We start from the raw sequence: 72,089 nt of genomic DNA, 5'->3' as shown, positions 1-72,089 counted from the left end.
AGTCACCTCACCACGGAAAACATAACACACAGAAATTGAGGGAGAAAAGGAAAATGTGATGAGAAAGAGTAGGGATATTGGTAAAAATCACAAAAATTTAAGGATTATTTTCCTTAGAAAGCAGGTGAATTAGAGACAATGGGATTTAAAAATACAAAGAACAAGACTTATATTAATTTTCTGTGTCAAACCACAGAAGTAAAGATATTCAATCAAAATACATTATCATCTCACATGATTTTTACTCAGACTCTGGAACTGCATTTCCAGATGTCACAAGCATCAGGGCAGCAGAATGCTTGAAAAAATTACAAATTCAGAGGTAGCAGCTGAAAATATGGAACAGAGCTAACAGCATTTCTGAGGAGATTAACCTTCATATTTTAGGGTGTAGTGAAAAAGTATCTTAAACTTTTCTGAGGTTTCTGAGCTGACCACTTTTACACTAAGACTGAATATCTGATAGGGCCACCAACTGAACTACTGTGTTAATTACCTCTCAGACCAGTCTTCACCTGCAGAGTGGAAATGTTGAGACTGAACTAAATTGTCCTTTTTTCCTGTAAGAATCTAGGCATAACCAAAAAATGCATTCGTTTTTCCACCCCAGTGTAGTATCTGCCCACTATCCCTACAGGGAAAGATTGCTATTGACAGATCAAAATCACAGGTGTACACATATAGAAAGAAGACACCTACCATCACTTTCTGAAATTGGATTTATGTTGAATTCGTAACTGCTGTAGGAATCCAAAAAGAGCTACATATGCAAGACATGGGACATAAAATGCAGTGCTGTTCATCTTAGATCCATTTAGCCTAAATCACCTATGTCTCACAAAGAGCTGGAGGGACATCTAGTGGGCTTGTTGACAAGCAGGAAGGCCTTTGTGCTATCATTTTACTGCACTGCTGCTTCACATGAGCAGTGCTAATGTTGGTCTTCCCACTAAAAAAGTATATGAAATCTAAACTCTAATTCTAGCCCGGTACTCATATCCAAACCAAAATACAATTCAAAGCAAATCTACACTTTGCTGATACTATAAGATCAGAACATGTTCAAAATACAGACCTGAGGCATTTTAACTATAAATATGTAAAGTTCACATTGCACCAGCCTTCAAAAGGTTTATATGGCTTAACACCTACAAAAATTCCTTTACAGGCTGCAAGCAAGAGGAAATTCTATTTTTTTTTAATCTTCTATAAAAGAAAATTATCTTCCAGCTGTACCCCAATCCTATTGGCTTCAAGAGGAATAATGTACTTTGGAAATCAGAATGAAACATTCAGCAACATGTATTTTACAGTAACTATTCTTACCCAAGCTAGGAATTTCTACTTCCACTGGCCTTCTTCAATAATAAACCCGAATATTTCCAAGCTTCTTGGGAATGAAGTTACAAGTGTACTTACACATTCAGAGAATAGGAAAGAGCAGAGCTGTGGAATGCTCTGATTCAGGGCAATAATCCTACTAATTTCAAGTACTTTTGAAAAAAATTCAAGTGATACTATATTGGAGAGTGTAAACATTTCTAGAGCCTGAGTCCAACAGATGCATTCCAAAGCAGCACACCAGCCTAAAATATGTATGTTTAAGAATATCCTTAATTAGTTTTGTAATTCCCACAAATTTTAATTTGAACTTCTGGACCTGAAAATGTTTTCAACTTTGTTTCAGGCATGGGCGATCAACTTTATGCTTAAACAAACTCTTGAGGTGCTTTAGTCTAAGAACCAACTTAGGGAGAATCAGGCAAAAGCCATTTCCATCTTCTTTTCATCCAAGGAAAAAGCTAAGTCTCAGCTTTTCTCTTTTCAGTTTTCCCTCTATAGTTCTCTATAGATGAAAATACAGAAAAATCCCCCAAACAGCGATTTTCAGTAACATTTTCAGCTTTTCAAATTTAAAAGTTATTTCATTCCATGGTCTGGTTTAATTAATGTGAAATGGGACAACTTCAGGTGGGTTTCCATTTTCCTCATTGATTTCCCACACACCTAGACAGTGCCTTTGTTCCCTCAAGGTTTGGAGGAATAACCTGACCCTCCTACTACTTGTTCTATGTTCCTTTATTACTTTTTTTAGTTAGGAGATCTCATCTACTTCTTCCTGTCTGATCAGCAGACACCCACTCTAGCACACATGTTGGTTGCCCACTAAACCTAGCTCACAAGCAATCAGCTGGCTTATCACGCAAAGTTCATCTTCATGTACAAGAAGAAATCAAAACCTTTGGCAGGCTGACTTTATGAAACACAAGTGTGCACAACCCAGAAAAGAAGCATATGCTTCCTGTTGCTTTGACATGGGAACTCTGCAACTTCTGCTGCCTCATATGGACCCCCATTTTACAGGCTGCAAGAGTACACAAAGTATGGTTTCATAACCAGAGAGTATTAGTCTGAGACACAAAGAGATTACTGAGCATGACACATTTTTTACTGACCTTTTGACTAAGGAATGGGGATTAACACCAGGATGTGCCCAATGCATTTTCTAATTAGATCATATTATAAATAGATCATCTATACATGTTTCACGATATCTCCTGAAAGACAAACATGATCAAAAGTCAGGCCTCTGTATTTACTAGCTACACAGTATTTACAGAAAAGCTACAAAGAGGATTAATAGTTACACAAAGCCTGAAGATGAGATTTGCCTTGAGTAAGGATCTTACACTGTGTCATTTAACAAAGAGAGGCTGATTGCTATGTTCCAGTTAACCTCAGGGAACATCCAATTGAACCCTGGACTGCAGAAGCAAATGACTGCACCCTGTATTGCTAGATGTTCTAAATTCGTGTTCAGACCTACAGTTTAAAACTTCATTTTCATTTCTGTGGCACTCAAAACATATAGTTAAGATTAATTTTTAAAAGTTTACAGTGAACAAGTCCACACATACCACTTCAATGGTGGCTTATACCTGCCTGAAGATGACAAATAAACTTATTGCTAATCTCCTTGCTGAAAAAGGCAGCCAGCCAAAACACAAGGTTATTCCAAATGGGTTTACATGCCTGGAAAAAAAAAAAAAAAAAGTCCCCCTCTCAGGCTTGCAATCCTTTTGACTGAGTAATAATATAAGTATTCTGTTTACCAGTGCCCCTCCTGTCCTTATTCATGTTTTTACCTAACTCAATTCAACAATAAAAGAGAAAAAAAACCCTCTTATCTGTTTCAGTCTTTAGCATACAGAGAGCAAGGGAAATATTCTCCTCACCTACTGCCTTTTTCTTCTTTACATTTCTTTTAAAGGAAGACAACATGACTGAGGTTGGCAGGGACCTTCAGAGATTATGTGGTCCAGTCTCTCTGCTCAAAGCACAGCCACCCACAGCAGCTTTATGCGCATGATGTTCAGCCACATTTCAAGCATCTACAAGAACAGAAACTTCGCAGGGTCTCTCAGCAACATGTGCCTGTGTTTGGCACCCTCATCATTTAAAAGTTATCCTTACATTCAAGCAGGATGTATCATATTTCAGTTTGTGCCAGTTCCCTCTTGTTCTTTCACTGGATCCACTTAGCAGACTCCGTCTCATTCAGTGTCCCTGTTCAGATATTAGCGCAAATTGATAATAACCCTTTGAATTTTCTCTTCTGTAGTCTAAACAGTCCCATCTCTCTCAGCTTATCCTTACATATCAGGATTAGATCTAATCCCCTAATCATCTCAGTGATCCTTTCAAGGCTCACTCCAGTATATCAATGTCCTTCTTGTCCCGGACAAAACACTGACTGCAGTCTTGCCAGGGCTGAGCCAAGCTGGGAGAAGCAACATCTCCCTCCATCTGCTGCAGCCCCCTGCCCACTGGAGAACAATATGCTGCATCGTTGCAAAAGGATGCATTTCTGGAAAATAACTTTTATTGTATCCCAAGTCCTGTTGGCAGCGCTGTCCCCCAGGCAGTCAGTCCCCAGCTGCCCAGGTGTAGAAGGACCCAACCTGGCCCACAGCGCAGACAATAATTCCACAACCAGTGCAAGGCCTCGCTAGTGTTCACACTGTCCTCCTCTGTCACCACTGAGGCAGACCAGTGTAGCGGCCGACATTCGAAAGCCCAGCATGGAAACCACTTCAGGTTCTTCAGGACCGATGCCCTGCTCTAACAGACCGCACGGGCCATCCCTGGATACTGCCGGCCTGCCCTGTAATGTCGAAACGCCAAGGGAACGCTGCTACTGTTACACAGCTCAGCTTCATTCAACAGCCCATAGGAAATCTCGCTCCATGATGAGCACCGGGAGGCTGGAGAGCAGTTTCTGTCCATCCGTCCCGGCCGATGGATGGTAGAACCCGCAGAGCGGCACACGCTCAGCCCAGCCCCGGCTCGCCTCAGGCCGCCCGCTCCCCCCGGGCCGGGCACGGCGGGCTCGGGCGGCGCCGCCGGCAGGGGGAGCGCGCAGGCCGTGGCTCGGCGGGGCCGGGGCAGAGGCGATCCCGGCCGCGCTCAACGCGAGCAGGGCCCTTCCCGGCTGGATCGGGCCCCACAGCGGGAGACACTGCGGAAAGGAGTCCGTGTGCTGAGCCACAGCCACCTTCTTTCCACAGGCTGGTGCGGGGAGGCGGGCAGGGCAGCGAGCCTCCCCGGTACCGGGACCTAAGAACGGCTGGGATCCCAGCCATGCCATTCCAGACCATTCCCAGATGGCACTGAGCGAGTCGTAACGGGTTGCAGGGGATCCAGGGTCGTCTCTGGGACAAAACTCCACGCGAATTTGTGTGTTTCGGCACAGGGAGTTTCTGTGTTTGGAAGCGCAGGGGTGGGTCTGGGAAAGCGGCTGGCTCAGGGTAAGGGAGTTCCACCCAAGGCTGATGATCTCCAGGAGCGTCCTGGGCCCCAGAACTGCGCTAATCATTATTTGCATAAGGGGGTGACTTTTTTTTTTTTTTTTAATTCCTTGGTGTACAGGCAAAAAGGGAATAACAATTTGGTGTCATTTGTACACGTGGTAGCAAGCAGATTGAGTGTCCCTTTCTAGGTCATAAGCTAAGTAACAGTCAGAATTCTGAATCTAGCCCACCTTCCTGTCCAGCACCAAGCTCTATAGTACGGTACTTCAGCAGAGATTCACACCCTTTCACATCACACTGTTTGATGCTTCTCATTGTACTTCACCACAACTTTAATTTCATAGCAAGTCTGGAAAGATATCAATCTTGAAATGTGCCTTGCACTGGGGGAAAAGAACTATTATCAGCTTGGGGTACTAATTCTCGTGTGCAATCTCTACAAATTTCCACAAACAGAGCTAGAACCATGGTTTCATTAAACCCAATTCCTGCCATTTCAGCTGTGCAGGACCATGTCCTCAGTCTATGGACAAGTCACAAGAATACTGTCTTCCCATTCACAGGTGCAATTTCTGCACTTCCACTTGTAAAAGATAATCTCGCTGACATCATCTGAATGTGTCTTCACCTAGTTATTATCCTATTAAAATAATTATGCCACCATTTTGAGCAACAAGAATTTTTTTCTTATACCTTTTCATACATAAAGATTTCCTGCTTCCTAGATAGGACACAAATAAGCATTTACTTCATTAGGATCATGTCTTGGTTTTATTAGCTGTCCTCTGTATTGCAGTTATAATTTCCATATTCTTGGCAATGTGGGCTCCAATGTGTAAATTCTGCAGACGGGTTCTTGGAATAAACAACACAGCTTTCTGAAACAGCCAAAAATAGCTGTTCTGAGTAGAGCCTTGGAATATGTGTGAGAGGCTGGGAGAAGTGGGGGAGACAGCTCAGACTGGCTCCTGATCAGGGATTTCCAAATCATATGAGCACCTTGTGGTGCCTAAGACATTTCAAAACTTCCCCTTTGCAGGAAGGTACAGAAAGAAGTAGACACTGAATTGCAGAGGAGGAACACGCAAGTTCACATTTTTTCTGGGTTGGTTATGAAGTTGGCCAGGTAATTTCTAGTCACTATGTAAACTAAAAACTTTAAAAGGCAGGTCCACTGCCACTTAAATTCCTGTATATGGGATAAAACTGTCATAGTTGAAGTTAATCTTCAGTTCCTGTGAGCCCAGTGAAGACAGCCCATTCTATATTGGACTGACAACAGAGCAACACTACAAAGCCTTTACCATGGAAAAATTACTGGTCAATAGCTCCTATGAAGGTGATTGTCTTCTGTCATTTGCAGTGGAAAAAGTTGAATTGAGAAGCTGTTTCATGCATCAAATGTATCTTTTTGCTCTTCTTGTTGCATAATTTTCTTTCTAACACTTTGTTGTATAAAATACCAACAATTTGAATAAAGCGACTTGCCCTCCATTCAAGTGTTGTATCACAGGTGAGAATGGCTTTACTTACCCACTGGCAACTGGCTTAGAGAAAAATAATTTCAAAGAGTTATTCAAGAAAACATAGATCTTCAGTTTCAGACATGAGCTGCAAAATAAGATTCAAGAGTACAGCAGGCAAACAAGGTGGTGGCTGCTGTGGTTGTCTGAGGTGAGTCACTGTTCTGCTTCCACACTGACAGGGAAGAAACTTGGATTTATCCTGGCAGTGGTATGTTCTGGGGTGGTAATTTGCCTTTGGGTATATTCATGACGTATTTTGTTTCTGTCCTCCCATGTTCCCTTTTTTTACACCCATTTGTACTGTGCATTGCTTATGACTGAGTAAAAACCTTTTCTTCAAAGCCTGGAGACTTTGGTTTATTGTACTCAATTTAATTTAATTTTCTGACTGTTCTGCATGGAAGTGCCAAACAGTGTGTACCTGTGCTTATTAGTGAGGCACCCCAGGGTCTGAGCTTGGGCCAGTGACTGAGTCTTGCCTTTCTGCCAGTCAGTCCCTGGCAGAAAAGGGACTGGGACAATAGAATAGGGTACAGAAAGTTTGGGTTGGTTGGAGTGATGGGCTTACCCTCTGATTTTCTAAAAAGCTGTAGCCATCAGAAGCTGAGAGCAAGCTTACAGAGATTCCTCCATTGTCCAGGAGACACTGGCAAGGCATTCTTAACTCTGAGGTCTTCATAAATGAAAACAATAATTGCATTTCTTCTTGATGAGTTCTGCAAATAAGTCAAACCTACAGCAAGTACAAAGAAAATCCTTGTTATTCAGAATCTATGACTGCTCACTTGTGGTGTTTAAAGATGTGCCTGATTAAGTTATCCACCAGACTGTTCTAATAACTGCAGCACAAAGTGATATGATGCCACACGCATGAGTTCAAAAGCTTCATTACCTCCTGGCAGTCAGAAAAACTCTTTCTGCCTTTCACTTCACTGTCATTGTCTATCATTACTGACACTGATTAACTGCAGAGATGTTACAGACATCATTCACATGCTTTCTGGGCTGCTTCAGACTCTGGTGCTGGAGGAGTTTGCAAAGAATGTCTGTGTCTTGGGCAATATGGGCAATAAAATACCTGACAGAAATTTTCCCAAGTATGGAAAAATATGAAATGCAAATCAAATATGTTTTGTGCCTGCCTCTGGGTCCTTTTCTGTCTCAATCTGAAGTTAATATTGGCAAAGGATTTCACTCCAAAAGGCCTGTTTCTACTCATTAAAATTACCTAGAATTATATCATTAGCTCAGTCTGTGTGGTTAAGTTACATTCAGAAACTGAACCTTGTTCACTTTCCAAACAGTGCCTCTTTCCTTCCAGTAACTCTAATAAGAGAGCAGACAACCAGCTCAGCAGTAGATGTCTGCACCTGATCAGATGGAACCCATCATCATCAAAATTGTTGCCCCAGTCCTAGATTAGAGGCTTCTCAATCCCTACATTTTTCATTGTGAACCCATGTTTTCTTTTGAGAACTCTGCATGGTCACACTACTTCATTATGCTGGGTGTATGATGGGAGGTGAAAACATTAAAATGAATCATTTGGGTTCACTTCAGTAAACCAAAGTGGATTTTTTTGATTGTGGTCTATGATAATATTTCACTTAGATTTTAAAAACAGCAGGAAAACGTTGAGATTTTTAATTAAAATTTGTGGGAACATCTTGTTTTCTGGAGAGCTACATGCTCACGTTTTTTCTTCATGTGTAATAAAAACAGTATTGAAATGTTGGAACTTTTCTCAGGACTGAAACTGGACACTGTTTAACAGCACTAAAATCATACTGAATTCAGCCAATTAGGTTACAAAGTTACAAAAGGACATTAAAGCAAAGGAGAACCTGCCATATTTAAACAGCTTTGTTGTGTTTTCCTTTCACATTTGTGAAAGGAAAACCATGATGTTGATTACAATGAAATACTGGCTACAGCTGGATGACTGGGGTGTGTTTTCTGACCATGCAAACCAATGGGATGGCCTGGCTTGCTCACAGCAGCACAGCTGGATCCTTTCCACAGCATGATCTTCACTACACCTTGTACTGCAGCCAGTCTCTGACCTCGAGTTATCCCTGAAACCGCTCCTGGCCACCTTCTGATGCAGTGCTGGTTAAAAGGTCATGTGCAAAAGCAGGCCAGGTAGGGGGCTGGTAAACACCAGCAGTAGAACTGATGTCTACTGCTGAGTCACTTCTCAAGCCAATGCCTTGGAGCCGTTTAGCTTGTTTGCAGTTTGCTCTTTGTTCACTATGGCTGAGTAGAAGCCTCTGAGCAGTGTAGACTGGCTTGTGGCCACACAGGAAAGGTTAGCTCCCTTCAGAGCACGCATCCTTGTGCCTCAGTCATACCTTGGTGCCTCTAAAATGCTGCTACTACTTGGTCTGCTGCTTTCAGCTGAAAGTGTTCAAAATACTGCATTTTGCAGTCCATCAGGGTGTTCTGGTAGCAACAGATGTAGTGTGTGCATTGTATGCCCAGGGATGTACTGCAGCAGTGAATGGAGGGCAATATGTATTATGGAATGACTGTAGAGGGGAAGGGAGACAGGATAGTTCCATGTATTTTGGGGAAAAGAGCCTGGAGTGAACTCCCCAGAGCTATGCCTGGGCTGTGTCCTTGCTAAAGCAGATAGGAGAGAGACAAACCAGAGCCATGCAGTGAAGCTACAGCTAAACAGACTGAATGATCAAAGTCTCTCTCCCTTGCCCTTGTGCATTTAGTAGCAGTAGTACCTTCAGATTGTGATGAAATGTGTCCATCATTGGCTTTGGGAACTCCTCATGGATTGGAGAACTGGAATCTAGTCAAACCATGCATAGCTCATAAGTTCTCTAAAACCAAAACATTCCAATGTCAAAATTTCACTTTTAATTTTAGGAAAAGTGGCCTTAAAGGGAATGTACAGTTTCCACAGAAAGAATAACACAAACCTTTGCCCATCCAAACTGTAGCATTTTTGTGTATGGTTTGTGGCTAGACTTTGAAGCAGCACTCTGTTGTTGCATGGTAAAAGTCAAAGTGACACTATCATCTGTTTTGCAGAGATACAATTTTATTACAGTGGTGCCCAGTGAAGAGTCCTCTTTAATAAAAGAGTCATAAATGCCTATTTTCAAAAGGCCTTATCTGAACCATAAAATTTATCTTCAGGCATAAGCTATAAAATAAGGCTGTAGCACTCAAGCATGATTTTATCTTTTGGCAGCACTGTAGACAGTATGTTCAAATTTGAATTGGTTTGCCCTGATTCAGTCTTTTTTGGTAACTTAAGGAATGCCACAAATTATAATCCATTTTTATATTGCTAGATTTTTTAGCAGATTTCATAAAAATCCAAAGGCTGGTTTTATGCCTGCAATTTTTATGGACCAATAAATCTGTGAGAAGGAGTGGCTTTTCACAGCCAAATTCCAGCTCTGTGAAAGCACATCATTTTTATTGTCTTTGTAAAAATATTAATGACTAAAACTAAGATTCTGTACAAAATCTTGTAGATACAAATTTGTCATACTGGAAGACACCCTGAGGAATCCTAGTGCGTTTTTTTTACATTTTTATGTTTAAAGGTGGACTGGGGACTCCTCACAGAGAACTATGGTTCAGAGCAATAGCAATAAACAACGTAATAAATGTGAAATCACCTCAAATTTGTGTGATAGCATCTTATGTCAATTAAGCCAACTCTATGTCTAGAAAGCCAACTGTATCCTGGGCTACATCAAAAGCAGTGTGGCCAGCGGGATGAGGGAGGGGATTCTACCCCTCTGGTCCACTCTGGTGAGATCCCATGTACAGCTGCACCCAGCTCTGGACACCGACCTGTTGGAGCGAGTCCAGAGGAGGCCACCACCATGGTTAGATGGCTGGAGCACCTCTCCTGTGAGGAAAGCCTGGGAGAATTTGGGGTTGTTCAGCCTGGAAAAGAGAAGGCTTCAGAGTGACCTAATTGTGTCCTTCAGGTAAGTGAAGGGAGTCTATAAAAAAGCTGGAGAGGTACTTTTTACAAGAGCATGTGGTGTCAAGACCAGGGGGAATGGCCTCAAACTGAAAGACAGCAGGGTGAGATTAGATATTGGGAAGAAATTCTGTACTGTGATGGTGGTGAGGCACTGGAACAGGCTACCCCATCCCTGAAAGTGTTCAAGACCAGATTGGGTAGAGCTGTAAACAGCCTGGTCTAGTGAAATGTGTCCTGTCCATGGCAGTAGCATCAGAACCAAATGACCCTTAGGGTCATCAACTCGTACCATGTTATGATTCTATGAAGAATTCTTTTTTTCATGCACAGCAGCATCTAGGCCACTTTTCTGGGCTGGGGGTGGTGGGGCAGGGCCCTACCTACCAGGCCAGGCACAAACAGATATTGACATCCAGAAGCATGTCTCTGTTTCCTCAGACTGTGTCCCCAGACCTAATGGCTGCACCAGCAGCCTACCTCCAAAACTGCCAGTGTACCAATTCATTGCCTTCTCCCAAAAACCTTATTGCATCCCCCAAAAACCTTATCTAATGCTCAGCCCTCCTAACACCCACTCCACCCAGAATCTCAGGCCTCCCACTTGTCATCAGGAGTCCCAATGTCAGTCCCATGTGTAGTTCTCATTGCAAATCCATTATCTGCTGACAGATCTGTGTTGTTCATCTGCAAAGCCATGCAATTGCTAGCTACAGAGCCACAGGGCTTCAGAGCCAAGAGTTGTTCTGCAGCAAGGCCACCCCAGGAGATCCACTGGGCATGGTCACTACACTCTGTAGGCTGAGGCTTCCTTTTCAGTTGGTTTGGCAAAGAGACTGAGCGCCAGAAATAAACCACAAGACAACAAGAAGCTTCAAAGGGGTGCAAGGACCTGATGATGTAACCAAAAACCAGCTTGGGAAAATTCATGCTAGGAAGTAGGTAGCACAGAAGTACTTTTGTTTTTAGGAAGAATTGCAAAAATATTGTGATTAAGATAAAATGAAGAATCATCCAAATGGGCTTGTTAGTCAAATCATCTACACTACTGAAAAGGAATTGCATCTAAGCATTTTTTGTTGGTATTGCCCGATGGCAAAATTTATCATCTTCCATAGAATCATTAGGATTGGAAAAAACCTGTAAAATCACCACATCCAGCTGTTAACCCAGTGCTGCCATATTGCCACTAAACCATGTCTGTGGAAGGAAGGGAGTAGAAGAAAACAAGTGGAGATATTAGCCTTCTGAGGGAGAAGGAAGAATTTCTATAAATAACCATGTCATTTGCTGAGAAGATTCCAGCTGCAGGAGGCAGCTCCTTGCTGGAATTAGCTACAGAGAGGGAGGAACACAGCACACATTCAACATGCCAAAAAAGTGAGCAGCTGCCTGAGGATATCCCTTAAAAAGCTTTTGAACAGCACACGTCTGGTATTGTCAGAAGGGAATGTTCATAGGGTGACAGGCTGGTGATACCTACACTCCAATTCCCAGACCTGGTCCTGAAGCAAAATCCCATGTGCTTCACTGTCACTTCTATCTGTACAAAACCAGCAGGTTATACTTAGGTCTTAAAAATCCTGGTAATTTCTATGAATTTGCCTTATCCTCTGTTTTTATTTCAGAGTCCCCTGAGGACTTTGAACTGCCTGAATTTGCACAGAAATTGTTAAGTTTCTTCTGCTGTTTAGCTGTATTTGCTCCTGCTTGAAAAAAGAAGCTCATAATAAACTTACTCTTTCCAGTTTAACTCTATGTAAGAAATTACATTAAGGGACACAGTCCTTTATGACAGTACCTACTAGCAATCTTTTTGTCTCAGAGAACTCTTCCCCAGAACAATTGATCAAAATTCACCCCAAATGAGTTTTTACAGAGTAAAAAAAAATCAAGTTTTCCCATTCTATACTGGATTTGAATTGCATGTTATAACTGTGATCAACACTATCATGATTCAAAAGCTGGAAAAACTTACTGTTATTTCTGGTTTAGCATAAATTTGTCGCTGATATTTCAGATAGATGTAATCAGAATGATGTGTTCAGAGGTAATTATTTTTCCAAAAAGTCATTACACAGTACATTAGCCAAGGAACAGCATTTTTATACCTGGCACTGCATAATTAATTCAGCCTAAACATGAAACCTGAGGAGTTCACCCAAAAGAGGAAGTAGACCTTTCTTATCACCCTTGACTTGCTTACATTCCTGTGGCTCACTGCATATCAGCAATAAATTCCTGCTAAATATTTCCATAATTCAGATTGGTGTGTCATCATCCAAAAATCTGGCAGGAGCTGGCCTGCAAAAGGGCAAGCATCTACAGCAAATGGAGCAGATCTGCCTGTAATCAATCGCTCTCTCAACCTGCATACTTGATATGCCTCTCTGAGAGTGAAAATGGTGCTTCATTCCCACAACACCCTGTGGAGAGGAGTGATTATAAACCACACAGCCTGGAGTGTGCTCCTCATGAGTGTCCTCAGATGCCCAGATCCCTGAGACAGCTGGAACTCTCTGGAAAATGGAACTATTGCAGCATCTTCTGACTGCTGCAGCCTAAAAGCAGGAACTCCATGTGTGATCCTCTAGCAAACCCCAAATCCCCATTTCAAATTCCCAGCAGTGTAAAATGTGAGTGGGTAACCATCAGCTGAACCACTGCAAAGCCTTCCACCTACCTTCTGCAGAAAGTGCCCAACCGGAAGGGGTAGTTTCCAGCAGCACAGTGCAGGCTAGATGATGCTACACTTAAAGCCTCCCCTTCTCCTTACAGATGTGCCAAGTACCCAGGGAGTTGGCATACCATACTGCTTTTCCTCCTCTGAAGGTTCCATGTCTTGCTCCCTTCATGGGACATCATTAAGAGAAATAAAATCTGTAGAGGTCTTTAATGTTTGGGTGTTTTTTAATTTAATGTCATTAATCTTGCAATTTGAGTAGCTGGTAACTGGCTAAGAACATGATTGGTCAACATGGCAAAAAAATCCAGTGACTCACACCTTCCAGATTGACCTTTTCCTCCATTGGACAAGTGACTTTTGTTCAGTTCTACAACAAACCAGTAAAGATCATTCAGATGAGCATACCCTGGGCAGTGGAGTCCCCTGGGGAGCCCAGAAAGATCCCAGCCTGCAAAGGCCAGAATTTGGTGTTACCTATGCAGATTTCAAGGGGTTTTCCCAAATGAAATAGCCCATAACCAGCAAAGAAGAGGAAGTCACACTTCCTCACACAGCCACATGAAAAACGATTAACAGTAATGGCATTTGCTGCATTGTGGTAGTTTCTCCCTTTGTCACTCTGTGTTGCTCTGTAGTTCTGTCAGGGGTTCCCAGCACTGGCTGGCTTGTTCTTACCATGACAGCCTTACTGGAAACCTGGAAACTGTTGTTCCCACTGTTATTCTTCGCAGAATTTTTCTTCTTTTTTTTTTTTTTTTTTTTTTTTTTTTTTTTTTTTTTTTTATTGCACCAAGAAATGTTTGTCAAGCGTAAATTCCCAACTTTGAAGAAATTTACACAGATTACGGTCTATATTACATTTGCCTAGTTCCCTTATAGGAAACTGGGAACAGGTTGTGCTTTTAGAATTACCTGGTTTACTTTCCATGAATTACCATCCCCTGAAAATGAAAAGAAGCTGTGTTGCAACTGGAAAGGATAACCAGTTTTATAACGGGTTGTGTGTCCACAGTTAACCTTGGTTACTGCCCTTTCTGTACTGAGGTTTAGCTCCCCAACATTGCAGGCAGCCACCAGAGCCAGGAAAGTTGTGGGATCTCAGCACCTCAGGACGGAGGTGCAGAGTGGCCGAGACCACCCTTGGGGGGCTCGGGAGTCCTGGAACTTTGCCAGAAGTGTCTGGTGGCTGGACTTTGATCCTACACAGGAGACGACACCTGTATGAGGATGGGAGGATTTTACTGGGTGAATGGTGAAGGGATAAGTTAATTAGAGTGTAAGACACAGGGTTTAGGATTTCTGTACAGGGGAGTCTAAAGAAGTAAGATGGAGGAATTGGGGCGTGTCCTGTTCTTCTTCTTCTTCTTCTTAGCCTCCATCTTCTGTGGTGATGTTGGCACTTTAAGATTGGTTATTACTAAAAGTGCACTAGTTAATAAGGGTAAAAGGTATTAGAGAAAAATAATAAATATTGTATACGTAACTTCAAGTATAAAGATAGGTGACCGCCCCGGGGGCGCTCAGTGTGCCCATAGCTGACATGCTGGGCAGACCTCTGTCGGGCCGAGAAAAAGTCTTTTAGATAAACAATTAATAAACACCGAGACCGAGAAAAAACCTGAAGCCTCTTCTCGTCCTTTGAAGCGCAAACTCTTCAAGGCCATCCCCGAACCTTTCCAAGCCACATAAACAGCTGAGAAACCGACAGAAAGTCACATAATTACCTGGATGCTGCAGTCAGCTGTTCCCTGCTATGGCACAGCCACCGTGGCACAGGCACTGATTCCACAGATTTTCCCTCTGGATTCTCTGGCATAATTCTCCAGTTCATATTATGTGCTTAAAAGAGTACCTGGAATTCACCTGAAAGCTTTCTCATCTGCAATCAGCTAAAGCTAAAAAAAAAAAATTTGGAATGAGAACTGACATTGAAATGGTTGCCATTGATGGTGAAGATCCAGTTAAAAATCAGTCTGTGAGTTCATCCTGAAGACAGAAAAGTTTAAGAACTTGAACAATTTTCACAGGGGTCTGAGGAAAGAGATAATGAAAGAGATAAGAAAAGATGATTGATTACAGCTTTTAGGTTCTTACCTAAAAGGGAAGCAATTCTGGCAACAAGTCAATAAATTAAAATTCACCTGAAAGACAAATACTGATACTATATACCTTTTCCTCCCCAATGACAGATTACGTCTTCCCACATAAACAGTTGGAGGATGCAAATTACTATAGTAAAGCAGATAACAAATTACTAAAGTAAAATAGCTGAGATGAGAAGAAAACATGAAACCTACATCTGAAGCCAGTTTTTCAGCACAAGGAACACGTAGGGCAAAATAAATATTTTAATATCTCTGGGAAAACAGAGTAGGGAAGAGAGAGTATCATCACAGTGCAATACAATGATATTATCTCTATGGGCTTTTTTGTTGTTTGTTTGGGGTTTTTTTTTACTAAATGAAAACTAAGAGAAAAGAAGGGCTAGTGAGAATGCAGACCTGGAAGCAAATCTTGGATCTGCAAGGCTGGATACAAGTATGCTATAAACAAACAGAGATAATTCTTTATGCAACAATGGGAGACACATTAATACAAACTAATAAGTAATACCTCTGTAACAAAAGAAGCCAGGCTTCACAATCAAGCAATTTCCTCTCCTTAGAAACTATGTCTTATTGTGTGCTTGTGTGGTCCCTGATGACTTGGACCTGCAATTCATTCCTCACTCATAACCTCATAACAAGGGATAATTTGACAGCAGATATATCCTTTATATATTGTTTCAAAAGGTGCAACATTAGTCATACCCTGCACATTCCTCTCATGTGCATTCCTCTCATATATAGCCTTTCAACCTTCTTCTTTTTCCCTTTTCATCTAACTGGAATTCAGATTTTTATAGGAAAAAAAAAATTGCAAATTCCCATTTGTTTCCCATGCTTGCCCTTTCAAAGTGGAAGGACCTCCTGCAAGGTCTGATGTTGCTAAATTAATAAATAAAGTTAGTCAGAAATCAAGAGTAAGATCTGTGAGGTAAAAAAAAAGGCTTGCTGTTTTGACTGTGGTTAAGTGTTCAGTTTGAAGAAATGTTCTTGGAGCCCTGAAGATGAAACAGAAACATCATGAAAAGGAAGCTGCTGAGGATAGATAGAGGTGGGTGGGAAATGGGTGTCTGAAGATATGTGAGAAACAAAAGGGATGTGAAAAAGTTGCTTAGCTGCCTTGTCAAAAAAAAAAAAAATAGGGAACTGTGGATTTCAAGATTTGCAAAAACTTCTGTAACAGTTCACAGCCTTATACCCATTTTTCCTCTGAAAGCTGTACATGGCATAACACTACGGAAATCAAAAGAGCCAAATCTATGGGAGATCCCACAAAGCCCTTCAGCCATCATGGCAATGCCACCGGTGCTTTTCATAAGGAAAATCATCCTCAGGAACAAATAGCACGAAACAATAGAATATAACAGATTAATCTGTAATTGGCTTTCATTTTCTTTTATGAACCCAGGTTTCTTTTCCTGTGAAGCAGCAGGGAAGTCACCCTTAGGGTAATCCTTCCACCTCAGGATGAGCAACTCTCCTCAGGAATGAGCAGGAACCAAAACAGAGCCACACCTGGGCCTGCCCCCTGTCCCTCATCTGTTAACCAGCATTGCATGTGCATGTGTTTGTTTCATGAAATGCATGTTAGAACAGGAGGGCAGAGCATTTCATCTACCTATTATATATACTCTTTCCCAAATAAATGCTTCAGAGATGTTTTCCTGGCACACAGTTGGTTTTCTCAAGCTACAGTCTGGCTCAGACACCAGGTTTTTAAGTCTATTTCCAGTGGGGCACAACATTACATTCCTTGCTTTCCCCAGAGTCCCTGCCACAGAGCTGCAGTGCTGCCTATGCAAATACCCCAGCACAGCCATGTGCTCCAGGGCCAGTTCTTGGGCTCTGACCAAGGAATCCTGCTCCTTCCCATGAGTTACTCACACACCAGGCAAAGGCAGCTCAAAGACACATCAGTGTCGGGGTGTTGATCATCACAAGTTTGCACTAAGATTCAGTCTCACCAGTCTCCAGAGGAAGGTTCCAACCTTGTTTGTTCTCCTCACTGTAACCTCAAGATCCTGCTTTGCATTTATTATTGCAATTGTTGGGTGGGAGTCCATCTTCCCTCTCCTCTTTCCTCTCAGATCCAATGGGTAATTTGCACACTTCCCAAATTGTGGAGGCAGGGCAGGATAAAAAGTCAGTACTAGAGCTCAGACACACAATGGCATTGGCAATCACCTGGCTTCACCTCCTATTGACTGAGCTTCTGGAAACTATTAAACCATCACATTGCAGCCTTCAGTAATCCAGTGCACCAAGAGAGGGAAGGCCTCTGTTTCCTCCTCGTTTTGACACTTTTAAGAGAAAGAAAAGGTGTATTGCTACTGAGGAGTCTTGTTGGGCTTTGAAAACACACAGAGCAATGGCATCCAGAAAATTTTCCAAATGGACTGACTGAAAAATCAGAGATTTGTCAAGAATGCCAAGGAATGAATAAAGAAATTAAAGGAAAAACAAAGCAGATAACTGAGTGTCCTGGGTCTTGTGTGGAGAATTTTGTTTCAGAGGAACTGTGCAATTGTGGAAGTACTTTTCAACACAGGTTGAAATTTCCCCAGCAGACTCCCAAATGCAGCAAGACTTGAGCTGAGGCCCAATGGGTAGTCTGTTCTTTCCTTACCAGACATTATGGTTTAAAAACTGTGTTCAGATTTTCACAATTAATCAAATAAATGCTAAACCTACACAGCTGTTGAGAAACACTTGATAAAAATCACAGCTGAGAAGGTGAAGAAGACTAATCCAAAGCAACCACTGCTTTGCATAAATTAAGAGATTAATACAGAGATGTATCATTCACTGCAGCACACTTCCCTTTGGACCACTTCCCTTTGGAGCACTCCATGGATAATTGCCACTCAGTGCAATGCTATTCCACAATTTTCCCTTTTGTCTCCAGCTGTGCTGTTAGCAATCTGTCTGAAGACACTGATGTCTCTAGTGAAAAGAATATGAGGACAAGATAGAGGGTGTGGAAAAGGTATCTGGCAATTAAAGAAGAGATGCTGATGTACATTTTTACTGCTAAAGAGGAAGTACATGTTGATTTCTCAACTGTTGAACATGCTTGTAAAATATCCAGCTAACAGTATAAAACATTTGCCAATGAGCTTAAGGTATTCAAGCTGAACATGAAAAATTACAAATGGGTTTTGCAACAGTGAGCAGCTGATGATAAATAGTAGGTGATTCTCAATGCTGATTAAAAAAAAAAAGTGATATGTGTGTGGGAAAAACAATCCTATCTCTGCAGCTACAGAAAACACCACTGACACCACCACGACCATCACCACTCCTACCAGGAAGCTTAATTGATGCAGAATGTGTCCTGTGCTGGCTCACAGGGCCTTGGTAGACTCTGCCTGTCTTGCACAAAATGATTACAGTCCATATCTGATACTGTCAGATAACCTGCTGCTCTAGACAGAAGTGATTTGGAGTAGAGGATGAGGACTCTTTTCCCTTCAAATCCAGCTATGACTGCATGGCCACACCATACATACCATATTTAGCACCCTACTTACTGTACAAACATCCCAGTAAAAAGTGAACATCCTGTGCCTGGGTCTTCCCTGCAGATTGGCTCAGGACATATTAACATTCATGGAAGTGTTACCAGAAACTGTCTAATGCAAGGGAAGTGTGAGCAGTTGTCTATTTTTTCTTATTAAATTGCTTAGTTGAAGGGATATTAATGAAGCATCTGTCTCTTCTGTTCAGTCTGCAAGAAGCAGGGCCTGAAGAAAGCATAAAGCTGCATTTTTTGTAATATAGTGCTGTATTGTGTTTAACCATAAGCACTAAGGATTGGGATCCTGGATTTCCAAGAGTTCCATGTTGTCAACAGTTCAGTACTTAGAATTACTTGTTAAAAACAGGCAGGCAGTTGTCAGCATTATTAGATGGAGAAGAGAAAACAGGACAGAACATCTCTGTGCTGCTGTATAAAATCATACATTATCATATTTTGTATACTGTACACAGTTCAAGTGGTTGCCATATAAAGAATGACTAAATAGACCTAAATTCTTCAAACTGACAAAAAGATCAAGAGAATATAGCACAGCAGTCAATAAAGAATAAAGAATGTGGGAAAATAAGTACAAAGAAACAGTTCATTGTTCTTTTTGACGTAAACATTAGAGCTCAGTGAATGTCATAGTGGCTGGTGGCAGGTTTAAAGCAAGGACAGGTATTTCACACATCACCTGCTTACACTGTGGAGTTTAATGGAATGAGTAATAGAAAATACAAGATTTACATGAGTCCTAAAAAACACTTAGGTAAATTTCTATAAGAAAACCCCTTCCAGATATACTAAAACGTAAGAATAATTCATTAATTCACATAAGAATAATTCATTCATTAAGTTCTTAAGAAATGCAGATGAACCTGTTGAAGACAGAGTACAAACTAAACAATCATTTTATTTGATGCAGTACAAACTCTCCTATCACCTTACACAAAGTTAGGGAAGCCCGAGGGGCCTGGATAGATATGTGGAAAAGGTAATGAATGGTTCAGAGGAGCTCTGCTCTTGACTAGGAGCACTCTGCAACAGATAGGGAGGGATGGGATTTACAGAGGAAAATATTTAACTGTCTGTGATTTCCTACTTTCCCCAGACAGTACTTTTTGCTTCTTCCAGCTCCTTACCATCAGTTTTCCCAGATGCCAACCATCTGGGCTCCACTAACAGGAGAGAAAATATATTGTTGTGTGGCAAAATGGGAATGTGTGCCTCTAGCTCCAGCCTCACAACCCTCCCTCAGGGTGGACTTGATGGCATTAAGGGAAGCAGCTTGTTTCATCATGAGATGCAACATGGTTGAAGGAGGAGCATCTTTGTCACTGACATCATGAAAAGGTGGGTGTAACCCCACAAAATATCCCAACAGCATCTTGCCCTGACCAGTATCAACAGGGACATAAATTTTAGTCTTTAGAGGAACTAGCAAGGATGACAGCAAAAGCACAGAGGCTTATAATGTTCTGATCCAAAGCCGATTAAAATTTGCCTAGTGAAAAATAGATTTGATTCCTCATGCATATGATTTGTTCTCTCTGAATAAACCTATAATTACCCACATTTCAAAAGCTGTTCCCTATGCCTCATAGTGCAAAAACTTGGTTTCCATTTACCTGGAAATGAATCATTGGACTTCACAGAAGAATGAAGAGGTTTTGTGCTTCTGGGAAATGAAACTCGGTAGTGTGCACATATTGCCAAGCAAAAAGGAATAGAAAAGAAAAATGGAATCCATATTTGACTGGAATCTACTACTAATTACTACAGATGGCTTACAGATCCAAGGCATACTCCTAGAGCAGGACAATGTCTGTTTTCTTCATGACAATACTAAGTGAGCAGGGAACAATATAGTTTCTGGTGGGCATGGAAATTGTTGCTGTCAGGCAGTGGTTCACAGGGCAGATGATACACAAGAGAAAGTTTCCTGCAATGTTCTTTTTTTGTCTCCCTTTGTCTCAAGCTTTGCACGGATGAGCAGCACACACCCTTCACAAAAATTCACAACTATCAGATTAGACATAGGGAGTTGTGGTTATGAATTATATTACAATGAACATTCTTTTAGTGACACTCACACTTTGCTGTAGTTTTTCAGAATTCCATTAAGTTGCTTATTATGCTTAAAAGCCATTTCTTTACAGACCTTAAGAAATAGATAAGAGAATGCTGCTGCCCTGTATGCTGAGTCATACAAAAATTATCTTCATTAAAAACTTGATTTGATGGTTCTTCATTTCTGTGAGCTAGAAAGAATATATTGGAGTATTTTCTGGAGAAAGAGAATGGAACCTTGTGAGAGTCCAAAAATAATTAACTTGTAGAGTTTGGGTCTTTTAAAATACTGGAAACACACATGGTGCATTCTTGAAACACAGTCTCTACTCTTGTCTTGTATTGGGAACAGAGCATTGGTAACTGCAGTACAGCAGAGCATCCATTCAGGAATCACAGAATCCTCTTTCATCAGAGGCAATAACACAATAGCAGCAATTTTTGTACAATTATTTCCTGTAATATCCAATGTCTCTGCACCAAGCAGTAACAAACAGCCCTCAGAAGTACATTTATATTATCTTTGTGGTCCTTTTCATGGAATAAATCTCAGTTTGCTTGTGCAGCCTAGGTTGTATACATGGTGCAGCACAGCAACAACTGGTTATTTGGTGAATATAGAAGCAGATAAAAGTCTCGTCACCTTGGTGCTTACAAAACAATGTCATCTGAGGCATAGCCTTGAAGAACTAGAAATGGGCCTCTAGAAAGAAGCCTGATGGTCACAAAACCATCAGAAGTGAGCTGCCTGGAAATGTGACAAAGGATTTGAGTCAGGGTTTATACTTATAACAGTTTTCTGGTCATTAACTCACAGCCTCAGCTTGAGTTTCTGAAGGAGGAGACTGTGGCTGAGGTAGCTCATTTGGCTCAGCTCAGTCTCATACCTTAAATTAGCCAAGACAAAATGGGTGAATTTCAAATAACACTACAGAACATATATCCAGAAAAAAGGCTGGCATTTGGTTTATACAAAAAAGCAAGGACAGATACCAGATTGCTGTCTGTGCTCTTGCAGAGCAAGTTATCCTCAATCTGGAAACCACATTAGTGCTGATCAATTAATCTATCCTGACTTCCAGTAAACCTTTTCAGATTAGCCATATTCACACAGAAATACAGTTGACTTCCTACTCAGCTACACACTCAGCCATCTTAGCTCAAAGACAGAAAATGCTTGTGCAGCCTAGAAATATTCTGACAATTTGGACACTCATGTGAAGGGTTAGGGCACAGGTAAGGAACTGGGCAGACAAAAGAATGCCTCAATGGAACATGCAGAACATTCAAGGGTTATTATGATATTGGCACCTGCAGACAGACAGAGAACTGTGCCTTTCCAGAATGAGCTGGCAACAGTCCATTGCAAAGCCTCTCAGCTGGCCAGGGTCTTGCAGAAAAATATCAGTGAGTGAAAACTACAGATGTAGAAAGACAATCTGGATTTCACAAGGGATGTGAAATTTGGTGAACAGGGACAAAAGAGGAAGAGCCACCTGAAAGGAAGCTGACTACCACTGAAGTACAGTGCTGTAAGATTCATTATAATATTCCATAACTAAAGTCAAAATTTGCTTCTAAAAATTTAAGGGAAACTGATGTAATGCAAAAGAAAGAAAAAGAAAAAGCTCTGTAAAGTTTCACTAGTTTTAAGGGGGAATATGGTCATGCAAGAACTATCAAGGGTGTGTGGGTGCTGTGCACCTTGGTATTTCTCCACTTGTTTGAATCACCTTTGCTTTCTCTCACCACTGATAGACAGTTATAATTGAAGAAAGGAATAAAAATGACAGGCTGTTTCCACAAGCCCAACAAACTGTGAGGTCCCATAGGTAAGTAGCCCACAGAGTCACTGGAGAGGACTCCCTGTTACACAGAGAGGTTCTGGGTCAGTTTGCCTCCCACTCATCCTGGAATTGTGCCCCATGAAGAAGGCAACAAGATAATGGATAACAGGCATGAAGGTGAGAAGCAACCAGGTAGGGAAAATGTATGTATTGCGTTCAGAGCAGCACATCTGTGGTTACTCTCCATTCATTTTCCCATTTTACCTGGAGGTTCTGAGTGAGGAGCAGCTGTGAGTCAGGAATGTGAATGACACCAGGGCTGCCCAACTTCACCTCCCCCTTCCCTCTCCCACCTCACAGTCTTTGTCCCCTCCAGCCCATCTCCCCTGCCCCACCTCCAGTCACCCCACCCTGATTTCTGCATGTCTGCATCATTCTTCTTCCTTTATGGGCTTCCTTCTGCAGGCTCCATGTACAGCATTTCCTTCTGAGTGCATCTCCCTGCCTGTGCCCATGGATGACTCAAAGTACCTTCTCCCCTCCTTTTATCTCTGGGATAAAAAAAGTACATTCTCCCCATCTTTTATCTCATCCTATCTCTGGGAATTATTTTTGCTTTTCATCCTTTCTACTTCTAAACACATCAAGTCATGGGATTCTCCCATGACAAAACTGTCCATCAAGCACGAATCCAGATTCAGAGTGCATATAAGCAATGTAAGCGAAGCTTGGAAATCTCTGCAGGATGTGATCAGACACTAGAACCTGTGAAATATATGAGAATAGTGGCTCTGAACCCAAAGACAAGAGTTGGTTTATTCTATTGGCTATGATAGGAAAAGGTACAAACCCTTAGAGCACTTATGTGGAGACAGAACTGGAGAACACAATCCCATCCACAGCTGATTTTGAAAACTGACTTTTAGAAGTTAGGTAGGAACTTATATAGCTTTAAAAGAGGATGATTTAGGCTTCATTCTCTAGAATGTAGGGAATGACATAAAATATATCTGACAAATTTTACCTGTTAAAAAAAGTAGTCTAGGAATTAGGATCTGTTTCTCAGTAGATAAGATGTCCTGGTTTTACTGTATCAGATATATATTAAGTTATTTAGATCTATACTAGATGGACAATTAATCTGTCTGATGGTTCCCAGAAAATAATAATTTCTAGTGTGCTTGTGAATCCAATACCAGAACTAGCCCTCATTCATTTAGATAAAGGTTTTAAAAATGGCACTTAGTGCCACATGAAAGGGCCTATTCCTACAAAGTATGAGTCACCAATACTGGCAGTAGCTTGATATGCTTGTCACAGCACATACCACAGTGGAGATGGCCACGATACACAGAGGACCACCATTCAATTTCAGAAGGCTTTAAACATCCCCATACAGAGTAACACCATGCCTCATCAGAAGGCTTCAAGGACCTGCCCTTTTTGCTCTTTAGCCCAACCTTTTATCCCCCCCATGTTCATGCATTGGCCCTGTGTGCCCTCTGTTCCCTTTGGTGTTGGTCAGTGCCCTGGGCACTCCCTGGCTCATGGCTGTCAGTGCTGCTCACCTGCTGCTCACAGCTGTGCCCGCTGGGGATGGGCTCAGCCCAGCCCCATCCCAATCACCACCAACTGTGTGCCTGCAGCTTGAAGGGGTGGCAAACCAGCAGGGGGATAGGAGGAATAACTCGCATCATTGTTACTGGACTTGTAACAGCTTTGCAGGTTTACACAAAAGGGCTTTCTGGGTAAGAGAGAGAAAAAGTTTTCTTAATCCAGGAAAGATATTTCTGTGTGCAATAAAGAAACTTACAGGGGATATGAGATATGAGAGAAAGTCACCATTTTTTTTGGCGAGCTGTTGCAGGATATGAGTAAGGGGAACTTTTCACACTAAATTGAAGCAAGTACATTTTCTTCTGTTTATTAAGCATAGGTATGTTAAACTTCAGGTTGAAGTCTATTGTCAGTAATGACAATTCAGTCAGTCTGCCACCTAAGGAGCTAATGAGCAGAACTGTTTGCACTCCCCTGGAGCTGGGCTCCTTCCCTTCTGCTGGCTCACACAGGCCTGATTGTGTAGTCCAGGAAGTGAAATCAGCAGTAAAGTACAAAAGTAGTCATAATTTCTCTTCCCATTTATTTCCTTGAAGTAGTTTATCAGAAGTGCAAAAGGGACAGGTCAGGAGCAGAGCCTGCAGAGCAGGACTGGTTCTGCTGTGGCTGTTGTTACAGCTTGGTGAATACACAGCTGCTCTAATGAGGGATGTGGCAATCCAAGCACGGCACTCAACTGTAACTTGCTGATACCAAGGAAGTGTGTGTTTTACTGCAAATAAAGAATACTGCAGCAGCACCAGGCTGGTTTCCCACACCAGACCACATGTCAGCATACCAAGAAAATAAATCCCTAAGTAAGCGGAACAAAATTGTTTTTAATTTATGTCTTAACTTTAAATGTTGGTATCAGGTTTGTGCAATGCACTAGAAATAATGGAAAGTCTTAAAAAGATTACTAAAAAGCATCTTATCAGTCTTTTTGCTATAGCTCAATGATATTCAGATACATGCTAAGATCTCAGAAGAGCTGGGATATTAATGCTCTGTGATAATACTGAGAATGTAAATATTAAATTAAAAACAAATACATGCAGGTTACCTCAAAATAGGGTCCTCAATAAGCTTATTGTGGCCTGGGCCTACAATAAGCAAGAAGGGAATTTCCTTCAACAAAGGAATGGAGGCTCTAGACAATTAGCCAATTCTATAATCTACACATAGGGGATTTTTGCATTTGACTATTGCTACAACACATTTACTTGTACATTGGTCACAATTGCAAAATCATTGCATATTTTGGGTGAGAGAAAGAAAACATTTCAGTGGTCAGCAGAGTGTAATGAACACTTATAGGGTTAGGAAAGATTTTATTACTACCTTCTTTCAGGACTGACCTACCAGTGTTTAAAATGTCTTCTGAAAAAATTTCAACACTTCTACTTTTGCAGCTATGAAGTCACAAGAACAGAAGAGGCTGTAACTTCTCTAGAAAATACAGTACCTGAGTGAAATTTCTTCCAAATGTGTTACATGTATGGGGTGGTCCAGTCACCATCTGGGAGAGCAGAAAAGCTGCTCCCAGAGGGAGCAGGAATTTTATGATTAGAAGAGACAATGTTTGCCTGAAACAAAAGTATTAGAAAAGGACTCATACAGATCTGCTCTGGAGTCAGTCAGAAAAGCTACCAGCAATTTTCTCACTACACAAATGCAAAGAGGCAGACCTGAGCCAAAGTACAGAAATACTATTAAGGATTATTTGCAAACATTTGCCACCAGCAGGAATGTTGTAAGCATTTAGGTGGAGCTGCCTAGGCTCCCTTTAAAACAAGTATCCAAGCAAAATGAAGTATGCCTGGAAAGTACCTGTCTCTTCCCAGTGGCCATCATGGGAGCTTAGAGTACTGTCTCTGGATAAGCACCTTATTCTCAGGTTAAATTACATCTGCTATGTCCCCTGTCCAAATTTTCCTGTAAAACAGGACCATGCTTTGGTATGACTGTTTTCTTTGGTATTTTCAGCACTGCAGCCAACAAGAGATGATGTACTGCAAGAGAGTCAGCTTCTATGCAGCTGAAGCAGGACTTTCTCACTGAAAGCACAGGGCTTAGTCCAGCTGTTGCTGCTTCAGGATCTCAGATGAGCTTGTCATTGGAGGTGGTGTTTTGCTTTAGCCTTAGATACACCTGTATCATTTCAATTAACTTTCAGTCTGAGGGTATATTCATAAAGTTGATTTTAAGATATCATGGCAATAAAAATCACTCTGTACAACAACCACTCCTGCAGAAAAGACTTTTTCACTGGAAGAAAGTGAAGAGAGTAGAGTTATGATGCTCTCTCAGCTGGGTGGCCAAGTGTCTCATTCCTGGCTGCAGCCTGAAAGGTGTTAGAGGAAAAGCAGGGTAGGTCAGAGCTTCAGGTTTACAAAGGAAGTAACTCAGTGCTCTAGGAATGCTGCCCTGCCACCTCTGCTTTTGGAGCTGCAGCACTGCCAGGAATGAGACTAGATCTAATAGATGAGCAGTCTAAATAATAAAGCTTTTACATCAAAAGTGTCAAGCAGAACTTGACCTCTCCAGGGCACCTCAAAAATTCTTGTGTTTCAATGCAGTGGATATGTCTCTTACACCATACTGTTAAAAGTGTCAATGAATGCCTTGAAACACAACAAAACAAACAATTCTTAAAACTCCACACATTCAGATGGAAAATATTTTTTATTGATCAACTAACTTCTTGTTCCCTTACTCCTCACCCACATTCCTGATCTCACATGATCAATTCCACATGGTTTCAGGATATGCTATTAATCATCTTTTATTTTACTTTATTCCCATGTTACACAACAGGAAGCATGTTTGACAGGACTATTCAGTGAAATAAAGGCCAAATATTTGTTAATCAGTAGAGAGTGTAATATTATCCTTAACAATTGAGTATAAATACTGATATAATGGGGAAAACTATTTCCATTAAACTGGTCTTTCTAGACCAGATTTCCACAAGACAGTTTTAAATAGCAATCAACCAAAGACATGTACCACCTCAGACAAATAGGAAAATTATCTCCAAGGCAAACACAAATGCAAACACAGAAAGCAGTTATTAGATATACTTAAAGAACATGATCTGTCATGGTGAGATCATCAGAATCGCATGAGAAAATCAAGACAGGAAATTGCAAAGAAGAATAATGTATCAAAGCTGAGAAAACTTCCGCCATTATTCATTTCTCAAAAACTTTTGCTTATGGCTTAAAAATGAAAGCTACCAACAAGAAAATCTGAAATACTTGTTCTATTGTTACACAAAGTACCATGAAATTATTCACTTATAGCATGTTTTGTATAAATACTACTTTAGATGGAAAATGTGGACCTGATTTTCTAGGTGATCTAATTGATGGTGTTCACAGGGGTCCCAGGATGAGGAAAGAGATAAGGATCTGACTCCATGTTTCAGAAGGCTTGAGTTATTATTTTATTATATATATTAAAACTATACTAAAAGAATAGAAGAAAGGATTTCATCAGAAGGCTAGCTAAGAATAAAATAGGAAAGAATAACAAAGGTTTGTGTCTCAGACAGAGAGTCCAAGCCAGCTGGGCTGTGATTGGCCATTAATCAAAAACAACCACGTGAGACCAATCACAGATGCACCTGTTGCATTCCACAGCAGCAGATAACCATTGTTTACATTTTGTTCCTGAGGCCTCTCCGCTTCTCAGGAGGAAAAATCCTAAGGGAAGGATTTTTCATAAAATGTGTCTGTGGCATTCTAAGACCCTTTTTTTAAATACTGGAAAATAAGGAATCCTAATCTGAATTTGTCATATTACAGTAGGCTCAACTTGCTAAATTCTTCACTCATGAGAATAATCTCACAGTAATCAGAAACTACTGTCATGAGAGATGACCAGTTAGACCAGAATTGCAAGTTGCACCAAAATACAATCCTGAGGACCTTGAAAACATGTTGTTAGATTCAGTGCAAGGACTCCACACTCTTCATCCTAGGAGAAAAACAGAAGAGGAAAGAAGATTATTATTATTTTCTCCAAGGAAAATATTATTTTCTCCAATGAAAAAGTTCATTGCTATATATTTGGTATAAAATAACAAATCTAACAATTTGTCCACAGTTTGTGTACTTGACTGTCACAATTCAAACTGTTTATATGAACATATAAACAAAATCAGATACTTTCTTCTGAGTGGTATCTTCTGAAAGGGAAAAGACTGCCTCAAGGCAAGGATGGCAGCCCCTTCTCAACCACATGATTTGCAGAGCTTTTGCAAGGCTCCAGCTTTTCCCCATCTTTGAACAAGAGTTTTTCCTCTCTATTTTCTCTGGAGTTCTAGGTAGCTCCCACTCTTCTAGGCTGGCTCTGAAAGGTATCCTTAAAGGAAGAGAATTTTTAAGGGCTCAGGGTCTGCCAAATTGTACCTCCATGGGCTGCATTATTTACTGATTATTTGTCTATAGCCTAGGAGAGGTGTTTAGTAAAGGACTGTGACAATAAGAAGCAGCACTGGAACAGCTGAGCAGACGTGTCTAATCAGTGAGAGCACAGAGGGATCCGACCTGCATGCAAACATCCATGAGAAAGCAGGGGACAGGGGCTAATAATGTGAATATCACACACAGCAATCTGAGCTTGTTTCAGGGCTCCTGAAGGCTGTGCTGTTACTTTACAAACTTCTCACTGGCACTGGTTAATTGCCTCCCTTTCTCCTCACTTGGGCAGCAAGGCAGCTACCTCTGATTCCACACTAAACTGCAAAGAGAGAAAGCAAGAGAGGAGAGAGCACAAAAGCAGGGAATGTGTTCAGTGGGAAAGGGAGGGTTAAGAACCTGATATTCCTTCTAGCTATATACAAAATTCATTCAGATATTCCTTCTGTGCTTGTTACAAGGCCAGCGATATGGTTTCAAGATTAAAAACCCCATCCATTTCCACAGATGTTTCAAACTGTAAATTAGATGGATACCTGTGTGTCATGGCTTTTGGTGGGTTTCCATCACTGTATGACTGACCATGAAAACCTGAGGGAACAAGTTCAAATATAGGTTGCCATTTTGTTTTAATTATCATTCACATATTTATTCTCAGAGTAACTGATATGGGTTATTGTTTCATACAAAATACATAAAGTTCTTATTTTATAGAGGAAATAATGTCTCAAAATGCTTGGCTTTATTAAATAGAATCCAGAAAAGTGGTCAAAAGACATAGAAAATTTGAAAGAAGCACAAAGTATTGCCTCCAAGTCAATGCTATTAAATTCAAAATTTAAAAAAAACCACCACATTATTTTCCTATTTCCATCCATTGTAGAGCAAACAAGACCAAGCCATTGTAATTCCCAAAGTACAGCTTTATAGAAAATATAGAAAAAATATGTACAGCTTTATAGAAAAATGCTATCCATTATAGAATAATAAATTATACATGCCAGAAAGCTCTTCTAAAAGCTTGGCTAAAGAGCAGCCTTCCTGATGGTTAGACACAGTGACGTTTTTGTAATAGATGTTGTTATGACCGGAATTTGTTTTCTAATAACGTCATGAGTCTTCTGAACACACTGGCAGTGCTTGTTATCTTTAACAGTTACACTTAACATGCACGTTTCTATTTTACAAAGATGTGCACAGTATATGTTTTCACTATTTCACTGTGCCATTACAAGATTATTTGTCATTTGCTTTGACATTTCAGATTGTCACAAATTACAGACAAATCTCAAGGTTAATATTGCCTTACACTTTCCTTAATATCTTAGGCCCAAACACAACAGCATCCCAGTGTAACAATTATCACCCTTGGTAACTGCTTTAAGAAACTTTCATCACATCCTGATTTTAAAAGGCTAGTGTTTAAGAAATACCTTTTTTATATAAAATATGCATTTAAGAATACAAAAACCCTTAGTAGTTTTGCTGTCACTGATACATTAAAAACCTTACACCTGAGAAGCAGCTAGTGGCTTCCAATGGGTCGTTAAGAACACTGGAATTATTGCAGTAAGACAGACCAACCCAGTTCAGTGTCCCATCTCTGACACTGACTTGTACCATCTTGCTCACAGGGAAATTTTGGGAACACTGGTCCACAGACAGAGATGGATTGATCTACCAACTGATATAGATCACATTGTCCCAAAACCATAAATTATGTCAGGATCCATGAAGCATGAGGTTAATAGGTTAATGTACAACAAACACAGTGATCACACATTACAGTTCTGACATTCTTGGTAAGTGCCCATTTTCTCCTTTTTTTTCCCAAATCTCCACAAATTCCTAATCAGAAGGAAAAAAATCCAAAAAACAACAACAACCAACAAAAACCCTACACAAACACAACAAAAAACCAAACCAAACAAACAAGCTTGTGAAAAAAAGTTCACTATTTAAATATTTAAATCAAATACTATGCACAAAAAGTTCTTTAGTCAGCTTTTGATGTTCTGCTATTTTCATTTACTGCACAGACATGTTCTCTCCTACCATGAGGTGCAGAGAATTTCCAGGACTGTCATCTCTAGAGCTTTTAATTATTTTACATGTTTTTGTCATACTCTGCATTTTTAAATAGAAAATATGAAAAATTAAAATGCTGGGGTTCATCCACACTGCATGAACCACAACACTGATTTAATTTATTCATCTTGACTGGGCCTGTTACAATCACAGGTTTTTCAGTGGAGAAGAAACCTGAACTGGCATTATACAAATGATTACACAGGGAACTACATTCAGACCACAAATTCAAGCTCCCTTATTTTTATTATCAGGCTTCCAAGACTGAAGCTGTAGTTAACTGACAGGTGTTTTTAGACAACAGGGAAAATCTGTCACAGGGCTTACTGTATTTGCAGTGAACTAGAAGGAGATGTAGGTTGGTTTTTTGTGTGAGTTTGGGGAAGTGTTTTTGGCAATGCTCAGATTGAGGCTTCTCTCAGCATGATTCCTTTTAGACTTTTTAGTTCTAAATTAGTCAATCCACTGCTGTACTGTTCACCATAAACCCCACAGCTTTAGTTTGCTCCGAACTCACTAATTTCTACAACACCTTACTTTCAGGGTTTGGAGGTTCTAGAGTATTCTGGCTCCATTGTGTATCTGAGTGTACCTCAAGTCATCATAATAATAATGTCCAGAAGCAAATTTCTGCTTGCTGGGAAGTGGAGGGAAATGCTGCTGTCCCATTTGCAGGGGGGGAACTGAGAGCAGGGCTGTGCTGCAGTCACTGCAATGGCAGCAGTGTGTGCCTCTTGCCAAGGTGTGCTTTTAGCAAGTTACCTCATGTACTGACAGCAAGGTAAATACAGGTGTGACACACAGAATCTGGCACAAGGTGAAGAATTCACCCAGGAAGCAGAGACAGCAGCCAGCACACAAGCTGCCCTTGCAGAGATAATTAAAGTAGCTCATGAGGTATATCAGTCCACTGTCTATAAAGGACTCTGAGCATATCCAGCTCTCATGCACACATCCACCTCCAGTCAGGTGAATTCCACCTCAGTTTCACAGTGAAAACACACTTCACCTCAAATGTGCTCTTGTACAGAATAAAGACCCAAGCTTCTTTTGTTAACATTCTACTCACCACAGAAGGTATCACAGATCTGCAGTGGAACTGAATAATCCACATCTGTTCTCCAGCCCTTTCAAAAGAAAGAATTGAGGCTTACTCCCCTTTCAGCAGAGCTGTTACTAAGCACTTGTGTTGACAAAACGAGATGGCTTTATTAGTTTACTCAAGGGACTGCATTTTAAATCTGTTTCTAAATATACACATATGGAGATTGCTGGTCTAGTATATATTGAGTTGCAATCACTTTTAGGTCTCTAAATGATAGAGCTAATCATAATTTTTGTTGCTATTGTTGACTGACAGATAATGTCTTACTTACAAAAGAAATAATTTATGCAGGAAATTATCAGTCTCCCCACCAAATTTCATGTCTCTCTAGGGAAAGAACTACTACTCTCATTACTCAGTAGGCTTTTGCCAATCTCACTTTCATCTTCCCTCTTTCTTCCCAGCAGCGCAAAGTGAAGGTGAGAAGGGCCTTCCAGGGCAGCTGCTGGAGCCTCAGAGCTCACCCCCATTTCTTTCAGTGTCTCCTGAGAACTTTAACTCCAGAGAGGCATAAACCTATCAATAAGCTTCATGCTCATTTTCTATGAACAAAATTTCTTAATGAAGTTCAGCTACAGAAATAGTGTGCAGAAATCTCAGAAATCATTTGCTCAGTTCTACTTTCCTGAGTGCTAATTCTAGGACACCATGCTCTTGCTGTGCTGTTTACTATATGCCTCACCTTTTCTAGTCAATGTCAATTTTTGAAAATTCATCCATTATTTACTTGGATCTTTTGATAGCTTGGAACTTTTTATTTATGAAGGAACACATAAAGACAGGATTAGCAATATCCTGATGATATCCTTTTATCTGCCACTGACAAAGGAGCAAGATCATGGAGAGCAACTTCTCAGTTAATTAATGTCATCTCAAAGAAAAGTGGTGGCAGCATACCAATCTTTAAATAATGCTCTTTGCCAACTTGATTTGCACAGTAATCAGATTTAGCTGAGAGGAGAAAGCAGTGAGAGTACTTGCTGATTTGCTAGGTGTCTTAATGATTTTTTATTAGTTTATTTTGTACAGGGTACCTGGCAAAAAGCAAGACACATACCTGAATGCAAATTGTTGACCCACACATTTCCTGTGACATAGTGATTGAAACAGGATCTCCCTAATGAATAAAAAAAAAGAAGCTGAAAATCGCCATTTTCCATACCTGAAAACAATGAAAACACACTGTGTCTCTTCAGTTCTTTGCTTTGGTTCCCAATAATGCTATTAGAGTTCTACTGTGTTAGAAAATCAATGGAAGGTTATTTATTTTCAGAGCTAACCCCAGATCTCAATGACCATAAGCAGCTGGTGTTGCCAAGCAGAGTGTGGCAGCACAGGAAGGGGGCAAATGTTACTGCATTTTATGGAGCATCACAAGGAGGAAACTCCTCCCCACTGTTTGCTTCCTCCCATCATCTTCACTTCTTTTCCCTGGTGTATGAGCTGAAGGAATGACTCTGTCTTTACAGCTCTTCTGGACTTCCCATCCCATTGTATGCAGAGAACAAGCTGAGCCTTAGGGCAAATTTGTCCTAAATGACTGGCTTAACATTTAATATCTGATTGATTATGGTTTGTCCTCAAAATAATGTCTGTTACTCCACCACTAGCTATGCATCCTACACCACTCTCTTCAGGGTGGCAAACTCTTAAAGTAATTGGGGGCAAATTAGGTGAATAAATTCAAGCATGACCGAAGAGGAATTCATAGTTAGAGGATCAACATTGGGTTCTGGGAACACAGAGTGAGGTCTTGATGAAAACTTTGTGTACACTGCTCATGGTGTTGAGACAGGAACTGTATGTAATTTATTTGGAGTCCCATTCTGTCACAGTAGCAGAGACATAACAGCTCTGTACCAAAGGGAAGAAAACAGCATGTCTAAATGCATCAGTGCCTTCATGAAACACACATTTCAATATCTAGCTGTGATTTATTGGTGTTCCGCCATTATGCCTTTCACTTAGCTATTCACACAGAGAACCTTTAAAACCAGAAAATACAAACTCCACAGATTTCATGTGAAATAGATCAGCTGAAGAGAACCTTCCCTGAGTGTTGACAACTATTCTACAAGATCTCCATTTCTGCCAGTAATACAGCATTTTCCAGACAGCTTTTCCCTTTAGGATAGACTCTTGATATTGCCACCAATGCCCTCTGTGGTCTGTGTTAATTAGGATAGCTGTTTTTTCCCAAGCCTTTTGCCATGATTATTCAGCTCTGGGAACTCCTAGAGGAGCAAGTTATTATCTTCCATTTTTGCATGTCCTCAGACTGTGCTGAGTTGGAAAACTCTTTTTATCAGCTGTTCTGTTACATTCAGCACCAGAGGTGCACTAACAATCTAAACTGATCCATTAGAAAACAAATTCAGCGTTCAGTCTCCAGCCCATCATGTTAAGAAATGCTTGTTCATAACTGCCTGGTATGTGCACTCTTCCCACTAGAAGAATCACAAGCACCTGAAAAAGGCAGAGTTGCATTGTGTCCCTACATAGTGACAAGTACAGCTGGAATATACCTTACAGAGAGGACAGATGTAGGAGCTGTGCTCGTGTGTTCTAAAACACATCCCCCTATAGCCAGGAGTAACAATTCAAATCACAATATCTAGATTTCTCAAATTTCTCAAAATTCATCATGTGCCAGCTCATGTGCCTGGTCAGTGAAGCAGACAGCAGAAGCACATATTTAGCAGTGGATCTGAGAGTGCTGAGGAGCTGGCTGCTGTATTTCAGCGTGGTGGTCCTAGTAGCTGCTAGGATCTATCCTGCTAATATTGTCCTGTTTGAAAAATAATACTATGGCCTCTCTTTAGCTTTTTGACCTCACTTCCTAGATGTGTCTCAGCAGATCACAATTGGGCCAACAAGGTTACTGATAGGCAGGGTTAAAGGGCAAACCACAGTGCTGCACTGAAAATGTGTGGGACGTAGACTAAGTTGCAAGAGAGGAATGAGGCTCTCATAACTAGCTGCTGCCTGACACTGAAATCTGACCCTCCCATAATCTTTCCCCTCTCTGTCCCCATTTTGTTGGATGAAGCAGTTGTGTAGCCACACCATCAGCTGGCTCAAATAGATAATTTGGCTGAAAACGAGCCCTTTCTGCGTGTTGAGTTTGTATTGGCAGCTGTGATATTTAGAGTTCATAATGGATTGGTGCCTCAAGTCTTACATTTCATGATGCGTGATTTGCCAGGTCAGCTGTATCAGTGACCCATATATGAAATATTAACAGGAACATTTGCTATATACATAATACAAATACCACACTACAAAAATGACATTAAAGGAATATTAAAGTTCCCCTCAATAGTCACATCATTTGATGTGACTCATTGGACTTCAGCATCTTTATTTATTTCTTGTTTCAGTGTGAGATGCGACATGCTTTTAAAATGTTCCGGTAATTGTTGCAATATGTACATGGTTTATTAATGGATTCAAGCTGCAAAACAATATATGGAATAATAAATGAATGAAGTTAGGTATGTTTAAAAGCCTTAAAAAGTTTAAGAAATAATATATACAAACCACAGAGACTGAATGGTGCATCCCAAGAGATTCACATGAAGCCATCTGCGTTCTGTTACACACAAGCACTGAGAACTGTGCCTTGGTTTGGGATGTGAAGAAAACTTGTATTTGTTCTGCAACTGCAGCAGTCCTCATTTTCCAGGCTGATATTAGGGGAAAATACTTACTTTCAGATGTACAAAGACCATACAGTATATTCTAAAATTTATGCCTAAAATAAAAGCTTTTTGTATTTTTAAGTTTTATCAAATTATATGCAAGTAATTATTTTAATTATTTTGATTCCTACAAGTTACTTTTTATACTGTTGAACACTAGATCTACTGAGGATACATAGAAGTAAAAAGCTGTCAAGTCTCTTTGACTTAGTTTACAATTTACAGTGTTGTTGAACATTTCTCACTTCTCATATCTAGTGATTTAAATATTTTCCACTATATAATGTTATTTACAATTTAATGTTTATTTACAATTTTAAAAACATATTTACCTGGAAATTCTCCATGAGCAAATGGACATTTAAGCCAAGATCCTCGTTTGGTGGTAAACTGAAAGCAGAGAAATCTGTTATGAAAACTGGATTTTCCATTTCAATCTGTGGCAAATATTCAACTAGTGATGATCAGGGAATTCCAGAAAGTTGCAGACTATTAATTCACAGCTTTCCTCCTTCATTGTATCTTCCAACCCTTAACTTAAATTAGATCCCCTAATTCTTCAGGTATTTATAATCATGCATATTTTATATAAATATCTGGTCCCACTGACCTGAAAGTAATTTAAAAGAAAACAATAATATGCCTGTATTGGCCTTATTTGGATTTTTTCCCTCAAATAGAATAGTAAGAGATTCTCCATTAAGTGTTGATCATTTTATTTTCAAATATTTACTATGAAAAACTTTATATGTTAAATTTAGAATATTCTTCAGAGTTTGCATTGACAAAAAATATATTTTCCTGCTTTTCTTAAACAGACAAAAAGGAAGGGAACAATCTGACCTGTGTCTTATCTATCATTGCTGCTGCACTCCAAAACTATCAACTTCTAATCTAATCCTTCACTTTTCCTTCATTGTCAGTTCCCATTTATCAGAGCTATGAAACAAAATATTGATCATAAAGAACATCAGCAGCTCATTTGTTTTAGGGATAGAAGGGCAGTTAATATGTGTTTTACAAAGAAATTCCTTTACCTTCATGCAAAGTCTTGGGTGAGTGTCCACACGAGAATATTTGACCTGCTGGAAGACAGAGCAGTCATCATTAGCTAGATTTATTAACTAGTTTCACAAAATCAACTTCTGCAATTTTCATGGCTTGATTACTGCAAAGGCAACTGGTTTGTTTAATTCATAAACATCCCAGGAAGTTAATCACATAAAATGATTAGAAACAACTGCTGCTTTGGATTACTGAATAGTGTGCTCCCTTTTATCTGCAATATGTAGCATTTTTTATGGTCAGACTGACCCATTAGAGCTAAATTAATTGATTCTTTGGTGGCTTGTGCAAAATTCTGATTACAAAGTCAACTTATTTCAACCCCTTATTTTCCACTCATGAACAACTCATCAGAACACCTAAACATACATCCAAAAGTTTTCCACCATCAGTTGAGAAATCTTTGAATTTTCCATATCCTTATTTCAGAACAGTGAAACATAGGCTGAATTTTGGAAATACACTTAAGCAATCCACAAAATGTTGTTTTTCTTGATTAACAATTGTTTACCCACCAAGGGCTTCACCACAAAGAGCCTTTTCTTATAAAAACAATAGCTGCACACATTGCTATACACATGATCCTACTTAAATAAACCCTGCTGCTAAAAGTGACTGAGCATCCTACATGGCCAAACCCTTCCTGTAACTTCTTTTGAGAACATAACAGCAGTGTCCCAGGAGATAGCTCTGCAGGAGTCTGCTCAGACCTGGAGACAGTTTTGTCATTGACAGAGGAAGCCCCAGCCTCAGTTAGGAGGAGTGATGCAGCTTTCGTGCCTGAGTCAGTACATGTGCACAGGATTAGAGTGTGTGGCCTTGTCTGGATTCACAGGGCAGTTGGCCCTATCTGAGCAATCTGCAGTAGTTTCCAGCATACTACAGGGATGGTTTTCAGGGTTACAGTACCATAAATGGACCAATTCAATATCAAATTTGTTAGAATTAATGAGGAAAATAAAGAGAATCCATTCTATCCATGAATGTTGATGATCCTTGTGGGTCCCATCCAGCTCAGGATATTCTATGGTTCTATGATTAATATTAATGTTCAGTCATTAAATGCAATCAGTAAATACAGAAAAACATTCATACTCTGTAATAAGTTTGGTTTCTGTTCAGGTGATAGATACAACCATTACCAGCCAGACCCCATTTTAGTCTTTTTTAGCCTATTTTCTCTCCTGCAAGCAATGAATTGTACTTGTTGCCAGCAGATGAATAAGCCCAGAGGGATCAGTCACATCTAGAATTAAATTAATCTGTTTTCTCAAGATCAAAGCTTTGTTGGAACTCATAAATGATGAATCTGAACAATCACTAAAGGCTTGGCCAGGAGTTCCTAATCACAAAAGCATTTGACAGTCTGGAGTCAGCCCCTCCCCAGTCATGTCATCAGAATAATAATATTAATCCAAAAGTTTCAGAATTAATCTCTTGTGTTTGATTTTTTTTTTTTTTTTTTGCCTTTTCTGTTGTTACTTTAAGTTTACAGCCTTCTCTCCACAATCAGGCAAGCCTGATTGTGATTACTTTTCATGATAAAACTAATTCTAGTGAACCTCAAAAAGCCAGAGCATTCAGTATTGAAGTGTTAAGCCATTCAAGACATATGCATTTGAAACCCCTTCTCAACTTGAGAAAATAAATGCTGGAAGAACTAAGGGACACAATATTTCAGCACCCACAATTTCAAGACACTGCACCAGGCTGAGGAAGGCACTTCAGGAAGATCTTAATTACAAAACAATTGTGCCCTACCAAAGTACTGTTATGTCTCCAGAAATATGTAAAGAGATTTAGCTTTATTTAATTTATATTTCTGGTGTCTAAATGTTAAATATCTACATCTGATCTAATCACAAAATACCCTTGTGACAGTAAAAATTAGGTGTTACCATCAGAGAGAAATCCCTCCAACCTACCATGCCTATCTAGAGATGAGAAGAGTTGTCCTCACAATGTGTCTGTTTCTTACTTTAAAGGTAACCTGATGTGAACTATAAATAAAAAGCAGATCCTATTTACCCCAAAGAATTTAGCAAACATTACTAGCTGCCCAGTCATCTCCACTTGTTATTTCTTTATAATGAGTCAGTGACTATTTTGAATAAATCATGTGATTAGTGTGCAAGAACAGACTGTGATTATGAATAGTTTTAAGTATCAGAGAAGAAGAGAGGAATTTGCAACTGCTCTTATTCCAAAATCTAGCTCTTCACATTTTGCCTTTGGTGATGCCTTTCAATATCATAGTTTGAATTAATCCACAGAGCTCTTACTTTCTCAGAAGAATTTTTGAAAGATTTTTCTATATCTTCACAGTGGTCATTCGACTTGGTGAACCTGCATAGGTTAACCATGACAAGGACAGGACAGGCTGGCTCCCAGGCAAGGGTTTGTGTTGATGGGTTATAAACAATATTGTCCCATAGCACCTGTGTATCTGTGCACAAAGAAAGAGGGAAAACATTACTCAAAATGTCCAGACAGGAATCAACACAGCTAATAAGTCTGGTACCTCTACATGTGCTTTAAACCAAAATCTTGGACTTAACACAATAAAACACATTTTAGGCCACACTTTTTTCTATTTGCTTGGTAAAAAAATTACTTACATATGTGCGCAAATAAGATAATTTCTTTTTCTGTTTTTCTGTTTCTTTCTGAGCTGTCATCTCAGACAAATTTCTGATATTGCTGGAATATTTGTGTGAATAATTTCCTGTTAAGCATAGAACTCATATATAGTTAACTGTCTTCTTTTTCAACTCCTTGCTCCCTCCTTTGGGTTGGGTATTGGACACCCTCAAATGTCTCCTTGAAGCCCTCTTCTCACACCATTTCTAAGCTGACCCTTTATTCCTTCTGCCTAGTTTGTGTGTCACTTAAGCAAATGCGGGAAATGACCAAAAAGTTACTTAGTGTTTTTGTTGGCATAAACTTGGTGAATTATGTGGTCTGACAGTAAGTTGTTTCATCTACCCACAGTAAAACAAACCAATATGATTATTTCCTTGAAGTTTTGCAACACATGATTTTCAGTGTAGATTAATTTTAAACTGTGACATACTAATGGATCTGCTGAAAGTCATTCCTATAAAGAGTAAGCACACAATACTTGCCATTTTCAAAGGGACAAAGCTGTACCCTCCTTGCATCTGGAAGTGCCAGCCAACCCTACAACCAAACAGTGGACATCAGTTAGAGGTTATAAATTTTTTTTAACATTTTACCATTTTTTAAACATTTTTAACATAAATGTTTTTAACATTTCAGGTAGAATGTGACAGAAATTCTTCCTGCCAAAGATAAGAATGCTATATTTGTTAGAAAGCTTTGGAAGTAATTTTGTAAAGGTTTTTTTTTATTTTGTTGTTCATCATTAGGGGCATTGAACTAAGGGGATCCATTCTAACACTATATCTTATTTCTAAGTTGCATATTTGGTCCAATTTCATTTAGAAAATCTTCCACTTTGATTTTCATTAAGTTTCTTACAGTAATTGATCTTATATTATGATTATTTAATGTTTTGATTTCCCTTTCTAGGGGACTCAAAACATTCAATAGTCATAATATAAGATCTCCTGGCCTAGGCAATTGTAAAGGATGCATCCTTAGTATCTGAAGACTGAAACTTAACCCAATCTTCAAGTATATGTGCATGGCTGCTGCTATGCCCTATTTATTTAGATTCATGTGCAAATGTTTCTGTTCCTATCTGTTTACTCAACAATCCTATTGCAGAATTTTCTATCTGCACTGCAGAATTTTCTACTTCTACCCTGCAATCCTATTTGCAGCGTATATACTGAGAGAAATAAAATTTTTCTAGTGATCTCATATTTTCAGAGTGGAATGAAAAAATTCCCTAGGCTTCGACAAGACTTTGTGGTTCAGCTTGCCTATTTAGGTATGTGATTTTAGGTCCCACAATGCACACATCTCAATGTGACTAAAGTGCCCAAATTACTGTCACAGTAGCCTTATTTAGACCTAGCCAGAGCAGCCAGTGGAATCTACAGTGCAGTCCAGCACATCCCAAAAGGATTGGCCATCTACATTTGGTCAGTTGAGCACTGACTGTATTAATTAGCTCTCCATTGACTTTAAGAGTTTATTCACCTAATTCAAATGTAGATATCTGTATTTAGATCTTTACATCTAGGTATGTTAATCTGCAAGGTAAATCTAACCTCAAAATTCAGTGAGAAAACTAGGTTCACATAGCATCTTTCTATGTTAGCAGGATAATTTTGAATTTGTTTGGGACCTTTTATTCCTTGTATGAAAGACATTCCAAAATCTCACTTCTCAGGTTATCATGAAAACATGTAACTATCCTGAATATATTCATGGAATGAATTTTTTCCCCCTTCATTCTCATTGCAAGAATGACTTCCATTTAAAACATATCTTATTTTTCCTTATAAGTGATCCTTCTGGTCTGTATTTGCACAGCAAACATAATTTGTCTTTGTATGTGCTTTACCAGGCTAATGGAAACATGGTATTTGAATTCCTTTTGTAAAACAGTCTCTTCATTCCCCAATCACTACAGATTTTTATGTGCATCTTCCTTTTGAATTAACCTTTCTTAAATATGGATACAAGAATTCCTTACAGTATTTCAAAGAAGGCCTTGCCCGTACTTTCCTGTTAGCTTGGAATAATCTAATCTAACTCACTAGACTTTTGTTCCTGTTTACATGTTGACATCAGGGAAGCAAGCTAGTTAATCACCCTGTGATCAACTATTTCACCCAGATCTTTTTGCTTCCACTGTTATTTCTAAATGAGGACTCACATCCTACAGCAAGAATTCTTTTTATCAGAGCAAATGCATGAACTTTCACTTCATCCTTTACACTTCATCATCCTTCAATTATGTCACATATAAAGATCTCTAGTCTTCTCCAATCACCCTGACCCTCTTCCATTTTTATTATAGGTCCCAGCTGTGTTCCAGCAAATCCTATTACACATTCCTGCATTTTGTCCCCATGTCATTGATGAAAGCATTTATATGAGAATGACTCTAAGTGTCATCCTTAAATAACCTCCCTACCAGCACAGGCCCATCCAACAGGAGTTGCTGAGTTGGCCCTGCAGCCAGGTACTATCTACCACTCAAATCTTGCCATCACTCTCAGTTTCCTCAATTCCTGTTTTAGTTTCTCATGCAATACTATATCAAATGCTGCTGACATTCTGTCAGATTAAGTCTTCTGTCTTTTCATTGTTTATAAAAAATCAGTCAAAATAATATTACACAACACATTCCATTAATTGTTATCAATTTTATCCCATTTTCTTCTGATTGCCATGTTTTAATTAGCATCTACTAAAAGAAATCTCTTCCTTATATTTACGTAATTCTAAGGTGAAAAAAAGCCTTAGTCAAAAACTTGGGCCTAGAGCCTTTTCCTTCAGATTTTTCCTCCTTTCCTTAGCACAAATCCCTAATAAAATTTCTTCAGTCAGAAACACAAATATATACCAAATTCCAGAGTGTATTACCTCAATGCAAAGACAAGGGAGTAGCTGAGAATATTTCAGAGAAACGGATTTAAAAGATTCCTTTCCTTTTATCTGAAATGAAAAAGATGGTCATAAATCCAAGACAGTAAATTTCTTTCAATTAGATATAAGCCAAATTTATAGATATAGATATAGATATAGATATAGATATAGATATAGATATAGATATATAGATATAGATATAGATAGGTGATATATAGATAAATATAGACAGAGATGATATAGATAGTTACAAATATAGATTATATAGGTGATACAGATTATGTAGCTGTAGATATAGACATAGATGGCATTTCCTGTGACTATAACCTTAATGAGCATTGCCACCTGCAAGGCACCCTCCCCAGTTCCCCAAAGCACCAGGAGTTTAACTCACCACAGCAAATGCCCCAGCATCTTCACAGGTGAACCATTTGTGGCACAGGCGAACGTAATAATCTTGATCTCGGGGAAAGTTGGACACATTCACTGTTACCATTTTCCTTGCCCTGTCTAAATTATAAGCTAACTTTCCAGCTGAAAAAAAATAAAATCAAGCATGAAATTATTACATCTCTTTCTTTATAACTTTATTATTTCTATTTTATCTATTTATAAAAGGGACAGAATATATTTCATAACTTGATGGAGATGAAAATCAGCATCTATAGAATCTTACTTAGAATATTTGAAATTATTATTCCTTTATACTCTAATAGTCCTCTTTTTTTTATGAGATATAATTTTCATTCAACATTATTTAGTTTAGCACTTGTAATACTGAGAGGCCAAGACACCTACCAATTTTACCTCAACCTTGGTACTTGGAACCTTATGTAGTTTACGTATAAATATTTGAAATATACATGATAATACCACTATAAGGGCTGATTATCCCAAGATTGTAATTTTCTTACATAGAGAATATGTGCAACTATGAAAGACAAGTGTAATATGTGAAAGGAATATTTTTTAATACATATATTCTCAGGTATGCCACAAGCAGCGTAGAAGTTTGGCAAATCAATTTCAATCTATTTATGAGGTCTTCAATAGATAAAACATAAAACCAGCAATCCAAAGTGCATTAAAAGAACACAAATTTGTTTCCAAAAGCTTATAAATCATATAGAATATCAAAACCTTTACCTCCCATGTAGCATTTTCAATAGAAATATATTTCCAGAACATTACCATGTACCATTTCAATAGAAATGCATAGAAATACATTTCCAGAACATTACCTATCAACTACATGGTAATTATAAATAGTGGTAGTTGGAAATCATAATTTTTTCTCCCTGCTCATTTAAGTAGGAAAACATGTCATTGTGTAGGTCACCAGAACTATCTCACAGCTCTAAGTTGCACAGGAGATCAGCTCACCTGAACAAGCTGGAATATATTTTCCCACATCACTGTTTCTGCAATCTGCAAGGGAGAAGGCAGAGTCTGTTTCAGTGCTGCTTTATTCACATAACTGTGTAAACAAACTGCCAAATTATCCAGTAGATTCCCAACAGGAAACCTCTCTCATCTCTCTTTTTAAGGGCAGACTTGTATACACTTTTAAATAAACTGCAAAAAAGATAAGTACTCTTCCCACACACAGAGATTATATCACACTATGCCTTAAGGACCTATCTCCCTTTCTGGGGAGATACTGGGAAACCTCATCAGCAGTAAAGGCTGCAGTTGAGGATTTAGCACCACACTTCTTTACCTAGAACCTAACAACAATTTGAGCAATAATATTAATTTTGGTTACTTTTTCCTCGAAAAACAACTCCTATTGTTTACCAGGCTCAGTTCTCTGTTATCAATAATTCTGTATTTTTGCTATTCTGACTCCAGCCTTAGAAAGAAACACCCTACCTAGCTCCTAGGGAGCTTACCAGAATTAGAAGCCAGGCAACACTTTCAGAATATCTGGTATTTTTATCTCCAAAACTTAACTTTTAAGAACATTAAAACAACTTTTCATGTGTTGCTTTCACCCTCCTTGCATAACACAGTGTTGGAGCAGCACTTTACTCTAATTTCCCCACAGAGTCCTTTTCCACTAAGAAATATTTCCTATTTTCATTTGTTCACTCATCCTTGTAATGTGTCTAAAACTGGGCTTTGTAAAACCTTGCTTCCTCCCCTCTTTGTTCACAAAGTATATATAATATACTTCAATATTATATAATTCAAATAGTGAATATCCTTCAAATATATATCATTCAATAGTGAATCAGGACTGATAAGAAAACTTCAAATATATATAATTCAATATATATACTTCAAATATATATAGTTCAGTAGTGAATCAGGACTGATAAGAAAACTGAAGGCTTTTTAAGCACAGAAAGGCCTTACTTGTACCCAAGTGTCAAACCATGCAGCAGAAATGACACTGTACCAAGGGGCAAGGACAGGAACCATCCACCCATGGGCTCTGGAGGTGGGAAGGCAGGACAATCCCAGCCTGGGATTGAACAAGGGGTCTCATGTCATTTTTTGCTTTATCTTTCTCTGGCCACACTGTATCTTGGTTGGACCACGGTGCTGAATCTATTTTTGTGTGCACATGGCATAATTTGTAAAAAATTCATGGGCACTTCACTCCAAAACATGGAAAAATGCTACCTAATCTTTTCCAGTTACATGTAACAGGCTATAGAACAGGTAGCTAATGACAGTAAAAATAGATTTCTATAGACTTTCTTATGAAGCTTTCCTCAGCTTCTGAAGCCACCCCTGGGCCACCCCTGCAAAGAAGCAGAAGCTGCACCTGAGGCACAGAGAGCAGGCCGGGCTGAACCTGCAGGCCGAGAAGGAGCATGTGCCAATCACAAGGAGGGCAACAGGGACAAATGCATAGTGTAAGCTCAGTTTCCACAGAGCTTTAGACATAAACTCTGGGTTTTATACCAAGTCGAGGCCTTTACTTGCCAACAAAAACTCACTGAAATGTAAACTAAGACTGGTCCTGGCGTACATGAGCTACCATCAGTTAGGTCAGTGAGTCAGGTCATATCCCAGAATGTGATTTGGATGTGCTTTTGACTTCGAGGTTTTTTTTTTTGGTTGGTTGGTTGGTTTGGGTTTTTTTATTTTAAAGATATTTCCTGAAAAGCATCTGATTTAAGATGTTTCCTACCTTCAACATAGTATTGCTGACTCAGCTTGACTTCACAGTAATGTGGTACAGTTTTCATGGTCACATAGATGTGTTGTGCTACATTGACTTCAATGCAATTGAATTGTACCTGTACCTGTTTAAAACATTGATAAAATCGAGTTCTCATATGGCTTCCAGATACAGAAAAACCTTTGGTTAAGATATTAAAGAGAAAAATATTCTTTGCTTAAACATATTTACATTTAAAAACAGCATTAAGCAGTCAATAAGGTAGCATTAGGAATGTAAAAGAAGCAGATACAAGTTGATAAAAGGATTTCAAGGAGTATCATTATTTCTTGTTGCTGTCACCTTCACTTTTAGAAATCCAAATACCTACAAGATATCAAATAATCCTAAAGCCATAGAAATATCAAAAGCCCCAGTCTATACACATTTTACAAGCACAAACATTAGCAGAATGAAAAAAAAAAGTCTTAAGTCTTAAAATAAGTGTTTAAATATTTAATGGCAACTTCAGAAAATGTAATAATTCAAATAATAGTTTATGAAACAGAAAGTAATTTAAGAAACAAAAGTTGCAGTCCAGTTATAGCAGGTCATTCCCTCGCTGATATCAGTTAACTATTAAATTCCTTGTAGGTTTTCATGTTGGATAGTCTCTTACTTGGTAAAAAACATTTGGAGGGTAAAAGACGTCTTATGTTACCATTTTAGTGACTGAACTGAAACTAGGAAAATGTGATTAAATATCTTTGTTGATTCTTGCCTATAAACTTGCCTTACTGTAAAAGCTGCTGGCTGCTGACTGGTGGCCCTGCATTGCCCATGGGGATGGATGTTTCATCATCAAGAGACACCAAGTGCAAACTGCAGCTGCAGTTTGGGAGAACTTTGTTCCACATGTGCAATCGGTGTAACATTGTACAAAGCACATGAAGCAACCTTTGTGTAGAGGATTAATAACCATTGCCCACCAGTAACTGCAAAAATTCATGCCTTTCAAACACCTAGTCAAGGGTGGTTCTTTTTTGCCTCAGTTGCAAATTTTAGCAGCAAATACTTCCCTTTAACAGATACTGCCCCTTCCAAGGGCTTAGGACAGATGAGCACAAGTGCTTAGGCACCCATCTGTCTTCTAGATGTGTAAACTCCAGTGATATGTTTGACTGAAGTAATGTGCACCTAAAATCTCTGTAGCATTGCTCTTCCTAGACACTGGAGTCAGAAAAGCTTCCACACAATTTGGAGGGCACAAAAAGAAAGCTGGCAGGACTGGTAGGAAAATTAGGCTCTGCAGAGACAGATTCCCTTGTCAAAAGGTAAGCGGAAGAAGAACAAAGATGGTGGGAAATTGAATTTATATGTTGTAAAAGGGAATTTCGTTGTGGATTTTCATTTGGCTATGCTGAAGCATATATTTACCTTCTTTCCATTAAGCATCTTGCTTTTTTTCCTGGTGAATCTCACATTTATGCATTGAGATTGCTGTGTGTCCAGTGAAAAAGAACATATTTCCAGCCCACGGACATTCTCTGAAATGAGTTAGGAACAGATTGCAAAAATATAATTTAAGCATGTTTAGGATCAAAAACACAAATTAAAATACGCCATATCATAAGCTTTCCTTCTAAGTGAAAGGCACATGTATCTCTGTTAAAAAAGAGACATTATATATAACTCACACATAGAAGTAGGAAGAAGTATTTATTACAGATGGTACAAATTAAGCTTTAATTATGCAAGTTTAAAAATAAACCTATTAACTCAGAGAAGCAACTAGGAAATATCTAAGTGGTAACATATGAAGCACATGAATGGCAAGGTATCAGTAAAAATAGACTATGTGCAGGAACTTCATATATTTCCATTTTCTTGCAGTGCAGAACTGTAACTTCAGATGAATAAACTGTTTCTCCTTCTGTAGGGGCAGTCACTCATGTTCAGACTATCAGAGCAGACAGAATTAGTGTGTGTGCCTGTGTGGATGCCAGAGCAAGAAGGAAAAGGGCAGCTGTGTGCTTGGGGCACTGGCAGAGGACAAGTTACATGTGTTACATGTTGGAAGCCAGAATTCATTATCTCAGTTCTCATTCACTTGGGAAGGGTCACAACTTCATCCTGTTTTGTAGTGAAATGCTTTCACAAAAATATTTTTCTGAGAACATTACATGAAAACAGCTTGGTCCCAAACATTACAATATGGAACAAATTTTGACTGAACAGCCATAAAAACAAAGTGAACAGAAAGGGCTCAGTAGCAAAGTTGATTCCTACCATCCAGACTCAGTGTTCCTTTAATGTTTAAATGAAGAGAGCATGGGCTTCCTTGCACACATTTCATCACTGTTGAGATCTTCATGCTTTTCAGCACCACAGAAGATAAAGATGCAGGAGCATCATGGCAGAAGCTGTTAAAAATGCCACCTGCAAATGCAAACACAAGGGCAGAGAAAACTCATTGCACACAGGATGTCTGGGGGAGAGCAAGCACTACAGGGGAAGTTCCAGCTCTCCTGAAATCAGTAAGAAGGTGACCAGCAAAGCCAGTACTTTACCTAAGACTTTCACACAGCAAACATGGCTATGTAGGGGGTTGGAATAAATTTCTAGGCTTAGGGAAATGTTAACCCACAAGAGGAAGCAATCACACTTCTAAAAACTATGATTAGCAGAACACACCTAGACTAATACTGGTTCTAATTAGTTAGATCTGCTAAACTGATACCTTATACAAACTTTTTTTCAAAACCATTGCCTGTATATTGTGAGGACTCTCATAATAGTACTTTAATTTTAGGACTTTCTGACTGTCTCCATTGCTGTTAAAATTTCATTTTCACACAAGAGGGCACCATTGCATTCCTAGTCATGGAATAGTACCTTACACCTACAGGATTTCCTTCTGCTTTAGACCAGAACAACAAGAGTAGAATAAATATTATCCAGGCCTTCTTCAAGGCCTATGGATTACTGTGTTCTTCAAGGCACAGAACACAGCTACTACGTCTTCTTTTATTTCCCTGTGTAAATTTAGACATTCCAAAGCTGTAGGAAATGGGTTTGCAGAGCTAAAACTATAGGCTAGGAAAAAAGGAAAAAATAGTCTTAAGGCCCCAAACCTCATCAGTTAGCATATTTCATCTCTTTCTACTTCTCAGTGTGCCCTACACAGAAATCAGGTATTTATTTATGAATTTATATTATGAATTATAATACGATTTAATCCCCAATGCATTCCTTGGGCTTCTCTACTTCACATCCATTGTTTGTAGTCCCTAGTAATTCAAGAAACTATCAGAACAAACAACCAGAGAATTGGGTTTTGTCCCTTGGCTTTGTGGTTTTGCAATGCAGCGCAGCTCTTTTTAGCTGTAACTATGTAACTACTATTTCTTTGAAATATTTCCTAGACTTCTCCCCTTCATATACAGCATGAAAGCTAAAAACCACCCAAGTAAATAACAAAAGTATTTTCTTGACCATTCTCCTTCCCCTGGTGAGAGGCTAGAAGACGAAAAACAAAATAAACCAAACAAAAAAAATTATTCATATAATTCAGCTGTTCAAAATGCTCCTAGAAGGAGTTCAACTAGTATGGCAAAAGGTATGGAAGTATGAAACAGCAGTGCCACAATACTGTGCTTGCCATAAAATTCGGGATAGCACTCTTAATAGAATCACCAGGAAATGGCACATCCATCAATGTCAAGCCAAAAAATATTGTCAAGTGTGGATGCTCATTGACTCACATGGATTGACATCCACAGTTCTCACAGAGGAAAGGTATGGTGAAGGAGGAAAGACAAAGCTAATCCTTACTTATCCTTCCAACCCTTCCAGTGAAGGAAAGTGCTCTAAATTCAAAGACTGAAAGTGTATTAACCTGAACAGGACTTCTTCCTGCCTTATGAGTTCCTCATTTTCCCAGTGTCCCATTGCAGCTGCAGGCCACTGTCAAAGATCAGATACTGATACTGCAGGATGTGAACACAGGCTGGCATAAATGTGGCACCTTCCCTTAAATCTGTTAAATCTGTTAGGCCTTAAGTGCCCTCACACCTGGTATCAGGAGAAATAACTCCTGTGTGATACATATCACTTACACAGTGTCAGAAGGGACAAACCCTTCACACCCAAATCTCCATCCACACTGTTAGACTGGTTTTGTGTCATTGACCATATTATGGAGGCAACAGGACATGCTGATAAGAACCAAGTGGAAAAGCATGGCAAAACAAGGACACCTTATCTCCACTGGCAGCTGATCAACTCTGCATTATCCAAAGAAATACTGACAACTAGCAAAGACAATTTATGCAAACCAATGAAAAAAGACAGATCACTCAAAATATACATATAAGGCTTTAAGAGCAGTTGGAATACCTTGACTCTTGAAGAATTTATAAACATTTCCACAGAGATGAGACAGCCTTCAGAAGTACAGTGCGCAGCAGCTGGGTATAAACACTGTATTCCATGTTCCAAGAATGGGTGGTGTAATAATCCTGAAGGTATCTCAGGATGGAAAGTTATTACACAACACACAATTAATCCACCCACAACAAACTGGATGTTTATCATATTGCAGAATTACTTGGTAATTATTACTAATAATGTGATAAGTGACGATTAGTTTGAGCTCTGTCTCTTTGCTCAAAAATATATTTTCCTGACTGCATCATATGAGATGGAGTTGTGGATGCCCAATGGTATGTGGGAGTAACTATTTCTGCTTAAAGTTTGGTTATTGGTGTAAATTTCTTGATCCAGGCTTATAATCTCACCCATTGCCATGTCTGCATAGAAATTATTTAAGGGCAGGGCATTGTTTGTAGACTTATGTAGATAGATAGATAGATAGATAGATAGATAGATAGATAGATAGATAGATAGATAGATATTCAAAGTGGATAAGTCTTTACAAAGCATTCTGTTTGGGCGTGTTTGACCTTATATTTTAGGGGGAGGGGGGGAGGAAAGTGTCATGACTTAGCTGAATTTTCTCCTTAGCTGTTACAGCCTGAGGTATGGTATCATCAGATGTCCCAGGGTTGGTAGTAACTCATGAAAATTCCAAGTCAACCTGGGTGCATTCCTGACATTGGATCAGCATCAGACAGATGCACAAACACCCTGCTGTCCCATCAGCAGAGACACTGTTCTCCTTGATCACAGTTTCTACTTTCAAACTTAGAACAAATATGTTACGCACTGAATAAATGATATTATGCTTCCACTTTGGATTTTTTTCCATTAATTTTATGATAGATTTTGAGAATTGCAAAACATGCTGCAAAACTCATTAGTAATAATTTAAATGGATCATATCATGCATGAGGGTACTAGCATTGGATTATAGTAAATACATGATACATGTATTTACTGATTCTGTCAGGATGACCTGACAGAAAATAATTTTCATTGTATAAATCATCACAGTAGGAGACTCATTTCTGACTAATTCTTCAGTAAACTCCTACTTTATCATCTTTTAATCCCCCCTTAAGATATTTTCTTCTGGAACACACCCCATTTTCCTTTTCACACAAGTAGTTTTATCTATACCACAGAAGACATAAAGATACATCTTGCTACACAAACCATCTGTTGGGTAAATCTTACCTAAATTTTCTGTTTATGAATAATAGCTGTAATTAGCCCTACATGAGAGAGGGATTGTTGCTTTAGTGAAAGGTTCCTCAATTATGGGCACATATAAGCCCAGGCATAGAGAAACCAAGGCTTATTATTCAGCGTGTAGACATTTCCTTGTACTTTTGCCATCAACTCAACCACAGCACATATTTTTTTTTAATCTGATGATGCAGCAATCAACCCAGAACTGTCACAACAGCAAATCACACTTTATGTACAGTTGGATAATAGAAGCCAGAGCTGAGCAATGGATATGCAAAAGAAATGAATAGATGGATAATTTGAAGCCTCAGGTATGAAGATGAAATTGGAGAAGAGCATGGAAAAAAAAAGGCAGAGAAAACCTATTAATAACAAGACTGAGACAACACCCAATAGAAAATCCTAACTGGTTTTTTATCTGATATATCTTCCCTAAAGTATTGTAAGAATCTGAGCTACTTAAGGATACTGACAGTGCTAAATCTGGGAGCATCTCTAGAATTGCTTCACTGGCACATCAATCCATGACTATAAATTACAGTAGTATTTCAAACCTATTTGCATATGATTTACCACAGTATCTGTTGCATCTGTTCATTAGGATGATTCAACAAAATTCGTCAGCAAAGTAGATATGCAGTCCTACAGTAACCACATGGTGCACTTCAGTTAATAAGTACCAAAATTCACTACTTGTAAGTACTTACAGAAATTATAAAATTGATTAAATTTTAGACTGACAGCCTCTCTTTCACAAGAGATGGCACTGCACAGTAAATTAAAAGAGTTTCATGGTAATGTGTTCAGAAAACATTTCAAACTTTTAGAGATATTGAACAACACTGTGATATACTGTGCCAAATACATTTTCTGAAAATGTAAATTTTTTTTAAATCATTGATACTTTGATATCCATGTATGGATATACTACAGTGAATTTCAAATACTACAGTAGTTCTTATGTCTAGAAGAGCAGGAGGAAGAAGGCAGAGTCAAAGTCACACTGCCAAATACTACTGAGGTGGTGGTTGCAAATTTTAGGAAATATCTTTTTGCTGCTAAAAGAAATTACTACTGCAAAAGCCCTCTTCTAGACCTAGTTAAGGTCTTTTAAGGTAATTTTATCTCAAATAACAAATAATTTAAAAAATAATATAGAAAAGGAAGTATGCAAAGGATTATACACCCATTGTTGCATAAGTAAATTGGGATGAAGACAAAAAATGCTTTTTCATCACCCTTCTAAGGCTGAGTCATTCTACATGTTACTTGTGTTGAAGATAGCTGATAAGTTTTTTCAGACAGCACTGAAAAACCTACAACCAGCTTCATGTATATCATCCTCAAAGATACGGATCTTTAGTTTACAAACCCTTCAGTGGCCTTCCAGTTGAGTGAAACATCTAGCTTATCTGGTGTGCATCATCTGCATCAGGGCTTGGACCAGATGACTCCCAGAAGCCCCTTCTGGCCTCAGCTCTGAGCAACTCTGGCAGTCACCAGAGAGTGACAACCCCTCTTGCCTCTCTCCCAGCATAGAAATCCCCTGTCCTAAAATAGATAGAATAAATCACCACCTCGTGGTACCTGTGAGTCTGCACTATCTAGATCTGCATTTGTGTAACACCCAGCAGAGATTTTAACTCATAAGCAACAGAATTATGGGTGTTCTTACCTTTGAGAACAGGCTGGAGGGCTTGATTTTCTCAGCCTGTACTGCTCAAGGATGTAAAGGCATGCTTCATCCAGCAAAGCAAGGGTGGACAACCCTGTTTCTTCTTCTACCTTCCACATACTTTGTGCAACTACCAGCTCAGCTGCCCAATCCTAACAGGATTCATTTACGACCCCTGAACCAGCCACCAAAGCTTCACTGTGCAGAAGACCAGAGATTTTTTCTGGTGGAGCTTTTAACTGCATCCCTTCCATACACGTGTTCTTTCTCTCCATCTCAACACAATCCCATAAGTGCCATGCATTCTGAGTAAGGATTCATGCCAGCTGGCATTCAGCTCATGCCCCATCAGCATCTCACATGCTTGAGCTCAGCATTGGATCTCCCCCCTGTCTATGGGGATTCAGGAAAGGCTCTGTGGACACCAGCAGTGCTCAGAGCTGAGCCTCCAGCTAGGACTGTCCTCTCAGGGGGGACTGACTGTCCTCTCAGGGGGGACTGTGACTGCCCTTTCAGTGGGGACTGTGACTGTGACTGCCCTTTCAGGGGGCACTGTGACTGTCCTCTCAGTGGGGACTGTGACTGTCCTCTCAGGGGGGACTGTGACTGCCCTCTCAGTGGGGACTGTGACTGCCCTCTCAGTGGGGACTGTGACTGTGACTGTCCTCTCAGGGGGGACTGTGACTGCCCTTTCAGTGGGGACTGTGACTGTGACTGCCCTTTCAGGGGGCACTGTGACTGTCCTCTCAGTGGGGACTGTGACTGCCCTCTCAGTGGGGACTGTGACTGTGACTGCCCTCTCAGGGGGGACTGTGACTGCCCTCTCAGTGGGGACTGTGACTGCCCTTTCAGTGGGGACTGTGACTGTGACTGCCCTCTCAGGGGGACTGTTTCCAAGGCAGCTGCCTCCCACTTCCCTGCAGATGGCTGTGTGCACTGGAGGAGTGACTGATGGAGGCTCCAGAGGTCAGGTAATTCAAGCCCCTGTGTTATTACTGTAGGCAATATCAATAATGAGTAGAAGCAATAAAACCATGTACATGACTTAGAAAACTCTCTTTCCTTTACTATGGTAAGGAAAACTATAAAGCAATAGTCACTATTAACCTAGTATTTATTAAAATCCATCAATTTCCAATGTTGTTTATGAAAGAACTGCTGGTAAATACCCTGTCATGACAGTGATCTGATATCACTAGGATAATGGATTTAATATCTTTAATAAATTATCTTTTAAAATAAACATAGTAAAAATGTAAATTATGTGTACTCACCAGAAGGTTTGCTTTTACAGTGAATCCCCTGCAAACAGAAAAAAAATATTTTAAAATCTGAGGTAATAATGAAAATAAATATTGCTCCATCATTGTACACAAGTAAACATACCTTAAACAGATAAACATATTCATAGTCCACAACAGAAATAATTTTCAAGGTTAAACAAATTATTTTCCAATACAGTAAAAAAGCACATCAGTGCTGCATATGATACATATGGGGGCACAAGATCAGCATTATCCTCATTTTCATGTATTTCTACTCAGGTGTTTAGTTGCTTTAACAAGTATAAGAGTTCCATCAAATAAAGACATTATTTTATCAGGTACTACCATTCCTACTGACCAAGAGTTCCTGCATTATTTCATTAAACTCTACAATGGATTTGTTTAGACCAGGGCAAAGAAACTAATTATTTTACAATGGAAAATATCTAGAACATTATTGAATATATATTATTTTTAGAAGACCCTACTAGAAAGGAAGCATTATGGCAATTGCAAATGAAGTCTAGAAATAAGACTTTTTATTTCAGACAGCTGGCTTAGAAGACTGAAAATTAAATTACTCAACCACAGTACTTATTGTGTTCAAGGGAAAGTGTCTTTGTAAGAGGCAAAGTGAACCTGGCATTGAGATTTTAACAAGCTTCCAGCTATCTTTCAGACAGACTACATCCATTTTCCCAGTAAAATAAACACTTAACCACACACTAAAATTTTGTAGAGTACAAAAATAACAAATCTTACACTGACTGCTATGCATGACATTCTAAAGAAAGGCTATTCCTTAGCCAGCAAACACTGGTTGCTGCTGTTCTGGCATAGCCCTCATACCAGTATTCTTTTGCATACAGAATATATGTTCCCATGTCCTTTCCTTTAAAAGCAGCGTCCTGTTGACAGAGATACTTTTATCACACCCACAAAAGTATAGGCAGCACCTGGTCTCCTCTGCTCTCAAATGGGATGGCAGCTCTCAGTCCTTTAAAAACATTTTAAGATCCTGCCAACAAACCAACAATCTGTGAGATCCAGAGCCAGAAAAGACTTCTGGTGGACATTTAGAAGTTCTTTAATTGAAACACAGAGGCTACAGCCTGGGCAAGCACTAGCACATCATAAAATAACTATTTCTTGGTTTTCCCGGAGGCTTTCATCCACAGGGAAGCCTGTGCTCCTCAGAGATAAAGCTGTGGAGCAAAACCATGTTATTGCAGCAGGTGAGAAATGGCAGCACATTCACTTCCAGCTGCCTGGGGTACCTGAGAAGTGTGTCCTGTCCTTCATGACAGCTTTTTATTTGAGCTAAATAAGCTCCTTCTTAAAGGAGGCCTTTAGAAAACCAGTGACCACTGTCTAACCTGTATCAGTTCCCATTCTTCTGTCTTTTTGGCAGTTCTATTTTTTAGCAATCACTTTTGGACATCAGTTGTCATCTTTTACTTCTGGCAATTTGGTACTATGACTCAAAAAAGTGCAAATGCATAAAAGGTGGTATTTTAAACCCCATTTTATAATAAGACAGATGTGGTCATATACTATCATAGACTAAAGATTAGAAAAATTATTTGTGACATTGTTAAAGATATTGGTTTGGCTGTTTCTACAGCATAATACATTGACACTCAAATTAGGACCTGTTGCAACAGACAAGAGGTAATGGTTTTAAATTAAAAGAGAGTAGATTTAGATCAGATGTAAGTAAGAAAATGTTTTACAGTGAGGGTGGTGGAAACATTCAAGGCCAGGTTGGATGGGGCTCTGAGCACCCTGATCCAGTTGGAGCTACCCCTGCTCACCACAGGGGACTACATGACCTTTGAAGTTCCCTTCCAGCCCAAACCAGTTTATGATTCTATAAAGTATACCAAACTTCTTCACATAACTGTTTTAAAACTGGGATACTTCTGCTTAAAGGGTTTTATAATTTCCTCAAATCACCATGAAAACTGAAAATGGTAACTGATAAGACCTAATTTCTGCTGTAGAAATACTAGTTATTTATTAATTGTTTCAGAAAGGAACTGCTGGATCAACTAATTTCTCAGTCATTACTTACTGGAAGAAACTCATCATTCATGAGGCTTATCATTCAGCAAATTACTTCCATATTTTTTACTTCCCATTCTGCAGCCAGACTGTTGAAAATATTTTGGTTAGGTGGCTTGACAGAGTTCCCAATTGCCAGTCAAAATTTATTAGAACAGCATCTTTAACTTCTCTAACCATTCTTTCTGGCTACAACCTTAGTGCAAAAAAAATATATTTAAAAAAAAATCAAGATCACACTGAATTAAAGAAGAAAAAAATCTCACAAATATCAAAGGATTCAGCCTTTTGATTAGAGAAGGTCATCCCCCTGTTATGACACCTGAAAATTGATAACTGAATGTAAAATAATTAAATTGTATATATTGCAGGAGAAAAACCAAAACACCATTTCTGTGGGCTATGGCATGATAAAGAAATTCTCTTATACCTTATTCTCTTACATACCTTTTAGTCTATCCTAATTAATTATTGGGTTTCACTATTGCATAGAGGAATCCTATTATCTGAACTCTTACATTTATTTTCTTGTCCTTTCCACAGGAAAGAAAGAAACATCCATCTGTGACTTTTGATCTGGTAAGGAGATGTTTTGTCATTCTTGAGCACTTGGTTGTGTTCTGAGTTGTAGGGAAGGTTTACATAAATAATCAAATATTTGCATGAACACTTGCCAGTTACAGCAATATTTGTTCACAGCCCAATTTCTTATTTTTTTAAGAAGTATTTCATTTTATTGTACAATACCAAGTGGGTGGGGGTGGTATTTTCTTTTACAATCACTGTGCAAAACAGTCCAAAGAGACCATTTGTCTGAAAGAATAATTCAAATGAATTAACCAAGTTCCTCTCCCACTTTCTATATCTTTTGTTTTCAGGAATTTTCAGTGATGAGTGCAATAAAAAAGCATAACACACTAAAACAGGAATGGAAATTTTCTTCCCCTTTTACAAATGCCATGGGCGTCTTTTATGCAAAAATAAGATCCTGAACATGATAGTACCTTTTACTCCTATACAGGGAGAATCTTTGATTCATATCTTCTTTGGCAAAGAGCCTAAATAAAATATACTTACACAATGCACAAACAGTTAGGGATTTTCCTGTTTCTCTGGGGTTTTCCCCATTTGTGGTATTACTCAACTGTAGCTAGAGGTTATCTGAACAGACACCACCAGCATGCAGCATTCTGAATAGAAGATGTGGTGCCAACTTTTTAGCTAGCACAGCAACTTCTCCTCAGTCTAAGACAATTGTAATATCCCATTGTTCTAACAACTGCAGAGAAGAGAGTGAGATCAGCAGAGGAAGACTTGGATTAGGGGCACAGAGAGTGTTTGCATGAATTAAAATTGCCAAGAAAAAGAAACAAAGATCAAATCTGCTTCCCATTTCCTCTCATATCTCCAGGCACTAAATCAAGTGCAAAATTGTGGAAATTCTTCCCTGGATGTTCTGTCATGAAGGAAAGAGTCTGAGGAAAATTTGGGTTCACAGTCAACCTGTTAGTTCTATTGTACTCAATCATAGAAGAGCTGGTGGCAGCTCTTCCACAACTCTATAAGGAATAGTAAGAAGCCTGAAAATTCCTTAAAATGTGTTCTTTGCTTGAGACCAGGTTGTCAGACATTTAACATTCACTCATTAAGACACCTACATTAGTCAGTGAATGTAGGATCCTGCCTTTTGAGTGATGCTCACTGGCAAAGCTATTAACTACATTCCTACTTCAGGTTCAGTTGTCAGAGAAGGCAGAGACAAAGGAACATGACCATATTCTGATGTTTCCCTCTATTCCAACAATCTATATTCTTTAACCACCACTAAGTGCAAGCATGGGATTCTATGTACTTTTACAACGCAGGGAAAGGGTAGGTTTGCAATAATTGATGTTCAAATTGTAGCCAAAAGGCCAGTAAAGATGGTTAATCTGAACATGCTATTTTTTGATTTCCAATTGAGAGGAGATGCTCTGCAAAAATCCATCTTATTCTGCACACAAATACAAAGGATGTCCCAGATCACTGGGTATAGTCCCCTCATAACCACAGGTACCATATAATCTAATCCCCTTCAAAAACTGGCAAAGCACACTTTTAAAATCAGTCAGGCTTTCATGTGCACTGCTGTGAGAGCCAAGGCTATTCCAGAAGACCTGTTCTCTTCTAGCACCAAACCTTTTAATTTCTTACATGACCACAATAGTGGTTGGCTTCTACTGACTTCTGATTGCACTCATTATCTTTTCACTTAAATAGATGCTTTCCACCCTGGAATTTACTTTTCATTTTTCTGCAACCAGTAATGTACCTTTTCTCAGTTTTTTTGTGTAAAAGCCAAGCTCTTTTACTCCTCTCTAATAAACTAGATTTTCCTTCTTACCATCACCCTTCTCAGCACCTTCTTCTAGTTTAATGTATCTGTCCAAATGGAGTGACCAGAACCATCCACAGCTGTGAAAACACTGGGGTTCATTTTGTGCCTTGTAAAGTCACACTGATCTTTGTCTCAGTTGGGAACACCACAACCATGTCATATCCTCCACCACAGAGGGGGAGCTGCTTTACCCTGCTGTGTAAACAATCCAGCAGCAGCTTTCCTTTCTTCAGCTGCTCACCCATTCAGCTCACACAGGGAGGAGGCTGGCCCATTAGAGTCCTCAATGATTTCTCATGGCGCCTAGTAAAAAACCTGGCATGCCAGTGTCACCTCAATCACCTCCATAAGGAAAAGTTCTTTGAGCAGTGGACAGCCACAAAGTTATATGCATCTCCAACATTCAAGAACATTGGATGGAAAAAGAAAAGATTCAGAGCTCTAGCTGTATCAAAGGCTCCACAGGCCATCAACAAATCACTGTAATTCCTTTCTGAGACACTCAGCCCCAGAAACTGTCTAGGGATTACTTCATGGAGGGAAATAACTGAGTATGCTTTAGCTTTTTCCAGAGCTATTTTCATAGATAAAGGCCATAATGCCTTTGCAATTTACACGTCCTTGATGATGATGGGGACTGGAACCTCACAGAACTTTTCTCATTATGTTCTTAGAAAGCTCACTGCTGTATTTATCTTACCAAATGTATGGAAACAGAATTCTTTACAGTAAAAGAAAGCACAGTGATAACATAATGATTCCTGTCCCACTGAAAGAAGACTTAACCATATCAAGTATTTATACAAAAAATTGGAAGTGGGTGAAAAGGAAAAATAATAGACCTCCAAAACACACTTGGCAAGTGAATTAAATTGTGGTTACATTTACCAAGAACCACAGAAATTGCAATGAAAATTTAGAACTATTAAAAATGTGTAGTTAGTACTGCTGATACAGTGCCCTCAAAAGACCTTTTCTCTAAAGGAACATCCGTATTTATTTTGACATCAAGTGTAATTATTCTCATTGCCAAGGTAAAACAATGTTACTAATGACAGTTTTCAATTTTTGGCAAACCACGAGGTTGTTCTTCAGCTTTTACTGACAATGTGGTGATCTGATACATGTGAGCAGCATGCAGGGGGATTAGCTAGGCAGTCATAGAGGGAAACATTTGGACTGTTATCCATGCAGAAAAGAAATAGCCACCCAAACTTTTGGCAAAGCATTATTTTGGACTATTTTAAATTACAAAAACACCTGGATGCTGCTGGATTGTTTTACAGAATGCTTCAAACAAAACATCTGAGTCACGGCTACACAATATCCAGCTCCAGGTCTTTTCTCTGTGTGTTCCAAGTGGAGTGGAAAACATCCCATCACATTAGTGCAGTGCTCAATCTGAAAGAATAACTGCTCCTGAGAAGTGGGATATCAAGCTCAGGCTCAGTGCAGTGCTAACAAGGTCATGCACTTTTTGGATGAGAGCCGGCCTGAGCAAGGTAACATCAGGCTGTGTTACTGCTCTGTTGATGGGCTCTGAGCTCATCAGTGAAACAGCCTTGAACAAACAGGGAAGACATGATTGTGATTACTGAAGATTATTGGACACTCTCCAGTAAGACTTCACAGGGATCTCAAGCAGAGACTGTTACCAATTGTCTTTGTACTACCTTCCATTTCACCTGTAAATGCAAAGGTACAGACCCTGACTTCCACAACCTGCTCCCTGTCACCAGGCCAACACCTCCAGCACAGCTCAGCAGCACTTCAGGAGTGCAGGAGCACTTGACTTAGACCTTCATCCCCCTTAGATTTTCATCCTTCTGTTTATCTGCCATAGTCGGGTATAACAGGTTTCTGTTTTCCAGGCAGTATGCATTTCCTCCTGCACTGGCTGATGCAGAGGAATCCTGTTCCTACATTTTAACTGCACTGCTCCATATGTTATCAGTACTGGCATATATCTTCTGGCCCTCACAGTAGCCACTTGGCTGAATCCTTTTCACAGAGCAGAACAACTGGAAGACTTAGGAGTTAGAACTCTTGGCAGGGATGTGCATTTATCCTATAAGTGAATAGCCAGACAAAACAATGTTGCTTTGAGGTCTCTCAGTTGGGAAGAATATTCCCTGCTTCTAATTTTTAAAATGAATTTTATTTAAAAGTAATGTTGAGATACAAAAAAGGACCTATATATAAACCACTTGCTTTTAAATTTATTGGACCAAAGGGAGCTATGACTGTCTGAAATAAAAGCTGCCTACTCTATTGTATGCTTCAGCTCCAGGACTAGCAGCAGAATTTGCTTCAAGCAACAGTATGTGTTAACTTCTTTCCTTTAGAAATTAAAAGAACCAAACAAAAAAAAAAATTGTCAATCATTTTGATGTCACGTTTCCTACACTATTAACACAAGTTGTTAACAAAAAAGAATAGCATACAATAGACACAGTAAAATTAAAATGTACTCTGACTGCCATACTGTCAGCTGGTAAAAATCAGCACCATCCCATATGCAGACTGTCAAAAATTTCAGACCACTCAGCTACATGAAAGGCAAACTAATCTACCAAATCAGCACTTCTACGATAACAATGAGACAGGGACACTCTGACACAGCATTAATTATTTCAGTTACTTTCTGGAGATCTCACACAGGGATGAGATCAATGGAATCAAAGAAATGTAGGGTGGAAGAGGTTTCTGAAGGTCACCAAGTCCAGCCTCCTGTTAGAAGCAGTAATGTCACCACCACCAGATCAAGTCAGCAATTATTTTGGTCGTTTCTTGAAAAACTAGAGGACACAGATTCCACATGCCCTCCAGACAACCTTGAGGGTTGCTCTGAGGTTAGGATGTTATAATGATCTTTGCAGCACAAAACAGGCTACAAGAAAAAAGCTCCCTCAGCAACACTGACAGAACTGAGACTAGCAGTCTCAGAGGTGACTGGAATCAGTGGCCTGTAAGATTGCCATAGAAAAGAACAGAGAAGGAAGAAAAAAATAGCAAGAGTTCAAGTGAAGATTATGAGAAGATACTCTCCAGTACAGAATTGCTCCTCCTGCTGCTGGAGACAGTAATAATTCTTTCATTTGGAAATATGCATTTTTATTTTTGCCTGCAGATACTTTTCTATTCCAGTTACTGTCTTCTCAGCTATCCTAACACTATTGCTCAGCAAAAAGAGGGGACATACTGCAGGCCTTGTTTTCCAGTGTTCTGGCATACACAGCAAAGCTCTCACTGTTTTGCTCTAGGCAACTATCCTTTTAATACATGTCTAGAGTCAGTCCCAGGAGCAGCACTCAGTGCTCAGCTGTACACTGTCAAATTTATAAATGAAAAATGCCACGCTGCTTGGATCCAGAAATTGTGGAAGAGTTTGGTTGGGTGAGACACATTCTACTGATTTGGTTGAACCTTGAATCAGATGCAAGTGAGGATACATTATTTTGCCTATTGTGGTGGGTTGCCCCTGGCTGGATGCCAGGTGCCCACCATAGTGACAGTGCCTCTGTCACTGCCTTCCACCACTGGACAGGGAATAAAGAACGTAACAAAAGCCTCCTGGTTTGAGATAAAGACAAGGAGAGATCATCCAGCAGTTGCCATCACAGGCAAAACACATTGAGCTTGGGGGAAATTAGTTTAATTTATTCCAAATTAAAATCAAAGTAAGTTAATGAGAAAATAAGGAACAAACCTTAAAGCACCTTCCTCCCACCCCTCCCTTCTTCACAGACTCAACTTCACTCCTCATTTGTCCACCTCCTCTCCCTCAGCAGTTCAGGGGAGCAAGGAAGGGCAGCTGCAGCCAATTCATAACACATCACATCATCATTGTCTCTGCCACTCCTTCCTTCTCAGGGAGAAGACTCCTTATGCTCTTCCTCCTTCCCCTGCTCCCGTAAGGGGTCCTTCCCACAGGAGACAGACCTTCACAAACTTCTCCAAAATGCATCCTACCCATGGGCTGAAGTTCTTAATGAACTTTTCCAGAGTGGATCCCTTCCACAGGGTGCAGTCCTTCAGGAACAGACTGCTCCAGTGCAGGTCCCCACAGGGTGACAGAGCCTGCCACCAAACCTGCTGCAGTGGGGCTCCTCTATCCACAGGGCACAGGTCCTGCCAGGGGCCTGCTCCAGTATGAGCTCCCCACAGGGTCCCAATCTCCTTAAGGCATCCACCTGCTCCATCAGGGGATAAAGAATGCTGATATCCCAGAGGGCACCGTCATCACTGATGGTCGAGAGCAGTGGTGGGTCTGTCTTGGAGCTGGCTGGCAGCTTCTTACAGAAGCCACCCCAGCCCAGCTACCAAAACTTCACCAAGCCAACACACCTATGCAAACATCAGCTTTGCCCATGAGAAAAGGGTCACATAACTCCCAAGTAAGGCAATTTCTCCGTGAGAATTTTGCATTAGTGGGTAGTGAAATAAAGCAAAAGTTTTCAGCCATTTGCCAAATGTTTTCAGCCAAATCTAAAAGAGGGCTTAGGTACCTGAAATATAATTTAAGCAAACTGTGGTAACCTCAGCTCAGGACCATGATCTATAATACCCAATGAAATGTCACACAACCCTGGGGCACTTAAGCTTATTAGACACCTCCTTTTCTGATCTGAAATAGCCCTGGATGCATGCAATTTGGTGTTTAGTTTGTGACCAGAACAACACTGGAATGACCTCTAGTTCATGTCAGGGATAGCAGACACTCATAGTGAGACACATCCACATCACCCAGCATAGCACGTGGCTGGAGTTTTAATAGTAACAGGGTAAAACTAGCAAAGCTCAAGCTTCCTTCAAACTGTAAATAATAGAAGAGGAAAACAGAATATGGGCATTTTGCACCTTTTATACTCCAGCTTTCAAGTTCTCATCTCAAGGAACCACCAGGTTCAACATCCTCCTTAAACTGAAGCAGTTCTGAGCTGCCTGTTTGCCACACAGCCTGGTAAATGAGAGGGTTTCCCAGGCCTCCTGTCAAAGCAGTCAGAGTGAACAGAGGGGAAACAGAAGAATGCTGGTCTGAGAGAAGGACAGGGAAGGCACAGTGAAAATTTTAAGCTGAGTTTTTTGAGTGCTTTCAGCATTCGCATAGGAGATCTGTTTCCTACTTACATTTTATCCTAAGCAGTGACCAGAAAACAAACCAGAAACTGAAACTTTGAAAGAGCAGCTCTCAGCAGCTGCTCTGCAAGAGAACATCTTCTTTGTGGAAGAGAGTTTCCACAAAGAAAATTTCACTCATAACTCAGGTTTGTGGGTTCTAGAGAGTGGAGATCAGACTAACTGGGTGCTTGGCTCTTTCCCTTGCCTTTCCTGATGCAGCACCATGCTGAGTATGCAAGTTTCTCATACTGCCCTGACAAGACTCTAATGCTTTCTCAGGATCTCCGCTGCATCTGTATTTAATAACCTAAAAGCACAGCAACACAGCAGCATCACAAAATGGGTGAATGTTGTAGGCACTACCCTGAAATGTGCAGGAACTTAAAAATAAAAAATAATTTTCTAGCCCTGCCATCATGGATCACAAACTCATAGTAAAATTTAGAATAACATAGCACACTTTGCAAACATTTCCTATAACAATTCCAAGACTTTGGAGGCCACATTTCAGGGTTGCAACTCCCTTCAAAGCAGGAGCATATGTTTCTGGGTTTTGCAGCTCTGATTAAAATGATTTCTCCCTCTTCTCCTTAAATAGAATAAAATTTGAAATTTAAATAATCATGGAACTATCCCTGATTATATCTCTTCCAGATGAGAAGTGATTTTTAATGCTGACTTTGGTTTTATTCTAGCCTTAGCTGGTTATGTTGTGTAAGGATGTAAGGCCATACAAATGATCCCACAGGACGTGGTAGAAGCCATGGTAGTCTCAGATGATTGTATTCTGCATTCCTGCCTGAGCCACAGCTTCAGTTAAGAAACTGCCTCTATTAAAGACTGCTAAGCAAGCCTGATTGGCTCTAAAAGTGCTTGCTTGAGTTACAGAAACATCCTAGCCACAACAAAATGAGGGAAATCTTACTACGTTAAATTCTTTTCAGCAGTATTCTTGAAAATTTTTAGAGAAAACTTTTTCCTGGCTATTCATATTTGTATTATTATGATGTCTGAAAGTCTGAATCCTGCATCAGAAATCCTATACCAGAATCCCTAAATGCATGCCTTTGCTCTCCTATCAAGAGCAAGGAATACCAAAAACACCTTTGCCTGAAAGAATTAGCTGTGTGAGTACATAAGAAATTTAAAACTTTCAAGATTTACTGTGTAAAGAAACCCTACTGAAAATATCTAGTGTGTATTGTAGCTGAAACATTTGCGGTTTGAGAAAATTGACAGAGAACTAGTTATATATAATTTTGGAAAATTTAAAGAAAAATAAATAATATCCAACACAAATTAATTATTTGAAATGTCATTACATATGTGTGTTTCTCAAAATTTTTACTAATCATAATTTAATGGGGTTAATCATAATTTTGTGGGGGTATGGGGAAGGGGGAAAATCCCTGTAATAATCACATAGTTTACTTTTTTATAATGTATCCTCCTTGTTCTGTAGTTGCTAAATTTAGCACAGGGCAATTAAAGGAGGCAGAAGTCCAAGAGAAGGGCTTCTAAAGAAGCAGAATCCTACTAATTTTACAAAAGCTAAATAGACCCATCAGTGTTCACTACTTTCATATGCTGCTTTACACTCTGCCTCATTTTTAATGATAGCACTTACTGCAAGCCATCTATGCCATACATTTGCTTGAAAATTATATGTGATTTTTAACCTCTAAGTGGAAGAGAAAATAAGCTACAAAGGCAGACTGAATGGTAACACAGATCTGACCATGCTCTTAAAATTATTCTGTTGTATCACATATAAATATAATATGTTGAAAATGAGGGGGAAAACTCCAAAGAACAGATATTACTTATCAAAACTGAGCATGAAGCATCACACTATAATGGTAACTGCAATTGTGAAAATTTTCACAAAGATGTCAAAATACTAAAAGCAGTGGAGAAAAAACACTATAGTCATAGAAAAAAGAACAGCATGTCAGGGAGATGAGGAAGTGGGAAAAAGATGAAAGAAATTTGCATATGTTGGGATAAAAGGGAAAAATAAAACTGCGCACAGTGAAAAATCTTAACTGCAATAAATTCTAATTCCTCAAAGTTTTTCCAAGAAAAGACAATGAATGTACATCTTGTACTGTACAGTGTTGTTTATGTGATTCATACTCTCTGAAAATATGCAGACAAGTAGAGACAATTAAAACTTAAGCTCTCTTCATTTTTGCTTAGACACTTCCTGAATGAGGTTGCATATCCCATACAGTTTTCATGGTGAGTCCTATATTTTGCATGCTGGAAGAACAAGACATGCCATAGAGCAAAACAGGTCTTTGGCTCTGATAACTGTTCCAAAGGATTAAGTCAAATATTATTTGAAGGACCATCTGTAGATCCCACAAAAGAGGATGAATGAATGAAAGCAGAGATACTTGTCTTAGAAAAAAACTCAGTATGTCATCTACTCTACATTTCTGCCTTAGGAAGAAAGACCTTTATCTGAGACATATGTGAGCTACATTAGACATATCTCAGTTATATTTTCTTAGTGTGTGTGTGGAGATCTCTATAAGCTCCACAGGCAATCCATCCCAGTGCTCAGCATCACTGGTTACTGTGATTTTCCAGTCTGTTCATGACCTTAGAAAATTCTGACCCACTGAATTCCTATGGTTGTGAATGCAGGGGTAATGCTGTGATATGTCTGTATCACTACTGAGTATACATTAATTTATTGGTTCTGTGATCATTCCCAGACAAGTAGTTCAGAGTTGCTCTGAAATTTCCTCAGCAAGACACTGCAGTTTGGGGCATACTTTCTGGTTTGTGTTTTTAAGATGGCAAATAATTTCCTGGTTTTCAAAAACTAGCCAATAAATGTTAACAAAATCAGGAAAAAAAATATAAGGAAATTTTTTTGGCAGAATGAATACTACAAAAACATCTGTAATAGGTTGGTATATAAATCTTAGGGACCTCTCTTGGGAATAATGGTAACAAAACTCATAGAATTTCAAATGTGGGATCCTGGTTTGAACAACCACCAAGCCACAACACAGCACAGGGAAACTTATGGCTCTCAGAAATCAAATTATTTTTAGGCAGAGATAGGAGGAAACTCCTTTCTTAGGTCCAAATTTATCCATCCATCCATCCATCCATCAGCAAAGCCTAGCATTTCAATGCTGAGCCAAAATCCTGGATAGCATCCAAACCTATCCTTAGAAAGAAGTCTTTTAAACCTCTTTTGGTCCTTCTCATTTTTGATCATCTCTGGTTCTCTCCTATGCACAGGCATCCTGGCAGGAGAGGAAGAATGGAGTAGTATAAACAGACATGACAATGTATTAGGTACAGCACTGCCAGCTCCACAAAAGTGCAAATTAAACTATTCCTAGACCTCACTGCAAGAATTCCAGCTAGGTCACACCACGTGGTCTCGTTAAAGTTATTACCACTCCGAGAAAACCTGTCCCACCCAGATTTCATCAAGTTACAGGTAGTTTTCCAACTGCAAAGCAGTCAGATGGCTGTGGAAAGCACCTACTTCCAAGTCTCAATACCCTCACGACTTAGTTTTGTGTCCAAATGGAGCTGAAGGACAGATCAGATCCCTAAGATTAGGGATGAGAAAGATTTGTAAGCTAAAATTCACTGCCAATAATAAAGGCATCTTCTGCTTAGCTTGCTTATATATCCCCTTTTGGGTTTATCAAAAATGTGTCTCCTGCTATTTGCAGGAGATTATATACCGATTGCACATAAGTGATGCTGATGTCTCGGGGTGAAGCTTCTAACACTGCCTTGTGTTTGAGTTCCAAGACATTTTGTAAGGTCCAGTTCCAACACCTTTTAAATCTATGCCCTCAACTTCCATGACTTCTTGTATTCTGTGCTTGCTATTCCAGTCTCTTTCCAGACCTTGCAACCTTCTTCTGGAGTTCCTGAGAAAGAGAGAAGGGGAAAAGTACAAAAGCTACCATTGCATTTTTTGCCAGTTCTGAATTGCAGAGCTTTCTCCATCTCCACCTCTCTTATGGGAGCTGCTGGTACATGCTGTAACACTGAGGTACACTGCACTAAGTCCCTGTTTGTGCCTGTCACTGGCTGTTTCCTTCTCAAGGGGAGAGGAAACATGACAGCACCTAACCAGTGGCAAAGGATACAACATGAAACTGTCTTATATCATTGCCAAGATATTTTGACCCAAAGAGCAAATGTGAAACACAGCCCAAGAGATAAGCCACCCAAATGTGCTAAATTGCAGCTCTTCCAAGCACCAGCAGAGAAGACAAGGAAAGATTCCTAAGCACATGGGTTAATATCACTCTAATACAATGACTCAATATGATCGAGCCCCTGAAGTTTTAACTAACGAGTACTTGACTTATAATTATAGTATTCAAAGCAGTTAATGAAAACATATAATTAAGACACACCACACAGGAAGGTCAGAACACTTTTGTACTTGTGAAAACCAGAGAAATGAAATAACTTGAAGAGAGCCACACAAGTGATTCGATGACAGGCAGAGAAGTAGACCCCAGGCTCTCTGTCTAGGGCATGCTCTCGTGGATTGTGCTGCAGCTCAGCAAATATTAGCAAAGGATATGTTTATATTTTTATACATCTCCAGTCATTAGATATATCAATGCATTTACAAAAAAGTCTGTGTTGAACTGTACTCCTATGATGAGATTTCATGTACCTCTCTCACTCACCCTGAGGATGTCAGGTCTCTGATCAGTCTCTTTAGACATTTGCCATGTCTAAAATTATGTTTTCAATCAGATTTTAGAGGACAACTGAATTATGCCACTCACGTTGTCATATCCATTTTCTAGAGGCTTGGGATCACTTTTAAAATATTAACTGTTTAATAATGAACAAAGAATAGCAATTTATGTCAGCTGACTTTGTGGACTAAGGGCTATACTATATCACTGATTTTTCAGTGTGTAGTATTGAGCAAAAATGGACTGATCCATAGTATAAATATCCAGTAAAGAAACACCACGTATTTTGATTATGAATAGCAGGAACAAGAAGCAGTTATATATCAAGGATTTGTTGCCAATAACCTTTATAATTAGAGGGAAATCCCAGATTCAGTTTAGTGTTTCCTTCTTTATCCATAGCCTTTGGAAACATTACTGCATTAAATGGCAGACAATACAAATAATATTTCATAGTGTTCTGGGGAGTGTTTTTTAAATGTAGTACTCTTGATCTTTACCAGCTGTTGAATCAAATTTGGCATAAGCCTATTTCTTTGTGTACAGCCTGCAAACAATGTGGATTGTAAAATGAGTAGGGCACAAACCCAATTCCAATTGCAGGCTGGGATTCCCCTATGCTTTTACAGGGAAACTTGGTTGATAACTGTGTTTCCTATTGGGTGGGGCATGGAGACCATGCCCATAACACTTAATCTTCGAATACTAGAATATCACGTGAATTATAAAGCCAAGCTATTAAAATAAGGAAGAAGAAATAAATCATAACATGTAATAAAAGTTTAGTTGTTCATTTGCTATCATTCAACCCACAGCTGTATGTTTTTTATACTGTTTAAAATTTCATATAATACTGGCATAAACATCCAGTGTCCTTTTATTTTCCTTTCCTGTACTGAACAGATGCACAGTTTGTGTTACAGTAATGAAACCCAAATATTTCCTTACACAAGGTAATGTAAGGATATCTTGCTGGATACCCATGTTAAACTAATTCCTAAAGTTGAGATAACAGTTCAGTGCAGATGTTTTGCAAGTCATATGCCTCAAAATAGTTATGTCACCATTTGCCTTGTAAGTAGCAACCAGTGCTTTACTCAGGTAAGAAGTACCCATGGAGGTCAAAACTGCTCACAAATATCTGGTGGACAAAGCCACACTAAAATCTAGTCTACTGGTCAGACTCAACAGTTTCAGTTATTAAACCTGCTAAAAAACTTCTGACAATACCCATATTTGAAAAACACAGAAAAATGCAAATTATTGCTTTTCATATTCCTTGCCTTATAAAGAACCACACAGCTTCAAGTTTGAATGCAGAAGAGAAATTTACTGTAAAAACTTCTGGGAAAACTTCATAAGAAAAAAAATTTCTATAATATTCACTTGTAACAACAACAGCTGCAGAAATCTCTGATAGTTTTAAAATGACAATATCTCATTATCACATTAAGGAAATTGCTAGAAATAAGTAATTGATTCTCTACTTTTTGATCTGATGTGCTATAGCAGAAGGGAGCACACACAGATTTCACACAGACAAAGGCAAACTGTAACCCCTGACTAGTGCCCCTAAGAAGAACACATCATGGGGAAGACTGACTGCTCCCTTTTAGAATAACTCATGAGATGGATTGAGCCCACAAATCATGGTCAGTGATGCAGAGAAATGGAAGTTAATTTCAAAGGAGAAATAAGTTTCCTTCATTAAGTTAGTCATGAGATTCTAAAGTTCATGTAGCTAAAGTGCTTTGCACTAGATTGAAAATGCTATGCTGGCAGTAATTTATCCTGATGAGATCATTGTTGTTCCCTCAGAGAAAACATTTTTGTCTTAAAAAGTCATTAATGCATTCAAGATTCTACTGAATGCAACTAGCAGAAACATCACATTCAGACCATTAACTGAATCCTGTCCCTAATATCACAAATGATTGATTGATTGATTCTGCTATACTGGAAACAATGTATTTCCCCTGTAAATAAGAAAAATAAAACACACCTTTCTCAGTTAATCAGTCTTTACTATTGGAAAAGTGTAAGACACACTCTTGAAGGTAGAGAAAGGGATCCAGTTTGCAAAACCTTAGGGCTGTGTCTAGAGGAAATTAGTGAATCAGTCTTCATAACACACATACCTAAGGTTTGACAAAGATACCCTTTAGGGCCCCCAGAGGTAAATCCTATCCCCTAGACTGAAACCCATCAAAAAAAGGTTGATATTGATTTTTACATGCTGAGTCTGATAGTCCTACACTCTTTGGAGGAATAAATTAGAATGACAAATCATTTCTATTTCAAACTCTCATTGCAGCAGACCAAGGAGCATAAATTATTTAAAATGCATGTGTATTTGCATTCATGAATATAAGTTCATAAAAATTATTGAAAAGTATTTGGGTACATCTAGAGATTAATCTCTTATGGCTATATTTTATTATTCTAAAAACATCTAAGTAGATAAAGACTACAGAACTTGCATACAGAAACATAAACTATAGTACATGAATATTTAAATACAGAGAGGGCTTTTTTTTGCTCAATCTAGTATTTTATAAGGATCTTTATTCCTGATGTTTTTCTAGGATACATATATTAAATATAAAATAAGTTACTTCAACATGAACTAACTTAATATCTGGGAGTACCACCACATTTAAACAATCATTAGAATGTCTCACTGGTTGTCCTAAGTACTGAAATCTTCAAGCAGTTTATACAGACAGCCAAGTTCTTTCATAGTATCAATTTCACTTCTCTGTAGGTAGCACACAGTTATCATCCTCCACTAAGACTGAAAGTCAGATTGCCTATTATTTAATTCCTTTTTGTTTTAACTGATCTTTCAATGTATGCTAAGTTTACAATTTCAGAATGCCAAGGGCAGACTATCTCCATGCTGCCCCTTTGCGGGGATATTTGGAATTGTACAAACCCAAAGCTATTAAAGACGGTGTGGTTCACACCCCTTCATGCACATACAGAAGTCATTAAATTTAATACTGGTTACATTCAAACCACAAAATGAAGAACATGTTTTACTCTTTCTCATGCTTAATTCATTTATTCCCAGCAAATTCAGTGTTTCATATGTTCCTAACATAATTAGCAATTTCTGAAACTTCTCATTCCTCCCTCTCACATCTCTTTGGCACCACTGCTGTTGTAAAAACTGACTCTGGAAAAGTAATGAATATTAACAAAATCTTTTTTTTCAAATACAAAAGACAGATTTTAAACTAACAGCAGCAGTTGCAAACAGACAAAGCTGAATTTTTCTACCCCCTTTCAGAGTAATTTTTGCCACTTTGGATACTTAATTCAGAATGACAGGAATATAAAGTGAATGTTCAGGACAGCTGAAATATTTTTCCCTTTTTGCTTTCTTGCTTTTCCTACAATTATTTTGGTAGCCTATAACTACTATATTAATAGACAGCAAATTGGAACAAGTAAGAGATTACCTGAGAACAAGAAAGTCCACATTCTTCAATCCTGGGAATAATCTGACAATCAGCATTCCAAAACAGAATTATTAGAAGAATCTGAACATAATAACTTATCATCCTAAATTGAAAAAAAAAAAATTACAAAAAACAAAACCTCAGAAGAAACCTTCAACTCTGACAATTCTCCTTCTCGTGCCAAAACTTTAATATGAATTTTAGTCCCTCCCACAGCACCTCTGAGCTCCTCCCTCTAAAACTTTCCAAAGACAGAAAATTGCTAGTTCTGGGAAACATAAAGCATGCTCAACCCATTTCGTATGTTCCAAATTGAAAAATAGGAAACAGTGATTTCTGACAATCACAGTAAAAACCTCTTCCTTCTGGTTTTCATCACATCAGCATTAGATCAGTTTCAACAGATTTCTTTTCTGTAAATTCCATATATAAATAGGAATTTTGTTTCTAGAGTGATGTACCAGACAGGTTCATGGGTATTCAAATGCAGTCTTATTTTTCTGTTTTTTTAGTGCTTTCAATGAGAAGAAAACCAGCTTTGCCAAAGTGGGTGGTCTTGGAAGATTAGTTTCCTCTTTTCATCAGCAGGAACACCAGATTCTTTCACCCTAGAAATCTGAGCCTTGGATTTTTTTCTACTATTATCTAATTGTATCAGTAGCAGCACCTTGTCCTATAGCCCATCTCC

The 72,089-nt window shown here is 39.2% G+C and overlaps 1 protein-coding gene across 1 annotated transcript; it reads right to left on the bottom strand.

Annotated features, from left to right (window-relative positions):
* Positions 1-27,948: 27,948 nt before the first annotated feature.
* Positions 27,949-71,538, bottom strand: IL17REL (interleukin 17 receptor E like). The gene is made up of 17 exons (XM_058805877.1): positions 71,402-71,538; positions 53,682-53,709; positions 47,370-47,519; positions 46,518-46,627; positions 45,111-45,225; positions 43,352-43,396; positions 42,363-42,502; positions 41,966-42,037; positions 39,568-39,622; positions 38,725-38,888; positions 36,415-36,462; positions 35,710-35,767; positions 35,217-35,362; positions 32,734-32,793; positions 31,641-31,698; positions 29,020-29,074; positions 27,949-28,040 (listed from the first exon to the last, which is right to left on the bottom strand). Exons 1-17 carry the CDS (start codon positions 71,501-71,503, stop codon positions 28,013-28,015), a joined length of 1,434 nt encoding a protein of 477 aa, XP_058661860.1. The 5' UTR covers positions 71,504-71,538; the 3' UTR covers positions 27,949-28,012.
* Positions 71,539-72,089: the final 551 nt, after the last annotated feature.

Source organism: Ammospiza caudacuta, chromosome 5 (assembly GCF_027887145.1).
Source record: "Ammospiza caudacuta isolate bAmmCau1 chromosome 5, bAmmCau1.pri, whole genome shotgun sequence".
Classification (NCBI taxonomy): domain Eukaryota; kingdom Metazoa; phylum Chordata; class Aves; order Passeriformes; family Passerellidae; genus Ammospiza; species Ammospiza caudacuta.
The sequence above is the reverse complement of the archived record's forward strand: the minus strand, read 5'-3'. Positions and strand labels throughout refer to the sequence as shown.

Coding starts and splice junctions, on each gene's coding strand:
- IL17REL (XM_058805877.1), bottom strand. CDS start 71,503: ATGATAAGTTATTATGTTCAGATTCTTCTAATAATTCTGTTTTGGAAT. Junction 46,628..47,369: donor AGGAACACTGAGTCTGGATG/GTAGGAATCAAC, acceptor AACTCATTTCAG/AGAATGTCCGTGGGCTGGAA. Junction 39,623..41,965: donor TCCCTTGTCTTTGCATTGAG/GTAATACACTCT, acceptor GTTTGGTTGTAG/GGTTGGCTGGCACTTCCAGA.